The sequence below is a fragment of the Zingiber officinale genome, chromosome 10B (assembly GCF_018446385.1).
Source record: "Zingiber officinale cultivar Zhangliang chromosome 10B, Zo_v1.1, whole genome shotgun sequence".
Classification (NCBI taxonomy): Eukaryota; Viridiplantae; Streptophyta; class Magnoliopsida; order Zingiberales; family Zingiberaceae; genus Zingiber; species Zingiber officinale.
This window is the reverse complement of record NC_056005.1, coordinates 1,760,243-1,830,543: the sequence shown is the minus strand read 5'-3', so window position 1 is coordinate 1,830,543 and position 70,301 is coordinate 1,760,243. Positions and strand designations below refer to the sequence as shown.

At 43.7% G+C, this 70,301-nt stretch overlaps 6 protein-coding genes across 8 annotated transcripts; 4 read left to right on the top strand and 2 right to left on the bottom strand.

Annotated features, from left to right (window-relative positions):
- The first annotated feature begins 17,306 nt into the window (after positions 1-17,306).
- On the top strand, positions 17,307-22,001 carry LOC122029570 (uncharacterized protein At4g15545-like). Of its 2 annotated transcripts, none has more exons than XM_042588613.1 (10): positions 17,307-17,844; positions 17,952-18,020; positions 18,661-18,714; positions 18,873-18,936; positions 19,043-19,117; positions 19,198-19,458; positions 19,762-19,807; positions 19,890-19,968; positions 20,061-20,190; positions 21,556-22,001. In XM_042588613.1, the coding sequence occupies exons 1-9, from the start codon at positions 17,557-17,559 to the stop codon at positions 20,151-20,153; spliced, it is 1,029 nt and encodes a 342-aa protein (XP_042444547.1). In that variant the 5' UTR covers positions 17,307-17,556; the 3' UTR covers positions 20,154-20,190; positions 21,556-22,001. The 2 variants fall into 2 exon arrangements, with proteins under 2 accessions (XP_042444547.1, XP_042444546.1); XM_042588612.1 differs by having other exon boundaries at positions 17,308-17,844; positions 18,661-18,744; positions 18,870-18,936; positions 21,608-22,001.
- Positions 22,002-22,268: 267 nt separating this feature from the next.
- LOC122029571 (photosystem I reaction center subunit III, chloroplastic-like) lies at positions 22,269-23,399 on the top strand. Its single transcript, XM_042588615.1, has 2 exons — positions 22,269-23,065; positions 23,238-23,399. Exon 1 carries the CDS (start codon positions 22,362-22,364, stop codon positions 23,049-23,051), a length of 690 nt encoding a protein of 229 aa, XP_042444549.1. The 5' UTR covers positions 22,269-22,361; the 3' UTR covers positions 23,052-23,065; positions 23,238-23,399.
- Positions 23,400-23,620: 221 nt separating this feature from the next.
- Positions 23,621-25,448, bottom strand: LOC122029569 (cysteine desulfurase, mitochondrial-like). The gene has a single exon (XM_042588611.1). The coding sequence runs from the start codon at positions 25,338-25,340 to the stop codon at positions 23,970-23,972; it is 1,371 nt and encodes a 456-aa protein (XP_042444545.1). The 5' UTR covers positions 25,341-25,448; the 3' UTR covers positions 23,621-23,969.
- Positions 25,449-30,833: 5,385 nt separating this feature from the next.
- Positions 30,834-37,923, top strand: LOC122029646 (ergosterol biosynthetic protein 28-like). 2 transcript variants are annotated; one of them, XM_042588722.1, is made up of 5 exons: positions 30,843-31,013; positions 32,542-32,748; positions 34,276-35,159; positions 35,268-37,492; positions 37,574-37,923. In XM_042588722.1, exons 3-5 carry the CDS (start codon positions 35,051-35,053, stop codon positions 37,649-37,651), a joined length of 2,412 nt encoding a protein of 803 aa, XP_042444656.1. In that variant the 5' UTR covers positions 30,843-31,013; positions 32,542-32,748; positions 34,276-35,050; the 3' UTR covers positions 37,652-37,923. The 2 variants fall into 2 exon arrangements, with proteins under 2 accessions (XP_042444657.1, XP_042444656.1); XM_042588723.1 differs by lacking the exons at positions 35,268-37,492; positions 37,574-37,923 and having other exon boundaries at positions 30,834-31,013; positions 34,276-34,560.
- Positions 37,924-38,688: 765 nt separating this feature from the next.
- On the top strand, positions 38,689-41,392 carry LOC122028552 (endo-1,4-beta-xylanase 1-like). The gene is made up of 4 exons (XM_042587397.1): positions 38,689-38,812; positions 38,903-39,276; positions 39,363-39,540; positions 39,621-41,392. Exons 1-4 carry the CDS (start codon positions 38,774-38,776, stop codon positions 41,298-41,300), a joined length of 2,271 nt encoding a protein of 756 aa, XP_042443331.1. The 5' UTR covers positions 38,689-38,773; the 3' UTR covers positions 41,301-41,392.
- A 2,145-nt stretch (positions 41,393-43,537) lies between these two features.
- On the bottom strand, positions 43,538-44,615 carry LOC122030226 (homeobox-leucine zipper protein HOX19-like). The gene is made up of 3 exons (XM_042589399.1): positions 44,140-44,615; positions 43,980-44,059; positions 43,538-43,871 (listed from the first exon to the last, which is right to left on the bottom strand). Exons 1-3 carry the CDS (start codon positions 44,542-44,544, stop codon positions 43,631-43,633), a joined length of 726 nt encoding a protein of 241 aa, XP_042445333.1. The 5' UTR covers positions 44,545-44,615; the 3' UTR covers positions 43,538-43,630.
- Positions 44,616-70,301: the final 25,686 nt, after the last annotated feature.

Genomic DNA, 70,301 nt, shown 5'->3' with positions numbered 1-70,301 from the left:
TCTTATTATGAGTGTGTTAGTCTCCCTGTGTTTAAGATAACAAATGTCCACTAATTAAGTAAGTTACTGACAACTCACTTAATTAATATCTAGCTCCAAGAGTGGTACCACTCAACTTCATCGTCATGTCGGACTAAGTCCACCTGCAGGGTTTAACATGACAATCCTTTTGAGCTCCTCTTGGGGACATTCTCAACCTAGTATCTCTAGGACACAGTTTCCTTCTATAATCAACAACACACACTATAAGTGATACCATTTCCCAACTTATCGGGCTTATTGATTCATCGAACTAAATCTCACCCATTGATAAATTAAAGAAATAAATATCAAATATATGTGCTTGTTATTATATCAGGATTAAGAGCACACACTTCCATAATAACCGAGGTCTTTGTTTCTTTATAAAATCAGTATAAAAGAAACGACCTCAAATGGTCCTACTCAATACACTCTAAGTGTACTAGTGTAATTATATAGTTAAGATAAACTAATACCTAATTACACTACGACCTTCAAATGGTTTGTTCCTTTTCATCTTAGTCGTGAGCTACTGTTTATAATTTATAAGGTACTGATAACATGATCCTCTGTGTGTGACACCACACACCATGTTATCTACAATATAAATTAATTGAACAACTACATTTATCACAAATGTAGACATTTGACCAATGTGATTCTTATTTCTAGATAAATGTTTATACCAAAAGCTAGGCTTTTAGTATACACTCTAACACTACAAGACCCTTTCCCTTAAATTACTCACTCTTCAACTCTTGACACATGTCAGAACCTCCACTCCCCTTAAATTACCCACCCTTCAACTCTTGACACGTGTCAAAACCTCTCCCTTTAAATCCTCCTCTCACACTTCATTTTTAGTCACTCTTCATTCACACCTCCCTCCACTGCTATCTCCCTTTCAGCCTCTCCTTCTCTCTTCCTGAAACTATGGATTGTGAGGGATCGGTGGCCAGCTTGAAGGGGGGTTGGATAGACGGTCGTTCCCAAATACTCGCTTCTTCCTACACTTGTTAGTATGCACAACGAAATATACAAATAAACAAGCTAAAGGAAATGCAAAGACTAAGAAAGAAAAACAAACCAAGCTACACGATCATTTATCGTAGTTCGGAGATTAGGGCTCCTACTCCACGGCGTGTCCTTGAGGTGGACGATCCCGATCCGTCGATGAATTACTCCCTGGAAAACTTCCGACTAGCTCACGTAGCTCCTTGTGGGTGGAGAAACCTCACCACAACTCTCACCAAGGACTCTTGAGAAGCTAGGGCACTGTAAACTACTAATAGGGGTTAACCACCTCTATTTCGTCAACCTCAACCAAGCTTCCAGGGCTTGGTTATATAGGTCACGGGTTAGAAAGCCCCGCCTACCAGTCGACTGCCAAAACATGCAGTCGACTGCCCTCTGTGGAAATTCGACCGTTACATCCCAACGACTCGATACCAGTCGACTGCTAAAACTAGCAGTCGACTACTCCACACTAACCGAACAAATAGAACCATTCTGTTCGCACCCAGTCGACTGCCCCAGTCGACTGCCCCAGTCGACTGGCCCAGTCAACTGCTAAAACATGCAGTCGACTGCTACAGTAAAACCATAAAACTAGGATTTTACTCCGAGTACAATCTCTCATGCACTCATACCCTCACCCTTACGACTCATTTGACGCTTCCTTTGCAGCTTTGACCTCTTTCCTTCAAGCCTACTTCCTTTGGCTCTCGTCCCTCGGATGCATGCAAGCCCGCGGCTCGTCTCCAATGTCATCTTTCGCGTATGCCTTGAAGTCGCTTCCCTCGGCCCTTGTCCTCGCTGCCTTGTCCACGGTCCCTCGAATGCTCCATCCTTCACCGGACCCGAAGCCATCAACCTGAGTCACATGTGTATCCTGCAGTCCTGCACAACTCAAGTATGCATATCAAATACAAGGGTGAACCTAACTTAAACCCTTTCCCCAAACACCAAAACACATGGTCCCACGGACCATTGGGATTGCTCCAACATGGATGACTATTTGGGTTTATTTTTAGATAGTTGGTCAATTGAGAATGATGTTCCTAGTGAAGATATCTCCAACAATAGTCGCGATTATACAGTCGAATTTACCACAGATCAGGTTAGTTATTATCATTGTTTTATGCATATTCATTATTTATTTTATAAGTAGAGAAATTATATTAAGATTGGTAATGTCATACTTATACATCTTTGTTATATTTTTTATATAGATATTTAAAAGTAGAGAAGATATGATAAATTGGGTAAAGACAGTTAGTCTGAAGAATGATATTGTAGTGGTTATTAAAAATTCTGCTAATTTAAAAGGTGGCAAGCTATCAAAATGTCATCTTATGTGTGAAAGAGGTGGAAAGTACAAACCGCCACGATATCTAGTTGATAGACAATCTTTAAAAAGAAATACTGGGACTAAAAAATGTGAATGTCCATTTTAGCTGCGAGGTATACTAATACCTCCAGATGGTGTGATGTGGGATTTAAGGGTTATTTGTGGCTTTCATAATCATCAATTAGTAGAATATATTGATGATCATGAATACCCGAGTAGGTTAAAACCAATAGAGAAAGAATTTGTGCTCGACATGGCCAACAGCACCACACCTCATAAAATTCTTAGTATTTTGAAGGAAAGAGACCCGTCAAACACTACGGGAATCAAAAGCATTTACAATGTCATTTTCACAAATAAATCCGCTAAACAGGGCGGCCTAAATTTTATTCATTATGTCTTGGACCAATTAATCAAGAAAGAATACCTCCATAATTACCGTACAAATCCAGATACCAATGAAATCACAGATATTCTTTGGGTTCATCCAAAAAGTCTATAGTTGTCTATCAACTTTTCGTTTGTGTTGATCATTGATGTCACATATAAGACCAATGAGTATCGGATACCACTATTGGAGATTGTGTGTATCACATCCACAATACGAACTTACTCACTTATGTTTGCATATCTTAGTAATGAGAGGACAGAACAATGACATGGGCATTAGGTACTTTAAAGAAGTGGATGGTTGAAAAGAAGACATCGTTGCTATTGATGTTTGTTTCATATCAGGATTTGACGCTTATTAATGCCATTAAAACATGTTTTACCAATGCACGTCATATCCTTTGTATTTGGCACATAAATCAGTGCGTAATGAAGAAATGCGCCCCTATGCTTGGTTTGGAGTGACAATATTTCTATGCATCATGACACTCACTCATTAATATAATTCATCGACACAATGATCTTGCCAGCAGAAGTGGGATGTGATGCGCAAGGAGTATCAACGATTCGAGGGTGTTCTAAATTACCTTTGGGATACATTGTTACACCCTTACAAAGAGCGATTTGTTTCAGCATGGGTTGATACATGTATGCACCTTGGGAATAATTCAAATCAAAGGTATAGTCATTTTATAACTTTATTATTTAACTTTTGTTCATTATTGTACTATTTCAATTCTTTTCAGTATTAAAACACAATGTATTTTTTTATTACAATGCAGAGTCTGCACATGCGAGACTGAAGTTATATTTGGGAGATACCATGTCATTCCTACAGACATCTTTTGAAAAAATACATAAGATGTTGAGGATTCAGTTTGGGGATATTAAGAAGTCATTCGAAAAATCTCTCAACATTCCACGACATCAACATTTACATGGTAACATTTTCAGTTAAATAAGGTGCCGGATTTTATTAGAGGCAATGGAGTTGATTTATGGTCAACTAAAATGTATTGAGGAAGCATCTCACTAGCTAGCCGGCAGATGCAACTGTTCTATCAAAATTGTATATGGATTGTCATGCGAGCATGATCTTGCACATTATCGTTACTTTTCCATTCCAATTCTGCTTCAGAGTATCAACGCTCATTGGAGGAGATTGTCGATGTACGTATATCAGTTTAATGACGAGGGAGCATAACCTAACAGGACATCCTACGTTGTTGAGATATTAGATGGGATGGATCCACATATGTGAGAGCATATGATAGACAAGTTTCTTGATATGATAGATCCATCTCAAAGTACAGTGCGAGCCCCTTCATACAACACAGAACATAGAGGTCGACCTACGGGTAGAGATGAGCAAAGTGGGCGTTGTATATCTTCTTTCGGAGATGCATCCACTTCAGGATCTAGGGTTTCTCAACCGACTGCAACATCTCGAGGGAGAAGAAGAAGTGGAAGGTGGTCGAAGGTTCGCAATACTGAAATGACCCATGATCACTCTCCAGTTCCACCCATCCATGATACTTATATTGAGAAATTACCTGTGCCTCTACAGCGTTATATTTCTCACACTGTTGATATTCAACCTGATGGTCATTGTGGATTCAGGGCAATAGCTGCACTAATTGGGTATGGTGAAGAAGGTTGGTTTCAAGTACGATTTGAGCTTATAGAAGAGATTCAACAAAATAAGGATCTATATGATCAACTTTATCCAGATCCAAATTTGGTAACCAATCTATTATTCTCATTTAATTGGTTCGAGCCATGGGCACTAGAAATGTATTGGATGGACGCTATACCTTTGGGAATTGTCATCGCATCAAGGTACAATCTTGTAGTTCATACATTTGGTGAAAATGTTGGGAGTTGTTTTACTCACTTGTCATTAAGAACTCCTCCAGTTTCAAACCAAGAGCGTCGAGAAATAGCTATTGCTCATGTTGACAATCACTTCGTACAAGTTTTCTTACATCCTCATTATCTTGTACCACCCATTCCAACTTGGTGGTGGCAACATTCATTTTATGAAGTTAAAGGATGGGCCACTCGTTATAAGACACGTATTCATTTGTGGTACGAAGTAATAGGTGCACCACCACCAAACGTGTCGTGAGCAGAATTTGGAGGCAATATTGATTAAGATTTCTATTTGTATATATTTTTTCATATTTTTTTATTATTACACGTACTCTTTATTTGAAAAAATAGGTTTGTTCCTAAGTTATGAAATGTGTTCACTATTAATTGTTAATAGTTTTTTTTTTTTTGTTAGTTTTAAATATAAATTAAAAATAAATAAAAGATTATAAATATATAAAAAATTATTAAAAAAAACTAATAAAAATTTGATTAAAAAAATCAATAAAAAATATTGAAAAAATACAAGTATTATGAAAAAAATAATAAATTAAATTAATTAAAAAATAATAAATTAAATTAATTAAAAAAATAAAAACTAAATAAAATTTATATAAAATTGGAAAATAAAGTATTGATAAAAAATAATAAATTAAATTGATTTTAAAAAATAAAACTGAATAAAATTAAAAATATACTAGAGCTATTTTTAAACAAAATTAATTAAAAAATTAAAATTAAATGGAAATTAAATGAAATTTAAAACAAAACAAAAAGGAAAGGAGCAGGTCTTATCAGAGAACGTGCCTCGCTCGAAGCAGAAAGAAAGAACCCGAGCGGTATGGGAGGAGCACCATAAAAAATTTAATAAATAAATATACTAAAGAAGTTTATTTATTTTATATATTTTTTACTACTGAGAGTTGTCAAATTGTTGCATGCTCGAATTAATTGTGACCCGTTGAATATTTATTTACATAAATAAATTGTCATTCGCTAATCGCTTCGTTCCGTTTCCATAACAAAGTAAAGCAGATACATATTTTAATAAATATGCAGAATACATAAGACGTGGCCAATTCATTATATGAATGGCATGCAACATAAAAGATGGATATTATTATTATTATTATTATTATTATTATTATTATTATGTTTTCAATTTAAGTTAAAAAAGATGGATATATTTACATTAGAAAAACTATTTTGAAGCCTTAAATTTTTAATAACCTATAAAACTATCTTTGATAAATACTTTGATTTATTTTTTTTATAACTTAGAATTGGTTTCTATTTTTTTTTCTTTTAATTATTTCCATATTAAATGGTAAAAAAGAATTAATCCAGAATTAATAACATTATTTTTTAAATTTAATTAAAATATATATAAGAAAAAAAATTAATTAAACAGAAACTTGTAGAATAATAAAATGTTCCGAAAAAATAGAAATTTGTATTAGTAAAAAAAAAATAAACAGATTTTTATTTCGTTATAAATTGAACTGTCGGACCCGAATAGCAAGCACTCACAGCCCTTCTCTCCTAGGCCTTCCTCTCGCAACGAACCTGTCTCTATTTCTCGTCTTCGTTTCTCCGGGCTCAGCCTTCACCCTGGAGCTCCCTTCGCTGCGATCCTCAACTATGCCAAATCCCACGGTGCCAGAGGCCCAGAGATGTTAATCTCCAACCGATCTTCATTCGACAATGCAAAATTCACGTACTCAATATTCTGTTCAATTGGCCATCGCTCGTATCATTGAATCTGCAAATGGCCTACTACTGTAAGTATTGCAGAATTACGCTTCCAGACGGCGATGGGCAAATGGTTAGGCTGCTAGGGGATCATCCACTCCGATCCAAACTATAATCAAAGGAGACAAAAAACTCATGGAAGAATAGCAACTAATTACGGTCAAATCGCTGCCATGATCCAATCGCAATTACAACTTAATTATACATCTCCTGCTCCACTTGTTTTTTTCTACCAAGAGATCTAACCTCTGATTAAGGACATTTTTGAGTTAAACATTTATTTAATACATAAAATTCATATTATTTTCTTATTTGTAATCTATTATGAATAATTTCAGTCAATAAAAATTTATAAATATTTATATATAAAAGATTAAAAAACATATTTACAATTAAAATTGGCTTAGCCTGAGTGAATCTGATTGGGTGATCATCCTCTTCTTCGTCCCGCGTACTCCAATGCCCTCTAGGAATCCCACTAGGCCCCGGCCTATGTGATGTTCTCAAGGAAATTTGATTATGTACGGGGTATCAAAAATAAATTTGATCATCTAATCTGAGTCGATCTGAAAAAAAATATATTAAAAAAAAAATCAAATTTGAATTGGACATTTTCAGATTCGGGTTGGAGAGTTGGAGGGTTAAAAATTTTCGAGTTGGGTCAGATCAAGTTCGGATTGACCCGGGTTAACATAAATACAGGGTTTAGGGGATTAAATCAAATTTTATTTTAAAAATAAAGATATTTTATGTATATTAATATCATGTTTGTATGATAATAATAGGAGGACAGATCCTTTGGACCACTTTTTACGGTTCAGAAGATGGTTCCTTGGTATGGATTGGTGAAATGAATGATCCACATTCATAAAATAGATGGGGATCATTCATCCCCACCAATCCATATCAAGGGACCATCCCCTGGACCGCAAAAAGCGGTCCAGAAGATCTGGGTTGTAATGATAGAGTATTGAGATAAAAGTAAAGAATTATAGGGAAAATAACCAAAAAAATTATTTTGAATAGTATTTTCAGGTTATCCGGGTCGGATTTAGGTTGGTCAGGTTCTGGTTTAGGGATTTTGAGTTGAACTCGAGTTTGGGTCAGGTTCAGGTTGAATTAAAAAAACAACTCAACCCGATTTAATCTGATCCACCCGAATTAACACGCTTGGTTATGTAAGTCATCTCCTATGTATAACTTCATGTGGGCGAACTAGTTTCTATTAGCATTACTCTATGACTTTCTCTCTCGTTGCCACTTGTAAATCTAACAATTTTTTAGAATAGATAGTTTGACGATCTCAAATCATCTGTTCGTCGGCTCTTTAAATATTGACTCTTAACTTGAATTGTCTAAGACAGTCAAGGGTGTTCATTTAGTTCTGTTCAAATTATTTAAATTAATCGATTCGGGTTATTGAGATTTTATAATTTTTTAAATTCAACTAAGAACCAAATAGAATTACCTATAAACCAAATCAAATTATCAAAACTAATTCGACTTATTCTTTTCGGGTACCAATTAATCTGTTTTTTTTTTCATTTTAAATTTTCAATCTTCTTCGAATAAATAAACTCTAAATAATTTAGATTTACAAATAAATAAGCTTCAAATTTTATAAAATAATTTTATTTAATATAAGAGAAAAAAAAACTTGCCCATTTGATTATTCCAAAGATTTCAAAGATTATACTAACAAAAATTATAAAGTATATTTCAGAGTCATTCGGATGGAAGCTAAATCTAAAACTAAACTATTAACCTAATTAATATTTTACATCAGTTTATTTGACCAAACTAAATCATTCAAATGTTATTTGGATCGGACATTAATAGATTGATCCAAATAATAATTCACGGTTTGAAATGATTTATAATTGACGGCCATGAGAGTTTTAGATTATTGTTTTTTAAAAAACAGATAATCTAAATTTATAAATTTACTAAAAATCGCGCCACGGTAAACCATCTCGAGGTAGGTTTAAATATATATCACATACGTTATATCTTTCAATTAATTTTATAAATAATAACATTTACTATATATTTGTATATATAATTTTATTTTTAAACAAATTATATTATTTGATAAATTTATCATTTGGATATATCATATAAGTCAAATAATTTTTATAAATTTAATATTGGAGCTAGTTTACCTCGGATACCAAATCTTTTCATCCCTTTCGTGGGTGAGACTCTCAAAAATACATGATCACCAGTAGAGAACTCAAGAGTCTCTGTCTCCGATCAGCATAACTCTTCTGACGGTCCTATGCCTCCGACAACCTCCGCCTGATAATGCGGTCTAACTCTGCCTCCTGCTGAGCTCTATGAGGTCCCAGCAGCTGGGCCTCCCCAACCTCCTCCCAGAGGGTGGGTGTCCGATAAGACCTACCATACAACGCTTCAAACGATGACATCTAGATAGCCGAATGATAGTAGTTGTTGTAGGCAAACTCTACTAATGGCAGGTGGTCCTCCCAGCTGCCTCCGAAATCCATAACGCAAGACCTCAGTAAGTCCTCTGATGTTTGGATAGTCCGCTTTGATTGTCCACCTGTTTACGAATGGAATGCTGTACTGAAACGGAGTTGTGTGCCCAAGGCCTGCTGCAGACTCTGTCATAATCGGGATGTGAACTGTGAGTCTCTATCCGATATAATGCTTAAAGGAACACCATGCAATCGGATGATCTTTCGACAATACAGCTCTGTTAATCGATCTAGAGAATCAGTCTTCCGAATCACTAAGAAGTGTGTGGATTTGGTTAATCGGCCAACAATTACCCAAATCGCGTCATGGTCTCGTCGTGTCCTAGGCAATCTCACCACAAAATCCATAGTGATGTGCTCTCATTTCCACTCTAGAATGAGAATCCTTTGAAGTAATCCACATGCTAAAAAAAGTGGAACCATCGCAAACGAGGTCGAATCCTCTGGAGTAATTCGGCAAGTCTCTGGTGCTCAACCTTCACTTGCCGATAGACTAGACATCTAGCCACAAACTCCGCGATGTCTTTCTTCATGTCATTCCACCAATAGGAATGCCTCAGATCTCGATACATGCCGGTTCCGCCTGAGTGGATAGCAAATCGAGAGCGATGAGACTCCTGAAATAACTCCTCCATAACTGGGTGAGATTGAGGTACGCATAATCTGCCTCAGAAATAAATAATACCCTTGTCTTTGTTAGGGTGTATACTAAAAGCCTAGCTTTTGGTATAAACATTTATCTAGTAATAAGAATCACATTGGTCAAATGTCTACATTTATGATAAATGTAGTTGTTCAATTAATTTATATTGTAGATAACATGGTGTGTGGTGTCACACACAGAAGATCATGTTATCAGTACCTTATAAATTATAAACAGTAGCTCACGACCAAAATGGAAAGGAACAAACCATTAGAAGGTCGTAGTGTAATTAGGTATCAGTTTATCTTGACTGTATAATTACACTAGTACACTTAGAGTGTATTGAGTAGGACCATTTGAGGTCGTTTCTTTTATACTGATTTTATAAAGAAACAAAGACCTCGGTTATTATGGAAGTGTGTGCTCTTAATCCTAATATAATAACAAGCACATATATTTGATATTTATTTCTTTAATTTATCAATGGGTGAGATTTAGTTCGATGAATCAATAAGCCCGATAAGTTGGGAAATGGTATCACTTATAGTGTGTGTTGTTGATTATAGAAGGAAACTGTGTCCTAGAGATACTAGGTTGATAATGTCCTCAAGAGGAGCTCATAAGGATTGTCATGTTAAACCCTGCAGGTGGACCTAGTCCGACATGATGATAAGGTTGAGTGGTACTACTCTTGGACTAAGATATTAATTAAATGAGTTGTCAGTAACTCACTTAATTAGTGGACATTCGATATCTTAAACACAGGGAGACTAACACACTCATGATAAGAAGGAGCCCAAAATGTAATTTGGGATTGGTGCGGTAGTTCAATAATAGTTCTCTAGTGGAATGAATTATTATTGATAAAATTAAGTTGTGTGTTCGGGGCGAGCACGGGATGCTTAATTTTATCGGGAGACCAAAACCAATTCCTCCTCTCGGTCCCTATCGTAGCCTCTTGTATATAGAGATTTATACCCACCACATACCCACCTTCTTACCCAACCAATAGGGGTCGGCCAAGCTAAGCTTGAAGCTCAAGCTTAGGGCCGGCCAAGCCTTAAGGTGGCCGGCTAATAGCTTGGAGCCCAAGCTTAGGTGGCCGACCACATCATATTAAAAGGGAATTTATTTTTAATTAAAATTATTTCTTATGTGGATATCATAGTTTTAAAAGAGAGTTTAAAATTTAAATCTTTCCTTTTAAAGCTTTCTACAAAAGATTAAGAAAAGATTTGAAATCTTTCCTTATTTGTAGATTGAAAGGAGGATTTTATTTTTAAGAAAACTTTCCTTTTTAACCATGATAATAATTTAAAAGAGAGTTTAAAAATTAAATATTCTCTTTTATTAGTTTCTACAAAAGATTAAGAAAAGATTTGATATCTTTCCTTATTTGTAGATTGAAAAGAGATTTTAATTTTTAAGAGATAACTTTCCTTTTGGAAATTATCCACATATTTAAAAGAAGAATTTTAATTTATAAAATTTCTTTTTATTAACCACCATGAAGGGAAAAATTATTGGAGAATTTTTTATAAATTTCTGGAGACAAATTAGGAAGTTTTAATTAATTAAAACTCTCCTTGTTTATAGCTTGATGGTGGTAGGCCATGTAAATTGAGAATAGAAAATTGTTTTTAATTAAATAAATTTTTCTTTTTCATGGCAAAATAATTAAGGAAGTTTTTAATTAAATTTCCTTATTTGCCAAGACCAAGGATTATAAAAGAGGGGGTAGAGAAGGCTTCATGGTGAATAACTCTATTATTCTTCTCCTCTCTTTTCCTCCTTGGTGGCCGGCCCTAGCTTCTTCCTCTTCTCTTCTTCTTATGGCCGGCGGCAACCTCTCTTGGAGCTCTTGATGGTGGCCGGTTCTAGCTAGGAGAAGAAGGAGAGAAAGGTGGTTTTGTTTCTTGCATCCCTTGGAGCTTGGTGGTGGTGGCCGGACCTCTACTTCTCTTGGAGAATTGTGGTGGCCGAAACTTGTAAGGAAGAAGAAGGTGCTTGGTGGTTCTCATCTCGGAAGATCGTTGTCCACACAACGTCCGAGGTTAGAAGAGGAATACGGTAGAAGATCAAGAGGTCTTTTAGAAGGTATAACTAGTAATTTTTCCTTTCCGCATCATGCTAGTTATTTATGGAAATAATACCAAATACAAGAGGCTTACGATTCTAGAATTTCGAATATGTTTTTCGATGTTGTGTTCTTTTGTTTTTTTTTCCTTGTGATTTGATTGTTCTTTTCGGTTAACCTAAAGTTATTTTAGGAAATTAAATATTACCTTTCTATAAAAGGTTTTGTCTAGTTGGTGGTGGTTGCTCCCATATCCAAGAAGGCCATGTGCCTCGCCACGTTAGTACTGGGAACCAATTATGGAAATTAATATTTAATGGAATTAATAACTTAAGGTGATTTGGGTCGAACGTGTTAAGTTCTGCAGGAGACCCAAGTCAAAACCTAAAAGAACGAATAGATTAAGTTTTGGATCAAACGTGTTAAGTTCCGCAGGCGATCCAAAATTTAATTTAAAAGAACACATGGTAGCTAGGAAAAGGTTCAGACCTTTGTACAAAATTTTTGTACAGTGGAACCTCTAGGTTTTCCGAGTAGCAACCAACAGTCTTCTCGGGTGAACTATGTCTGCTGCCCGAAAGCTATTTGGCTACCAATGGACTGTAGGCGCTGATCATCAGCCTGGGCCTCTCAGATCCTTGTCTTGATCGATGACTGAGCAATCATGGGAATAAGAATACCCTGCTCTGTTTGTCCCTGCTCCTCAAGGCCCAACTCGGAGAAACCCTGAATCAAGTCCGTGACTAAAACTCGGTGGTATGTTAAAGTCCCTCTAGACTTTCGGCTAAGTACATCGGCAACCACATTAGCTTTCCCTAGGTGGTAGCTAATGGTATCGTCATAATCTTTCAGGAACTTGATCCATCTCCTCTGTCGGAGATTGAGTTCCTTTTGAGTGAAAAAATATTTGAGACTTTTATGATCAGTGAGAATCTCAAATGTAATATTATACAGATGATACCATCAAATCTTCAAAGCAAATATAATGACAGCCAGCTCCAGATCATGTACGGGTTAATTCTTCTCATGCTCCTTCAACTGACGAGAAGCATAGGAGACTACCCTGCCGTGTTGCATCAAACCAAAGCTCAAACTCTGTAGAGAAGCATTGATGTTGAGTACGCATACATCCTCTCCAGAGGGCAAAACCAGAACTGGTGCCGACACTAATCTCCGCTTCAGCTCCTAGAAGCTGGTCTCGCAGGTTTCTAACCACGTGAATTTTACGCCTTTCCTGGTCAGGCGTGTCAGCAACATAGCAATGCGAGAGAAACCCTCAACGAATCGTCTGTAATATTCAGCCAATCTCAAGAAACTGCGGATCTCTTGAACTGATTTCGGTTGCTCCCAGCTGGTGACAATCTCGATCTTCTGAGGGTCTATGGAAATACCTCAGCTAGAAACCACGTGTCCCAGAAAACCGACTAAGGGTAGCCAAAAAGCACACTTGCTAGACTTCGCATATAGATGACGTTGTCGAAGAGGCTCCAATACTATGCGAAGATGCTGTACAGACTCTCGCCTCAGCACTTCCAGACTCTCGCCTCAGCGCGAGTTATAAGTGAGCTTGCTCTCACGACCAACGACCTCTCGGTCGGGATTCTAGACTCTCTCCTCAGCACGAGTTTTAAGTGAGCTTGCTCTCACGATCAACGACCTCTCGATCGGGATTCCAGACTCTTGCCTCAGCGTGAGTTATAAGTGAGGTTGCTCTTATGACCAATGACCTTTCGGTTGGGATTCCAGACACTCGCCTCAGCGCGAGTTATAAGTGAGCTTGCTCTCACGACCAACGACCCCTCGATCGGGATTCCAAACTCTTGCCTCAACACGAGTTATAAGTAAGCTTGCTCTCACGCTTCTAGACTCTTACCTCAACACGAGTTATAAGTGAGCTTGCTCTCACGACCAACGACCTCTCGGTCGAGATTCCAGACTCTCGCCTCAGCACGAGTTATAAGTGAGCTTGCTTTCGCGACCAACGACCTCTCGGTCGGGATTTCAGACTCTCACCTTAGCGCGAGTTATAAGTGAGACTACTCTCACGACCAACGATCTCTCGGTCAAGATTCCAGACTCTCGCCTCAGCACGAGTTATAAGTAAGCTTGCTCTCACGCTTCCAAACTCTCGCCTCAGCACGAGTTATATGTGAGCTTGCTCTAACGACTAACGACCTCTCAATCGGAATTCCAGACTCTCACCTCAGCGTGAGTTATAAGTGAGCTTACTCTCGCGACCAACGACCTCTCGGTCAGAATTCCAAACTCTTGCCCCAACGCGAGTTATAAGTAAGTCTGCTCTCACGTCCAACGACCTCTCGATCGGGATTCCAGACTCTCGCCTCAGCGCGAGTTATAAGCGAGATTGCTCTCACGACCAACGACCTCTCGGTCGGACTTCCAAGCTCTCACCTAAGCACAAGTTACAAGCAAGCATACCCTCACATGTAACAATTTGCAGAGCCTAGAGCAAGAAGATATCATGGACGAAAAGTTACAGAAAACACAAACATAAACCCAAGCCCACACCTGAGTTGCGTTCATATCTAAGGACTTGGGAAAAGGAGCAGACATTAAAGTCATAAGGGCGAGCCAAACAAAACCAGAGCCTGGGTCAAGTTAGTCGGATTTGAGCCTCCTTCGATTAGAATTGGGGGGTGGCTTTGGATACGATGCATAATGATGGGGTCCGATCATCAGGAGTCAAGGGTTAGGGGACATGATAGTCAGAAGTCAAAGGGACGTGAAAGTCAAAGGTTAGGGAGACGTGGCAGTCAAAAATCAAGGGGACGTGACAGTGAGAAGTCAAGAGGGGCATGACAGTCAAAAGTCAAGGGGGCATGACAGTCAAAAATCAAGGGGCCGTGATAGTTAGAAGTCAAGAGGGGCATGACAGTTAGAAGGCGTCAAAGGAAAGGGTAGGAATGCCAGATGTCACTAAGCGTATAACACCAGGTAAGGTAATTACAGATCAGGAGACCAGACTTGCCACACGATGCGCGACCAGGGTGAAGCATGACCTGTCTTCGCCAATCAGATTTCCTCAACCAGCCTTCAGATACAGATCTGTTATTCTCGGTCGGGTCTGAATTTACACAACAGGGAAGAGAAAACTCCCGTCATAACTTAGCTCATCCTTTCATCGGGCCTGCTCATTAAACTGTCCTGGCCATACCCGGGCGGGACAGAGGACACTATGTGACAAGTAAGGTCAGGGAATCGTAACCGTCTGTCAGAGAATAACTGCTATATGTCAGGGAATATTCCAATGGTATGTGGTTCTCTACTAACGGAACCTTCCTCCAGTCTATCAGAGGATGTCATGTGTCATCCATCACCAGACAGATTCTGACACCCGACATTCCCTGACATCCGCCAGATTCTAGAGGTACCACTGTCATATAAAAAGGGAGGTCCTCTCCCCTGCGCAGGTACGCTCATTTGCACATTTGCACTTATCTTCTACTTTTCTTCTTCTTTCGTATACTGTTCTTCAGGGAAAAAAGTACCTGATTTGAGCGTCGAAGGGTCTGCTCCGAGGACTTTTTCCCTGATTTTTGGCCTTTAACGTCTGGTGTATTTATTTGAGTGTGCACAGAGGTCAGGTACTACCAGCTTGGCCATCATCGCCCGTCAACACCGCGTGTGGATTTGTTCTCGAGGTCGCATATGAAAAGGGAGTTTTAGTTGCCCCTCGTCAACGCTAACGACAACACATCCGACTTTCGTCTGACTTAGATTCCGGACATGAACAAAATACACGGAGGAAAACTAATTGGAAAAGAAAGTAAAAAAACATAAAAAAGACACGACGATGTGATGCACTGCAAAATTTTATATTAGTTTATCGATAAGAACTTCATTGTTGCCCTCGATTTTACAGAGCTTCAACATTAGCATTTTGCCATAGAAAAAAATGGATATGATATATCAGTTGCCAACTAACTCCAATCAAGTCAAATCAGAACAAACAGAAGTCAAATCAGAACAAACAGATGAAATAATGAATGACATCAGTGAAACCAGTAGTTGAGACAATTAAGTCGGGGATGCACAGAATTATCAAGGAGCACATGACTGATTTAGGAAACAAACACAATCTCTTGATTATGAACATCTGTAAATTTCATTCCACCTGTTTACCCTACAACATCATATATACCTTCACTCAATTTAAAACACCAACACAAGGTTATGCAACGAGGTAATAGGTAGAAACAAAAAGATGCATCTGTCCTACAACAAACAAATTCATTCCTTTCTTCCTCAGGAATTCAATCGGTCTGGATAATAGATACCAAGAGGCAGTTAGAACAATGGCTGAAGTCTTACCACCAAGAAGCCCTAGCAATGCAACACCCCAGAAAACCAAGACCTGGGAGTTCCTGAATTTTGTTTCGTGTCTATCCTGTTTAGCTAACTTGATACACTGTTTTTCATTGCCAGAAACCTCATCGAAGGCAACGTTGCTCACGCCTCACGGTGTTTTCTTCAGCTTCAATACTGACATCTGCATCGCCATTGCTTGCCTCATCTAACTCTGTAATCTCAACCAAGATTATTTTTTTACTGGATTCGAGGATGAGATCTCCTCTTTCCTTGTGACCCTTTCACCGGCGAAACTTCTTAGGGAGTAATTTTCTGAGAAACTTCTTGACTTTTGAATTCGGCTTCGGAGCAGGAGCAGGTTCAAGGTGAACCTTCTTCAGGCCTCTACTTTCCAACGAAATCTCTCTTCCCTGGATCAAATCGACAGAGCCCCTTTCCGAAGAGCTATCGGTTGTGACTTCCATGATGTGCGAAACCATTCCCCTTCCTTCCAATCCCCAATCCTTGACGGGTGAATCGAGATTCCTCTTCGCTCCCGAGCGCTGACTCGAGAATCGAATAAGACGAAGCCCATTCCAATCAAATAGCCGTAGAACAATGGCGGAGAGCATGATAGCAACTACAAGTTTTCTCCTTTCGGTCGCCAGAGCCAACAAAACCACAATCACGACCAAAAGAAACTCGATCTCTCTAATCGCCGTCACGGAAGGACCGAGGGACGACAGGGAGCTCGAATCCGCTTCCGGAGCGGGCGGATCGAAGGGACCAGGTCGAGGACTAACATTGAACGGCGCAGCTGAGGCTGCATCGGAGGAGGATACGACGGAACCTAAAGCGGAGGAGTCAAACTTGGACGGTTGCGGCTTCTTCCTCCGCGAGGGCTTTCTTCAATCGACCGCGGTTCTTGACGACGAGGTCGGCGAGGGAGGTGGGAAAGCCAGTCTGTACGACAAGCGATCCCCTCTGCTCGGGAGGGCGGAGACTGGCGAGCAGACGAGAAACTTCGCTGCCACTGCCGCCGGCCCCGAACCTCTTCCACGGGTCCGGCGGCATCGGAGCAAAGCGGCAATCACGCTGCTCTCAGTTCCCCATTTTACAATTAAACCCTTATAAATAAAATATATATCGATTTCTCCCATAAATTAAAAAGTGGCGCTTCACAGAATTTAAATTTGCGGCACCAAAAGGAAACAATCGCCAATGCAACAACTGTGCTTTACTCTTAATTCTGATTGGCATCCGCATGCGGGGCCCCAACATTCTTCCCATTTTTTCCTGCGCGCCTTCCTCCTTTCTTCGCCGGTCCCACCTCACGCGCAGTAGGTCTCCCACTAGCGTCTATAAACCCACTCCTCCACCTTCCTTGTTGGAGTACCAGCAATGGCAGGTATTCCTGGGACCCACGCAGGACCTTAGGTAAACACAAACTCCTGCTTCCTTCGCTGTCTTGTACCGAGCGCCGTTGTATCGGCGACATAGTCAATGCTTGAGAGCTTCCATTAAAAAGGGACATTTGAACTCAAATGTCCCTAGACAACGCCGTGAGTCGCTAGGGTTTGTACTTTTCTTCGCCGGCGTTCGTTGATCCAGAGCCGTTAGATTCTCGGAGCTTGGTACTACGACGATGACGCACGGCGGAAGCGGCGGCGACGTAGAGTCGGAGTTTCACCTCCCGGACGAGATCCTGGCGGTGATGCCTTCGGATCCTTACGAGCAGCTAGACCTCGCGAGGAAGATAACCTCCATGGCGATTGCGTCGCGGGTCTCCAAGCTGGATCTCGAGGCCGTGCGCCTAAGGCAAACCGTCGCGGAAAAGGATCAGACCATCGCCAACCTCCAGGAAAGGATCTCGCAGCTCGACCGCATGTTTCAGGACACGGATGCCCGCCTTAAGGTCGCCCTTGAGGAGAACGTGAGTTAGTAATCCTTCTTGCCAGTTTCCGATTAACCGATACTAGGTTTTTGTTCTTTTACTCACTTCAGTGAATTTCGATGTTTTCTCTGCCTTTTCGGATGAAGATTACACTGGCTGACGAGCGGGATTCGTTAGCTCAGACATCAAAGAAATTGGCTCGTGATTTAGCAAAGGTTTGATTGCTTTTCTCCCTTTTTTAGGGTTATATGTGAAAAAAAGTCGCTTCTAATGTTGCAAAAGGCTCCATCGCAATGTACTCGTGTTTATTTACATGGGAACGTCCAAGTGATTCCGGATTACTTCTGTGATGGCTTAGCAATGCAAATTAAGGCTATTGATTTGTTGGTTCTCTTGAAACCCCTCATTTAACTTTCCTGTTTTATATTTTCTAATTGGCATTGTTCTGGTTTGAAAAGAACATGGTTAATTTGAATGAAATGTTTTTTTTGACATAATGAAAGTGTCACTTAGGAGAACTTGATTATAGACAATTAGAGTTCAATTTTTACTATGACCTTCCGATGCCTCTATGAGCTTTTGTGCAAAGTGTTGGATGGTTGCTATTTTAAGCTGCAGCACATTTCTTATCGTACCAAAAAGAAAACTGTGAAATCCAAATGTCAGATATTCCTTGAAGCATGAGGAGAGATATCAATTTTATTGCATGCACATAGCATCCCCTGTCTGACATTTTTAAATACATGACCTTCATTTCTGATGAAATTTGCATTCTTTTCTTCTTAAAATACATTTTGTCAGTTGCTTAGTTATGCCCTACATAAGAATTTCTAATTATTATATTTTTTTGAGCAGTTGGAGACATTCAAGAAGCAACTCTTGTTGTCATTGAATGATGATAATTTACCTGTAAGTGAGCACACTGCAAATGTTAACATGGTATGGCAGTTGTGAGTTTTCTAATCTAATTCCAAGATGGCTATGTTCACTAACATTGAGCTATAGTTGTCTTGTGAAGGCCTTCATCTTCCAAAATGATTTACCTGTTATCCATTCTATTGTAGAAGCAACTGGATACTGTGGACATACAGACCGACAATTCTTCAGTTGCATATTCATCCTCATACAAAGGTATTAATTTCGGCTTCATGTTAGTTTTCTTAGCATTTATTTTGAACTAGGCTTATCCTTGTCTTATTGATGGTGTTTCAAAATCTTCCTTCCTATGTTGTTGAAGATGCAATTTCCTTCAGTGGTCCTGTGCCATATTCTGCCAGTGGATCTATGGATTTTGGGGGTGTGACGCTAAATGGTAAAAAGTGATATTTGGCTGTTTTTCTATTAAAAAAATTCTTTCGTTGATGATAATTCTTCCCTTAATTTTTGGAACAGCAACTAAGCCATTTGGACAAAAACCCTCCAAGACCCCACCTATTCATCCTCGGCTCACCCCCCCAACAACTACACCAAAAGTAACCTCCACTAGTGGTTCTCCTAGAAAATCTGCAGTTGTTACAGTGCCAAAATATGCATCTGGTGCCGCTTCTCCGACAAATACTCACTTTGAAAATTTAACTGCCATGTCACCATGGTATCCATCAAGCAAGCAGTCATCAGCTGCTAGCTCTCCACCTCGTGGGCGGTCTATTTCAGGTCTGTACTTGTTGGTTTTCTTATTACAGAGTTTATACTCACTGATGCTGAATACTTGCAAACATAGATATGTAAGCTCGTGGTTAGCAGATTTATAAGCTTTTGCCTGAAGTTTAAATTTGATGCTTCAAATACATAGATATGTGAAGTTCTCAGTAGGATGTACCTTTTCATTTCATAACAGTTCAGATTAATTTGGATGAGTCCTTGAGGCATATTTTTCCTTCCATCCAAGACTTTTCTCTTTTCTTGCAACTTTGAAGCTTAATGATGGATTGTAAACATGTGCTATTTGATTTTTAGGCCGTACTCCTCGAGTTGATGGAAAAGAATTCTTCCGGCAAGCTAGGTAAGTGCTGGCCCTTGCTGTGATCTGCACAACTATTGATGCAGTTCTTTTGATCTGCCATTTAATGTTGTTGTCATTTCAGGAGCCGTCTCTCTTATGAACAATTTGGAGCTTTTTTAGCTAACATCAAAGAGCTTAATGCTCATAGACAATCACGCGAGGTTAGCTGTAATATAATTGTTATTAATATTGCTTTGCTACTTCGTACATCTACTCCTTTGGGTATGTTCCTTATCTGTCTACTTTTATACAGGAAACTCTCAGAAAGGCAGAAGAGATATTTGGAACCAAAGATAGGGATCTTTTCTTGTCATTTCAAGGCCTTCTCAGTAGAAATCAAGCCTAGAGATTTGATTGAAACTTAATATCTCATCCCTTTTCAGGTTCTTTTCCCGTTATCTAATGTTCACTGATTACTCCTTGTGCATTGATGGTGGTACAACTACCATCATATATGGCGATAATTATTCCTGTGCATTTATGGTGCTGCTTACTCTAATTGTTTGTAGTGTCTTGATGTCTTCATACACCTCCAAGTTTTAATAGCTTTATGCAGTGCACATTTGTTTACAGCCATCATACCAAAACCTTAAACCACAATTATAAGTGAAATTCTAATGGGCCTCCTGATTCTTCCTGTTGATGATTGCCCATGATGGAGTGGCCATAATATTTTTGGAGGTCTTGCTTTTGTGTAAAACCTTTTTGTACTTTTGCTCATTGAACTTAACCTTTTGAACTTTTGTTTGTTGAACTCCTACCTTTTGTATTTTAGCAGAATATTATCACACAATTTGGATTACTATCATAATCCGAGCTAATCTATTCAATCCTCCATTAACTTGGCAAACCAATCTCAAATGCATCAATTTCACAAGACAAATCTGAATTCCTAACCTCAAGGTTCGCAAACACTGCCGTACTTTGGAGTTGAGGTCCAAACAGACACCTTTATGACATTTTCTGTCAGAATATAAGGAGATAGAATTGGAATTTTAAGAATTAAGTTAGGCAAGGAAGGCACTTTTTGAAAATTATCTTAAGGTAAAAAAAATTCTGCTTTTGATGTAGCACAGTTTCTCAAAACTCTGCCCTCAGAGTCAGAATACAATGTCCATCTTGTAAAATCATCAAGCTTGCATTTCTCAACAACTCTTTGAACTTTTGGAACCAAACTCAAAGCACAACAGAAGAAGAATCCTCCATATTGTTCTTAGCAATTTGAGTGAAAAGTTCTGCCTTTTAGAGAGTACCTCATCAGCTCATCCAAAGGGACAATAACCATTTGTAGGTATTTTTTTCCTTTCTTTTATTAGAAAATGTATACAACATTTGCCCTTATGGCATGATTACTTGTGTATCCTAGAAGAGATTAACGTAGACTTTAAAAAAGGGTTGAAGGTGTTGACACTTCAACATATTTTGTCGGGTGCATTTGAGTTTCAAAAAATACATTGCCATCACCTTGCTATTTGGATAATCCTTTAGCCTTAAAAAACTCGCCAAACAGAGATTCTTAGTTTTAATGAGTCAATTACTAACTCTTATCATGCTAATATATTTGACTGAATATTTGCAAATTTAATGTGAAAAGACTACTTGCTTATTGTTCTAAATATTTGAAGATACTATTGAGAAAGAGGGGAGAGCTTACTGAGCTAAAAATACTACATTACATTATAGGCTTGTTTTTATAATTTGTCCATGAAGTGAAGTTTCAAGTTGTTTCCATTTCTTCTGCGTTTCAGAAGTTTTATTCGAGTGCCCCCTGCAACACTCACATTGATTCTGCTATTGAAGGTTGCAACTGTAATCAGTCATCATGAACGCCTCCATGTTACTGAAGTTTTAATTGCTCATGTTACCTAAGCTTAGATTCTGCCATGCGAGACTGGCAAATCTGCTCCAAGAAATCAAACAAAGATTAGTAGGCATTTTGGATGGTTATTCAAGATCTTGGGCGATTATTTGGAGTTGGTCTAAGTATGAGCTATTTGGCAAGAACAGCTTGGTACAGTTTGGAAATTACAATAATAAATTGTGGCGACTGTAATAAGGTCCTGCCTTTTGCCTGTGTTAGGATTGAAATTTGTGAATCGGCCTTGTGATTGTACACTCTTGCTTCAGCGACGATGAGTGATAGTTCTGTCAATACCTGATTTCTTGTTTAATGACATTTTATCCTTTTCATGAATGTTCTCTTAGATGAGACACGATTTATATATATATATATATATGTAGATGTATAAAGTTGTGTGTTAGAATTGATTTTTTTTTTTCATTTTTCATACATATTAAGTTAACAAATATCCAAAATAGGCTTATGGCAACCACAATTTGCAGCAAAAATCTTAGCTCCACTGTATTCCCCAATCCCCAACCTCCAACTCATCATTTTCCCTTCCCCATCTTATCCTTTTCCCTCCCCACTCATGTCCTTTTCTCTCTCATCTTCCTCTACCTCAACAAGAGCAAGAGACAGATCAAAGTTTGTGTGCCAAAAACGAACAAGACGTAGAGCAAAGAGAAGAAGTAGAGAGAGAGAGCAGTTGCAATGGCTTCCCTGTCGTCCATCCCCACCCTCTCGAAATCCCTCTCTCTGAAGCCCAAAGCTATTGCCTTTAAGCCTCGCTTCTCCTCCATCACTTGCTCTTCTCTTCCCCAACAGCCGCACGGAGGAGAAGACTCCGTCGCCTCCTCCCTCAAGGCCTTCTCCGCCGCCGTGGCCCTCTCCTCCATCCTCCTCTCCTCCGCCGCCGCCCCTCCCCCCGCCGTCGCCGACATCGCCGGCCTCACCCCCTGCAAGGAATCCAAGGCCTTCGCGAAGCGCGAGAAGCAGTCGATCAAGAAGCTGGAGGCTTCGCTGAAGAAGTACGCGCCCGACTCGGCCCCGGCGCTCGCCATCAACGCCACCATCGAGAAGACGAAGCGGCGGTTCGAGAACTACGGCAAGTTCGGCCTCCTCTGTGGCTCCGACGGCCTGCCGCACCTCATCGTCAGCGGCGACCAGCGGCACTGGGGCGAGTTCATCACCCCCGGCTTCCTCTTCCTCTACATCGCCGGCTGGATCGGCTGGGTCGGCCGGAGCTACCTCATCGCCATCAGGGGCGAGAAGAAGCCCACCATGAAGGAGATCATCATCGACGTGCCGCTCGCCTCTAGGCTGCTCTGGCGTGGCTTCATCTGGCCCGTGGCCGCCTACAGGGAGCTCATCAACGGCGATCTCATCGCCAAGGACGTGTAATGTTCTTGACAAAGGTGAGATAGATAAATCTTTCCCCAAATATGCTTATTTTCCCCTGCAACAAACATTGTTTACTTCCATCGTTCTACTGGATGATGAAAACGCCCTGTTCTTCTACTGATTCTAGATTTGATAGAATGGAATTCTAATGCGATTAATTGTTTCACTGATGCTTGCTTGATGCAGATAAATGCACAAGGAAAGGCGAATTGCTCAAACTCGGTTCATAATCGAAGAAAATTGTGTCCAGTGCTTTGTATTTAAGACTTATATCTCTGTGTATCTGTTATCACGCTTGTAATCTCTTGTTTTAGAAAACCAATTAATTCGACTTTGAGACTTTCTCCAGCCAGAGTTCCTCGGAATTCATATATCATTACGTTTCTAGGTAGAAGTTCATGTTTGATGAAGTTACTTGATGCCAGTGTTAGCGTACCGGTAATGAAGCATCAATTACAGGTAAAATGCAATCCAGAGAACATACCGAGTAAAGATGTGTTATTTCTCCAAGATAGCCAGGCTTCACTCCGAGCAAAATAAAGAAGAAACAAATACGATAGACAGCAATGTCCAACAAGCAAATTTTGAGTCAAATATATTATCACGCCAACATAGATCGGTGTCTACATGCCATGGATCTTTTACCACACAAAACCTTTTAAAAAACAGTAGGCAGATATTTAGTTCATACAAAACAAGAAAACTCCATGTGTGCTGAGAAATCATCACGTAACAGACTTCGACATACATCAACATAGCAAAGATCAAGAGACAAAGGAAAACTGTGGAACCTGAATTCCAGCAGAGAACAAGGACAGCTCAAACACTGGTTCCTCAGAATTTGTAAAGTTGCTCTTTATCTTCTCTACACTTTCACCATTGCTACTTATACGTGAGCAAGAACATATTTCCCTACAATTAGTGTTGTGCCCACTGAATGCTCTTTATGTCGATGCCCTCCTTGACCATCTCATACAAAGGGCTCATCTCTCTCAACTTCTCCACCTGCTTCACTGTCATCTCTATTGCTCTGTCAATCTCGCCTTCTGTGGTGAACCTGCCGATACCAAATCTGATAGATGTGTGAGCCATGTCCTCGTCCACACCAAGGGCCCTCAGTACATAGGAGGGTTCAAGACTGGCACTCGTGCAAGCACTCCCACTGGACACTGCCACCTCCTTCAGCCCCATCAGCAAGCTCTCCCCTTCTACATAGGCAAACGAGAGGTTCAAATTCCCTGGATATCGATGTTCCAAGCTCCCATTCACCACCACGCCATCCAGCCTCGCCCTGATTCCATTCAAAAGTCTTTCTTGTAGTGCAGATATCCTCTTACTATCGTATTCCATCTCCTTCGTTGCAATCTCGCAAGCAGCGCCCATTCCAACAACAAGGGGGGTTGGGACTGTGCCGCTACGTATGCCTCTCTCCTGTCCGCCCCCACTCATTTGGGGCTCAATCCGTACACGGGGTCGGCGGCGGACATAGAGAGCGCCGACGCCTTTGGGACCGTAGATCTTGTGCCCGCTTAGTGACATGAGCCCAATCCCCATCTTCTCCACGTCGATGGGAATCTTACCGAGGGCCTGCGCAGCGTCGGTGTGGAAGACAACGCCTTTCTCACGGCAGATGCGGCCAATCTCCTCCAGAGGCTGCACGACGCCAATCTCGTTGTTGACGGCCATGACGGAGACGAGACCAGTGTCGGGGCGGATAGAAGCCGCAAGGAGATCGAGATCAACGAGGCCGTCGGGGCGGACAGGTAGATAGGTGACCTCGAAACCATCCTGCTGGAGGTAGCGGCACGAATCGAGGACGCACTTGTGCTCCGTCTGCGTAGTGATTACATGGCGCTTGCGGGCGTGGTGGAAACGCATGAACCCCTTGACGGAGATGTTGTTGGACTCGGTGGCGCCGGAGGTGAAAATAATCTCCTTCGGATCAGCGCCGACGAGGGCGGCCACTCGGGCGCGAGATGCCTCAACGGCAGACTCGGATTCCCAGCCGTAGAGATGGGTGCGGGAGTGAGGGTTGCCGAATCGGGCCAGGTAAAAAGGGAGCATAGCATCGAGGACGCGAGGGTCAACAGGGGTGGTGGCCTGCATGTCGAGGTAGAGGGGGCGGGCAGATATCTTGACGCCCTTCATCGATATGGTCCCGGCCTCGTCCCCTTTCGGCAAAGAGGACAAAGGTGTCTCCGAAGCTGCGACGGCGGTTGCAGTGGAAAGGCGGCGACTGGGAGCGTTGGCGAGGGCACGCCGGAGGAGACGAGAGACGGCGGAGGTCATGCTTGCCTTTAGGGTTTCTCGATTCCAATTTGAGCGGAGAAGATAACGCTACAACAAAGCAAGTCGTGAATGGGCGATGAAAGGGGGTGAGACAGTTAGGGCGTGGGGAATGGTGGGGATTATAACGGCACGATGAGAGAGGCGATAGCGGATTAGCGTTGCGAATGCCCCGAAATTATACCCGCTATTGACCTGTCCGGTTCCCCATGAACCATAAAGATCTTTTCGAATCATTGGCCGAGTAGTTGTGTTGGTTCAGTCGGTTCAATGAAAAAAAGTACGCCTGGCTTGGGCTCTTAAAAGAGGATAAATCTGAAATATCTTTTTATTTTGAAAAAAATAAGTTAATAAATTTATATATTACTTTTCGTGCATTCTTTAAATTGCCTACCAAGCCTTCACAAAACAATAGGTATGCCAAAAATTGTTTCCTTTTCACTTTTCTAATCTAAATCATAGTGCAGAATCTTATAAAAATTTGAAAGTGATCGATGTCGAATCATATGAAATTACAACCCCCTCCCCCCTCCTCATTATTATTATTATAAAAAATATATTACATTTAAAAAAAAAAAATTAAAATACTCTTCTTAAGGCTGCTGGTTTGAATGGTTTGATGAATGAGGAATGGAAAAGAATGAAATATAGATTGTTGGTTTGAGGGTTTTATATTTATATATTAGCTTCTTTTTTTATTTGTTGAAAATTTATTCATTCTTCATTGATATGGTGATAAAGAAGAGCTCATTAAGTGTGGATCAAAGGATAGAGATAATAGTTAATATGGAGGTCAAAGTTAAAGAGGTCAATGCTAGAATACCAATGGGCTCACTAAAAGGGGATCGAGAGGAGCTCTACTGTAGTGGTCGATCGGGCGAAAGTTTCTAACTAGCAAAGGGTTGGTCCAAGCATAACGTCCGTACATCCAAGATAATGAGGCACTCGTCACGGAGTAGAGGACTATTGGGAGGACCAGATCGTTGGTCCAATCGGGCGATAATAAGCTACTATACCCAGCCAACCCAAGGAAGAACAGCGGAGGCCGACCGATCGGCAGAGTCCCAGTCGATCGGTCACCCCGCTCGGCCGAACGGTAGGATCATTATCGTATCTCTCAAAATATCATTTTGGGAGATAGTACTGCTGACACGCGGCATTGTCAACAGATGGATCGTACGATGAAAACTTCTACTGTCTTGTCAGGAATATGCATACCCTATTAAGGTAGGGTGTTAGAAACATTTTCCTGACAGATCTTTTCATTGGATAAATTGGAGAACATGCCCACAATCAATTGAAGAACGTGCTCATGCCTCAAAAAGACTGCACGTCACCCACCAGGACACTATATAAAGGGGGTCCATACACCGGCGGAGATACGCATTATTCACTATTCACATCTGTGTCTACTATTGCTTCGTCTTTTTCCTCTTTCCAATGATTGACTTGAGCGTTGGAGGGTCAACGCCGGGAACCCTTTCCCTAACTCGGCACTGACGTTTCTTGTGATTACAGAGCGGAGTGAGGTTTACATCCAATCAATACAGCAGCCACATTTCCAGCTTATCATCTCCATAATTTTCAGACAAGATCACCTACTAAAATTATTTTATTGAAAATCATTCCTGATTAAAAAAAATACGTGAAACCTGTCTTTTCCCACTCTTATTTTTTTTCTATTGAATCTCTCTCTTCTTTTCCCCCTAATATATTATATTAGTTACCGTCTCTTCAATCCTATCCACCGCTCGATCACCCTCAATGCCATTGTCGTCCTCATTGCCACCATTGTCGTCCTCATTGAGGGTTTTATATTTATATATTAGCTTCTTTTTTTATTTGTTGAAAATTTATTCATTCTCCATTGATATGGTGATAAAGAAGAGCTCATTAAGTGTGGATCAAAGGATAGAGATAATAGTTAATATGGAGGTCAAAGTTAAAGAGGTCAATGCTAGAATACCAATGGGCTCACTAAAAGGGGATCGAGAGGAGCTCTACTGTAGTGGTCGATCGGGCGAAAGTTTCTAACTAGCAAAGGGTTGGTCCAAGCATAACGTCCGTACATCCAAGATAATGAGGCACTCGTCACGGAGTAGAGGACTATTGGGAGGACCAGATCGTTGGTCCAATCGGGCGATAATAAGCTACTATACCCAGCCAACCCAAGGAAGAACAGCGGAGGCCGACCGATCGACAGAGTCCCAGTCGATCGGTCACCCCGCTCGGCCGAACGGTAGGATCATTATCGTATCTCTCAAAATATCATTTTGGGAGATAGTACTGCTGACACGCGGCATTGTCAACAGATGGATCGTACGATGAAAACTTCTACTGTCTTGTCAGGAATATGCATACCCTATTAAGGTAGGGTGTTAGAAACATTTTCCTGACAGATCTTTTCATTGGATAAATTGGAGAACATGCCCACAATCAATTGAAGAACGTGCTCATGCCTCAAAAAGACTGCACGTCACCCACCAGGACACTATATAAAGGGGGTCCATACACCGGTGGAGATACGCATTATTCACTATTCACATCTGTGTCTACTATTGCTTCGTCTTTTTCCTCTTTCCAATGATTGACTTGAGCGTTGGAGGGTCAACGCCGGGAACCCTTTCCCTAACTCGGCACTGACGTTTCTTGTGATTACAGAGCGGAGTGAGGTTTACATCCAATCAATACAGCAGCCACATTTCCAGCTTATCATCTCCATAATTTTCAGACAAGATCACCTACTAAAATTATTTTATTGAAAATCATTCCTGATTAAAAAAAATACGTGAAACCCGTCTTTTCCCACTCTTATTTTTTTTCTATTGAATCTCTCTCTTCTTTTCCCCCTAATATATTATATTAGTTACCGTCTCTTCAATCCTATCCACCGCTCGATCACCCTCAATGCCATTGTCGTCCTCATTGCCACCACTGCCATCGCTACCATCACCTTCACCACCAACTTATCAAAACCCACTTCCTCTCTATGTGAGTATTCTTTTTTTTTTTTGGTTTTCTCTCTCATTCTCCCTTATTTGCTTAGCATCGAATCTACATTATCTATGTCGTGAAGCTTTGCTTAACTGGCATGGAATATTTGTTTTTTCTTCCTTTGGAAAATTGGTGGTATTTTGTGAATTTATTCGCCAAGATCTCGGTGGTAGATTTTCATTCTTTAAACGGATTGTGCTTACTATTACAGTACCGTATTTGAACTCAAAATCACTTGATGGATTACACAAAGAGTAAGAGAAAGAAGGAAATTTCGTTTATATTGTCATATGAGTGAAGAATAGCTTTATCAAGCAAAGAATTCTTTCTCATCATTTTTTTCTTGGATCCTCTTTTAAAGAATCATTTCTCAAATTGCTTGGACTTATGTTTTCTACTGTCATTCTATCACTTCGAAAAAGTGCATAATTAAACTGCTCTATTGATTGCCTATAGTCAAGAACACACACACACAAGAAAGAAAAGAGTATTATATTTGTGGGAGGAGAATCACTATCTTTATCCTTATCTTATTGACAATCATCTTACATTATTTGATCCACTACACTTGAGATATCAATAGATCAGTTAGAGCTCCAAAAGCTTTTGGAATTCTTTCTTCAATTCTTGTATTGATTTTTGGCTTTTGATATGAAATGTAATAATCTAGTGAACTATGATATCTTGTTTGCAGGCTTACAAACAAAAAATGTAAACTTTTGGAAATGATGTTTCAATATGGTCACCAGTTTGTAAATTACTAGTAATATTTTCAGTAGATACCTAACTAATGATAACTAGCTGCATGATATTAATTTTGTAATTACTCTATCAATTTATTTATGTGTAGATTAAAATGGCTCGCCTATGATCAATCGAAGACACAAACTAAAGAAAATTTTATTGTTTCAACAAGCAACCAATAATATGTTGGTTTTCTTATTTGCCATCTATTATGTAATCCTATCTTTGTATCTTCGAAATAAGGTTTATGAGATCAAAACTAAGGAAGAGAAAATTATTAGCCGAATGAGATGGATGTTTAGTTTGATTATAGACTGTGATGTTGTTTGTATCAGTGAGTTTCGAACGGACAAAAATACTTTTAAAATATTGTGTAATATGGTAAGAGATATTGGAGGGTTAAAATCTAGTAAGAATGTATCTATAGAGGAGGTTGTCACAATATTTATCTATACCTTGGCTCATCGTAAAAAAAATAGAACAATTAGTCTACTATTTTCACGGAGTAAAGAAACTATGAGTAGACGATTCCATCAAATTCTTTATGCAATTATGAGATTATACATGATATTTTGCTTAAGAAGTCAAAGTCTATTACTCAAAATTGCCAAGATGAAAGATGGAAGTGTTTTTATGTACTTGAACAATATAATTAAAATATATATCACATTAATATGGAAATTTTGTCTTGTAATCAAAACAAATTCTAAATGTTGCTAAAAAATCTCTTTTGGAATTGGTAGGGCTTTCTAGGAGCTTTAGATGAAACATTAATTACATCAGCTAATGAAGAAAACTCTCAATATCGCACAAGAAAGGGATATATTTCAACAAATGTCTTAGGTGTTTGTTGCCTAAACATGAAATTCATATATGTATTATCAGGATGGGAGGGCTCGACACACGATGATAGTCGTGTGTTTCGAAATACAATCTCAAGACCTCATGGTCTAAGAGTCCCATGAGATACATCATGTTATAGTTTCCAATTTGCGAAAAAATAATCGAATAATCTTACTCCTGTGCAAGTTAACCAAAAGTTAATTTTCAATTTGAAAGCTTATTATTATTTGGACTTTGGATGTTGCAATACAAATGATTTTCTTAACCTAATTACTACACATAGCATTATGTCGGGATATTTTGAGGCTATTATTTTGTATTTATATGTTATAAACAAAACATGTGATATTAACCTAGTTACTATACATCAGTTCATAATATTTTGTTTAGTTAACATAACTAAAAATTGGGAATAACTAAAAATTATATTTTGAATCATTTTTCTGGTAGACATTATTTGTTGTAACGAAGACAATGCTCTTATATAAAGTGTTATAAGAATACATAAATAATATTATGTAAAGTAAATGAAAATAGAAAAATAAAAGGAACATCTTTTATGTCGTGATTGTTTAAATATCCAAATTTTAATGGAAAAGGTCCAAATCCTCACCTTAAATGACAAATATATATAATATATGGATTTTTTTAAAAAACAATTATTAGCTCATTCCTATTCCCAAATATTATATAACCAAATAACATCTTTTATAATGATAGAAGCCCCATTAAATTAATGATACCCATTATTATTCCCCATTAATATTATTCCCATTCCTATTCTCCTTGCTAAAGCAAACAGCACTTATTGGAATGATTTGTGGGCCTTGGGCTCATTTCTCCGCTGAGCCCAAATCTGTTGTCTGATGTCTGTAGTTTATAGCGCAGAACATGGCTAGTTCACAAAACAGCGACTCTGCTGCCCTTTCCACTGTTCGTCCCTTTGCTCGGATCGAGGATTCAGTTGAGGCTTGGGAGAGATGGAGGCGCTTGGGTGGTGGCTGATGCTGGTGGGATCTCTACGCCTCGCTTCAGTTTGGTTTGGCTTCTTCGACATCTGGGCGCTGCGCATGGCGGTGTTCTCGAAGACCGAAAGTATTTCCTCTCCTCTCTTCTATACTTTCCGCCTACGTCTGTTAGATCAGTTTCGGATGCTTTGCTGCCAATGGGTATCCTGTGCTATGTTCCTTTTTCTGTCCGTCGATTATTGCAATAGGAGATGTGCTAGAGTAAATGGACACCGTTGCTCGCGGTATGTAGAGAAATCAAAGTTATGGATCTTCTTAGGGCCGAAAGTGATGTTTTGTGGCTAAGGAACTCACTATGAGCTCGTTTTTGTTTTCCTGTAAGTGATTGAGAGGTCTGTGAAATTGAAAGCGATTCTTTTGCCGTTCCTGATTTTGATCAAAGTTTCATTTGTTTTGATTTAGATTTTGACATTTGTAAAATCGCAATTAACAAGTACTCTTGGGTTGTAATTTCCTATGAGTGGTCTGTCAGTATGGATGCTATTGTTGGGAGTTTGAGTTCAATCTGATGGAGTGATAACCAGACCCATGGCAAGTTGTTTATTCTTTTTCTTATGCAAAATTGAAATGTTTGTGGTTGGCAAAGTTTGTTGTTCAGTATGATGGAAGATCCTCTGGTTTAGTGGCCATTAGTCACTAGGTGATGGACATTCTGTCTCGCTAGATGTGAGTTGGTCCTTCATGAACCTAAATATTTGTAGCTTGCCTTATCTCATCTCCAGTATATTTTCCTAGCAAGAGTATCAATTATTGGAGGGACTCTTATGAATGGTAGGATAACAAAATTTGGGTGCATGGCAATGTGAGTAGTTACTCTTGCAAGATATTCTCTCAATGGAACAAATGGAGGTTAGTTGTGTCAATCACTTACTTGCCTGGACTGCTACATTTCCAACATAAACACGATTGTCTTGTTTACTTTGTCCAAGTATGTAGTTTTGTGAACTAAAATAATATTACATAGCAATTTTAAAATAAATTTAGAATGTCTTGCGTAAGAGATAGATGGAGATTTTAGAAAACATCAATCAATGGAATTTTAAAATAAATGACATAGATCAATTTGAATATTATTACTAGTTGTATAGACTTGAATATTGAGAGACAAGATTGATGTATCAGATTCCAAATTATATATATATTCCCACTTAGTGGGATAAAGGTTTGGTTGTTATTGTTGTTGTCATATAGATTAAGACTAATTCCCTGGTTAATCTGTATGGTTATCTGTTCACATTTATTTTCTAAGTATATGAATAAATCTTATTTAATGAAAAGCTCAAAACTTGCTGTGTCTGTATTTTAAGTCACAACTATTTGTTATACTTGATCATTTTGACATGGTGGAATTTGAGTAAATAAAGCATTAGCACCTATAGAATGAAGTGTAACTTGAGTAACTATGACCTTTTTATCCATTGCATTTTTAGTTATCTCTATTTACTTTGGAAATATTTGTTTTTCATGTTCCAAATGTATTTGTTGAAAATAGTTTATGGAAGGAACTAAGAGTCCATGATATTACAGCAATTATTATTTGCAATAATACTTATAATACTGATTGTTTCTAATTGCATTGTTGGTTTTACATCTAGTGACCGATGTTCATGGACGGACATTTGGGGTTTGGACACTTCTGACCTGCACACTCTGCTTTCTCTGTGCATTCAATCTTGAGAACAAGCCTCTTTATGCTGCTACCTTCCTATCATTTATATATGCCTTTGGGCATTTTCTTACTGAATATTTATTTTATGACACAATGGCTGCATCAAATCTGACAACCGTTGGAATCTTTGCTGGTAGGTCTTCCTAATCTCTTTACTTTTATTTCACCAATATTGTTTGTTGCGTTGCACTTATCCAATGTGGTTATTTATATGTTACATGATTTCCTATTTTGGCATATGGTGCATTAGTTCCTCTGAAAGTTTCATGTTTATAATCTGTTTTAGATGATCTTAGTTGGGATCAAGTGGAATTATTTTAGTTGGTGTACAAAATTTTCTATGAAGGAAATACTTACCCCTTTACACGCATATATCAAATTTTTGGATAAGGATGCTTTTGAGTTTTAACAGATAGCTTTTTAGTTTGCTTTAATTGTGATACCTTGTTAATTGGGCTGACAAGGCAACTACAACATCAAGTGTTGATTGAATAATTCTTTGGAGCTACTTGAATAGATCATAGATGTAAGTTGCAATTTTAATAAAAATTACAAGTGAAGTTATATAAGATTAGCCATATGTAGACAGAGTAGATAAGCCAAAAACAGTATGTTCTTTGCGAACTTTCAAATTTTGTTTCATGTCAATCGACATGAGTGACATTTTTGTTCTCCCCATCGACTAACCATGTGAAGAGCCCCAAATCCTATGGACTTCGTTGCGAGTTCATCCTTTGTCTACGAATGAGCAGCAATCTCATCCTTCATCGCGAGCTCATCTTTGTCATGAACAAGAGGCAAGTATCTTTCGCAAGGAGTCAAGGACCAAACTTTCCTATTCGAGCGCCCATGCTTTCCTCATTTGAACCAACAATGACACTCCCTAGTCACTCAAGCTCCAAAAGTTTCTACCCTAGTCCTGACTGCCACATATCCTCTTCCAGCTTTAGCAATGCATACTTCAGGTAAGTAAGGTTCTCCTTGTTGGAGCGACTGACACCCATTGTCAGCACATAATGGTTAAATCGTTAAAAAACTATTCTAGAATACCTGGATGTATCAGTATACTTGTTAACACCTTGAAAGTACTTTTTGAAATGCTGATACATGAATTTTGATACATTGCATAATTTGAAAGTAACATATTAATCCAACGCCCACCATCATGGCTCCTACTATTTGTGGAGACGCTTCCTGAGCCTATAAAAATTTATAGAAAGATTTTTCTTGTTATTAGTCAGTTTTAAGAAACTAAAATAAGTTGCATTTCAATTGTTATGCCTATATGCAGAAAGGAGATGTGGAAATTGCTGAAAAACTTGATTGTAAGAGACAAGTTAAAATGCTAATGTTTGGAATAACTACTATTAGAAAATGATAATGACAGTCCATGAGTTTATGGCTCTCAACTTTCCCATCATCCCATCAATTTGTGATCTTAGGATAACTCTGGTTGTGAATGAACTCGAGTCTCCAGATTACTCAAGGAGTTCAAACTTTAGCTTCTGATGCCAAATATATTCATCAAGCTCCTAGAATTTACACATTGCATAGTTCGATTTTTGCTTTATGCATCATGATGCACCATATGAATAAGGATTCAACATTCACATGTCTGCTTATGTTGACTTACATGATTTTCCTGTTTGTTTTTCCCTAGGGACATCAATTGTGTGGATGTTGCTACAATGGAATGCACATCAACCAAAGAGCATCACAAAGAGTGATTGATGTCAATATAGATGTCATCAGCACCATCAAGTTGTCGTTCCCCTTATCAATCTTGGCCAGAGTGTGTTTTGGCATCTCCGACCTAAAGAACTATTTTCCTTGTTATCGTTGAGCTAATATGTGACAATCACCTGACAACTTAAAAGCATTCATGCTTAAAACCTTGTTGTTCTCCAAATTGCTTAGTTATAAAACTGCAGACATGATTATGAAATCATTTATCTAGAAATACCGATCTGATATAATTGATTGAAGAATTTTAGTAGATGATTTTCGTAGTTAAAATTTATAGATTTACTTCCATTTAATATTAGTTATGACAGGTATATCATCTCCAGATTAGAGCAGGGAAACGGTCGGATCTTCACCAACGGTCGAATGCGGGTCCTCGATTTAAAGTTTAAAAAAGCCAAATCTCAACGGTCACGTATGATTCGATGTGAAGCAATGCAGTAACAATATTTTATTACCCACTGTCTACCCGCCTCGCTAGTAGCTGCAGAAAATCGGTCCCTGTAGTTCAGGCATACCCAACGCCTCACAACGTATCTTTAGAATTAAAGTGGAAATAAATATAGCCGTTACAATAGCACTTGATTTTGTGCCTTCTTTATTTCACCACCTTCCTGATCTCCTCATTACGTAGCTACAGAGAAGGAAAAGGAAACAGAACAGAACTCTTGCGTTCTCTAATCTCCGTTCTCATGGCTGCAACATGTGCGAGATCGCCTTCTCCCAATCCATCAAGGCCAAGAACTCCCGACATGGCCATCTCCAGGAAGAGCTGCTCCTCCATCCCATCATCCTTCACCGGTAAGATGCCGCAACCCACTTCTTGATTCTTCCTGTTTAATCTGACTACATCTTTAGGGGGGGGGAGTTTTAATCTTTGGTGTGTTTGTCAATCATCATCGATCGCAGAGTCCTCCCCCCTGAGGAATCACTGTTGCCGATCGCCTTCCCCGACTCCACGTGCGTCTGCTCACAAGGAGAACGAGAGGGACTTCAACAGAGCCTCCAGGCCGATGGCCGCCAAGGTGTCTTCTTCTTCCTCCAAATCTGGGGGAAAGAACTTCATGTCTCCCACGATCTCCGCCGCTTCTAAAGCTGTCACAGCGTCTCCCAGGCGGAAAATTCTTGCTGAGAAGAATGAGGCAGCTGTCGCATCCTCCGTCCGATCTTCTCTCTCATCGCTTCCTGATGAGTCTCCGGCCATACTGGAGGAGGCTCCTGCTGAAAGGGAAGTTGGTGCCGGCCCTCTGTTAAATCAAAATTTGTGGGAGGCTGGTGATTCATCAGAAATATGCAGCGAGCAAGAGGATGTAGAACTCGAGGTCAAGAATCATCGAGTCTCTGGTGCGCTATCCTCCCCCTGCTCATTCTCTCGGTCAACATCCACGACAACAGCTGCTATTGCTTCTTTGGATGCTGATCCAATTCTTCCTCCTTATGATCCTCACACCAATTACCTCTCTCCAAGGCCGCAGTTCCTTCACTACAGGCCGAATCCACGCATCGAGCAGTATTGGCTTGATGAGAGTGGATTAATTGAAGTGAGTGATGGCAAGCGTCTAGAGGATAGCTTTTCATCTGAGAGCTGCGATAACTCAGAGGAGGAAAATGAGGAAGAAACGTCCTCTAATCTTCAGAAGGAATGCGAGGACGTGCCCACCGACGTGCCCGCCACCTCTGATGAAGAAGATATTGCTGCAATCCGTGCTTCTGAATCTGAATCCAAAACCAAATCGAGCGGTGTAGGTCGATCATTTTTGAAATATACCTTTGCTTCCTGTCTCCTTGTCTCTGTCATTGCTTGCCTACTTGGCTCCTTTGGAGGATATCCTATTCTGTCACCTACGGTATTGAAACTCCCAACAAGTAGACAAGCCATCGATCATTTGCATATGAGTGAATATATATCTGCTGTTAATCTTGCGGAAGTGTGTCGGAGATTGGGTCTTTGGTCATTTGAAGCTGTTGCTTATCGTACCAGAGTGAATACCATGCCCAGGCAAGAATTTGGTCCCATTTTCCTAGCTAATTTTACATCCTCAAATTTAGAGCAGAGATTAGACATAATCCATAGTGGAACAGTTCCAAGCAACGAGCTGATTAGCGAGGAGACTGGAAAGGGGCAGCCTTTCAGTGTTCCATTAGACTATAGGACTGAGAGTAGTGAAATGGAGCAAACTTATTTGAAAGTTGATGTACCATTAGAAGATGAGGCTGTGAGCAATGAAGTGGACGCACCTTTTGATGGAGCTGTGGAAATACTTGAATTAGATGTTCCATTAGGTGAGCCATGGGATGAAACATTGGCCGGCCATGAGAGTGGTGATGCAATATATTTAGCCAAAGATTTGGAAGAAAATGATGACACTTTGGAGGCAGAAACTGGGCCTGAGCTTCACCAAGATATGGAAAAATCTAGTCTTTCTGAGTTTGAGAGTTTGGAGAAGACTGTCCAGGATGATAGCAACAAAATGGAAGTGCGTGGAGTTGATGATGAATATGAGCATGTTGTTGAGGTGAAACAGCCCAGAAATGGACAGGATAATCCTCCTGTTTCTGCGATTGAACATGAAGCAATGGAAAGTCAAGATGATAGTGTGAGTGTATTCTCGGCTTCTCAAACACAGTGTTCTATTGCTGAGGAGACTCCATTGGCATCGAATGATGAAGGGATCCCTAGTATTCATGAGTTGCATGCACTTTCAGCCTATACAAATGATGGTAAATTGGCAATAGGGTTATGCTTGGCCATTCTTCTGCTTGTTGCATCTATTATGTTTTTTATTATGAAGCAGAAGAAGCCCACACCTTCAGTGAATGAGCTTGAGGTACCAAAAGAAAAGGAGGTGCCCTCTAAATCTGCATCCGGCAGTAGTGAGAGCTACGGACATGCTAGAGGATCACCTTATGAAAATACCCCAGTGGATACACTGTTAGCAGAATCTGGTCCTTTGGAATTTAGCAGCAGCTTGAGGCAAAGCACCTCTATCCAGCATAGAACCACTAGCAAGAACAACGAAGAAGAGACTTTAAGCCACGAGAAGAAAAGGCTGAGGAGGGATTCTACAGTATCTTCCTCTTCAATGTCTTATGGAAGCTTCACTTCATACGAGAAGTTCTCTGCTAAAAAGAAGGTAGCTGTTCTGTTAGATTGTCTTGGGTTCCATCAGGCATCAATAAGTTTATTTTGATCAATTCTTGTTTCTATTGTACAGGGCATTAGAGATGACGACGAGGTGGTTACTCCGGTGAGAAGATCAAGTAGGATCAGGAACCAAATTGCTTCTCCATGAGGAGATGATGAGACTCTTCCAATGACACTTGCATTCAAGTTTGGATTGTTTAGTAGCTGACTTTGCTAATCTGCATTCATTGACGTAACTTTAGTCTACCAACATGCTGTGAGGTAGGTAGTTGATGAGGCCAGCTTTGTGCTGTTCTTTAGTTTGGGCTTGACTTTTGTGTTTGCAAACTTTCATATATGTATTCTCTGGAATTAACAGCACTAGGAAAAAGACCTTTGCTTGTGTTTCTACTGAATATTTTTTTCACAATGTCAATTGAATCTTGATTGTGTTATCTGAAGTTATTCATAGTTCACCAACAATCAGCCTAGTTGTTGGTGAACTATGAATAATCCTCTTTAGTCCAGGCATTTCCTCGAGCATAGAGAAACCTGATGATGAGAAAATACTAAGCCGTTCTTGAGATTGACATCAAATGACGAAAGCTGATCCTTGTAGAGTGTAGCAGGAACATTAAGGAAAGCAGAAATCTCATGTCCTAACGATCTCTATTTTCTAGTGGATTTTGTTGAGAAAGGTGAAAGGCGTGCCGACATTGGTGAGATTTTCTCAAAGTAGACCTATGGGCCATGATTGATGAAGGAGAGCTTAATTCGAAGCATTTCCCTGTAAACCTTTTAATTAATGTAAATTAACCATCAAGCGTTGAAGTAATCCATAGCAAGCAAAAGTAAATTTTAGTGATGCACTAGTTCTATCGGTGTAGCAGAAATCAGTTTCCTTGATTTCCAAGGCTCTTTCTGGGCAATGACCCGCCCAGTGCCTTAGAAGTTTATCATATAAAACGCACAATTTCAACAAGCCCGCCATAAAGAACACAACTGCAAAGAAATCTGACACTTTAAGCAAAAGCGTATGTTGGTTAAGTTTCTTTTGTTTTTCTTTTTTGTGAAAACAATCTCATACCAGATTATCCACTCAGATCAGAGAATATACATGCTTAAACGTGAGAGAATGTTCAAGTTAATTAGCTTGCAATTCCAGTTAGATTCTTTCACCTTCTCGAGAAGTGTATTTATTCCATCTGGTTTCAGGGCTTGATTAATAGCAGAGCGCTCGAAGCTCCTCCTCTAAAAGTTGCTCCTATTGATCAATAGTTTGCAAGATTGCATGGCTGCTGATTCGAGCCATCGTGGATCGGGTTCGGAGGTGTTTCCTTTTATCTCCAACCTTTCGAACGATAAATAGATTTTATATTCATCAAAGTTTTTGATTAATTTGGTTGTGTACTTGTGTTAGTTATTGGTACAGAAATCGAACCTACTTAGCTTGAACGATGATGGAGATCAGAACATTATACTGAACCCGAGCTTCGACGACGGCCTCAACAACTGGTCGGCGAGAGGATGCAAGATCGCACTCCAGGAATCGACGGCCACCCGAAACATGCTGCCGTTGAGTGGGACGAAGTACTTCGCCGTGGCGACCGAACGCACTCAGTATTGGAACGGGATTCAGCAGGAGATCACCGGCAGAGTCCAGCGCAAGCTCGCGTACGACGTCGCCGCCGCCGTTCGAATTCAGGGCAGTGCTACTGCTACTGCGGCGGACGTGATCGTCTCTGTCTACGTTGAAGGAACCAATGGCCGCAACCAATTTGTCCGTGTAGCAAAGTGAGTTCATGCATTAGATCTTTAAACAGAGGTTTATGTGATGTCACGGTTCCTCAGATTTGAAGATGGTGATCTTGTGGTTTCAGATTGCAAGCTTCCGACAAGGATTGGGTGCAATTGCAAGGCAAGTTTCTCCTCAGCGTCTCCATTTCCAAAGCTTTCGTATATATCGAGGGGCCTCCCGCCGGCGTCGATCTCCTTGTGGACAATGTAGCAGTCAAGCACGCCGAGAAGAGCCCTCCACCGTCGCCTCCAGATTTCTCTGTTCGTATTTTTTTTTTTTCTTGAGGTTTTTATTCATTAATTATCGGATTTGAAGCATCAAAATGCAATTTTTCTGGCAGAATGTGGTTTACGGCGTCAATCTTCTCGAGAACGGCGATCTCGTCGACGGGCCCGACGGCTTGAGCGGGTGGTTAGCCATCGGTTCCTGCAAACTGAGCGTAAGCCCCGGCGGCGCGCCGCGTGTGCTTCCTCCCATGGCGAGGGAGTCGCTGGGCACGCGCACGCCCTTAAGCGGGCGGCACGTTCTCGCTACCAATCGCACGACGACATGGATGGGGCCGGCACAGACCATCACCGACAAGCTGCAGCTGCACGTCACGTACCAGGTCTCTGCTTGGGTTCGCGTCGGCTGGAGCACTACTAGCATTGCGCAAATCGTCGGCGTCTCTCTCGTCGTGGACGGGAAGTGGATCAGCGGCGGCCAAGTGGAGGTCAGCGACGGAAGATGGTACGAGATCGGGGGCTCGTTTAGAATCGAGAAGCCGGCGTCGAGGGCCTTCATTTCAGTAGGCGGCGCTTCGGCTGGAGTCGATCTCATGGTCGCAGGGCTTCAGATTTTTCCGGTGGATCGCAAAGCAAGATTCAAGCACCTCAAGAACTTAACCAACAAGGTCAGGAAGCGGGAGGTGGTGCTTAAGATCGCCCCATCGGAGTCCGGCGACAGCATTCCGCCAGGATCGATAGTTCATGTGAAGCAGAGCAAGAACAGCTTCCCGTTGGGCACGTGCATCGAGCGGATGAACCTGGAGAACGAAGACGTGGTCGCCTTCTTCGTGGAGAACTTCAACTGGGCGGTGTTCGGCAACGAGCTCAAGTGGTACTGGACGGAGCCGCAGCAAGGCGTGATCAACTACGCCGACGCCGACGACCTCCTCGCCTTTTGCAAGCAGAACGGGATCGAGGTTCGAGGCCACTGCATCTTCTGGGAGGTGGAGAACGCGGTGCAGAGCTGGGTGAAGTCGCTCGGGAAAGACGACCTCAACGCGGCGGTGCAGAACCGGCTCAACAGCCTGCTCACCCGATACAAAGAACAGTTCCGGCACTACGACGTGGACAACGAGATGCTCCACGGGTCGTTCTACCAGGACCGGCTGGGGAAGGAGGTCCACGTGAGCATGTTCAAGACGGCGAGCGAATTGGACCCGGCGGCGACTCTGTTCGTGAACGACTACAACGTGGAGGGGGCGGCGGACACGCGGGCGTCGCCGGAGGCGTACATCAGGCAGGTGCTAGACCTGCAGGCGGGGGGAGCGCCGGTGGGTGGAGTCGGGCTGCAGGGTCACGTGAGGGCCCCGGTCGGACCAATCATAGCAGCGGCCGTGGACCGGCTGGGGGCCGCGCTGGGGCTCCCGGTCTGGTTCACGGAGCTGGACGTGCCGGCGGAGAACGAGTACGTGCGGGCGGAGGACCTGGAGGTCGTGCTGCGGGAGGCGGTGGCGCACCCGGCGGTGGAAGGCGTGATGCTGTGGGGGTTCTGGGAGCTGCTCATGTGGCGCGAGAAGGCGCACCTGGTGAACGCGGATGGGGAGGTGAACGAAGCCGGGAGGAGGCTGCAGACGCTGAAGGAGGAGTGGCTGTCGCACGCCCGGGGGACGGTGGACGAGCAGGGAGAGTTCAGGTTTCGCGGATTTCACGGCGACTACACGCTGGAGATTCTCACGCCGGCGGCGAAGAGGCTCTCCCAGGCGTTCACCGTCGAAAAGGGCGACACCACTCTGGCGATTAACATAACCTCGTAGAAGAAAATTAATAATATAAATTTGTATTTAATTCTATCATTAAATCAAATAAACAATAAACATTCATATTGGGCCGCAACAATTGGATCGGGTTTGGGCTTGGGCCGAGGCTTCCCCTTACATTATTAAGACAGTGACTTGCATTCAACGTCACTTCGTACAGCAATCTGCGTCGAGATTTTGACTCGCTCAGCAAGAAAATGGACATGGAGGATCTTTGGATTCCACGGCACTCTTTACGGTTTCCCATCCGCAACGTTGCCTAGCCCTACTGTTTCTGACTGTTCAGGTCATTAGCTTTCCTTTAGATTGATAAACTTGTCAGAGAAAATAGCATTCTCGCAATTAGTCATGACGCTGTTCGTCGACCTAAAATTGATAGCAATTACTGTACAAATATTAGCTAACGTTAACGACCTCAACTCTCATTCATTTGATCTTGTCCGAATATGAGTCAGACGAAAGACGGATGAACTGTTACAGATACTGATGGAGGGACGATTGAAATATCTTTCTCATATATACTTCTAAAATGGACTCTCACGTGGTGCTGACAGGTGACGATGACTAAATCGGTGGTATCTGAGCTCTGTGCATACTTAGACAAACACACGGACTATAGAGACCAGAAACCAGGGAAAAAGTCTCCGAAGCAAGTCCTCTGACGTTCAAGTCAAGTACGTTTTCCCTAGAAAAATAATGTACGAAGAAAAAATAAAATAGAAGACAAGTGCGAATATGCGAGAGCGTGTACCCACATGAGGGAGAGGATCTCCCTTTTTATATGACAGTGCGTACCTTTTGGAACCTGACTGATGTCAGAGAATGTTGAGTGTCGGGACTTGTCGGGTGATGGAGGACACGTGACATCCTCCTATATCCTGAAGGAAGGTTCACTCGCAGGTGAATGCAGATCGTGAGAATATTCCCTAACACTCAGCAATTATTCTCTGACAGACGGTTACAATTCCCTGATCTTGTTGTCCTATAACGCTTTCTGTCCTGACCGAAAAGGAATAAGGCAACCCTGGATGATCAGTTAAGTATAATGTCTGGCCTGAATCTTGGGAGACCAAGAGTCGTGGGGAGATCGTCCAAGAGCTGACCATGAATTTACTGACCGGGAGTTTAGCTTACTTAGATGGAAGACCAGGTCTAGATACAACCAGGCCGTGAGAGCCTGACCAATCAAATTCAAGTCAGGTATTCTCCCGACTGCCTACCAAGTCTTAGACCGAGATGTCTCAGATCTGAAGTCCTGGTCTGTAAGGTCCTACCTGGAAATCATGTTGCTGACGTCGTTACTTGATCCTACTCCCTCTTTCTCTTTTTGTTGACTGTTCCGTCCCCTTGACTTCTAACTATGACGTCCCTTTGACTTCTGACTGCTACGTCTTTTCGACTTCTGACTGCCCAACCTTATCGGATCCCACCATTATACACCGCATCAATCGTCAATAGCAATTATAATTTCATTTTCCCGACAGAAGTAGACAAAAACGAATAGACTGCCTGTTTCTAATAGTCACCGATTAATTATGCCATTGGATTTTGTTTTTAATGCATAAAAAAACGTTAATCTTATGGATTAGATTGAAACTTTGAATTGCTTGTTTTCCTTTCTCGTGTTTGTAGGAATTCATTTGGCTGAGGAAGGCGTCATCGTTCACTTAATTATATATATTAATAAGACGATCCAACTCTAGATCTATTTGTCGTTAATTCCCAAAAGATAATTAATTAGGCCAGGACCTAAAAGATTAGCAGCACTGTTCGTGCCTTTTCCGTTATTTTAATTTATCAGAGGGGGCTTCGGTCCGAAAGTGAGTGAAGAGAACACACTTCATTATTAATCGAGTCCCTTTCAGCTCCACCCACAATCCGATCCACGTTCACAGCTAGCTAGCTCGCTCGCTGGATCCGTTTGGATGGATAAGAACAAATCGCCTTGAATCCGACAGCCCTCCAACCACTTCAATAAATGCACCCGACTCACTCACCGGCGTGTCGACGTTGCTTATAAGGACGATCAGATTGCAATATTCGCATCAGCAGCTGGTGCAATTAACAGTCGTGGCACTGCCGCCGCCGTGCTCTCGGCATTGGCATTGCATGACACCTAGACTCGATGTCTCAGGTGCCGTGTAAACATACGATTGCACATTGCATTTGATGAAAGATGAACAGCACACACGAGGCTACGGGTAATTAGTCGAACGGAATTTCTTAATTAATTACGTCTTCGTAACTTCACAAGTGTATATGAACTGGAGATCGAGATCGAGATCGAGATCGTGCGTGTGTATACTCAACAATATTTATGCTACGGCCTACGTGCATGCTGCGGAGGAGTGGTGGGCGAAGGGGTAACAATATTTCGCCGCCGCCACGTGTCCTCCGCCGGAGACGCTGGAGTCCACCTTCTTGCACGTCGGGCACATGGCCGGCGGCGGGGGTTGCATGGATTTGAGTTCATTCAGTTCGCTGCGCAGCCTCCGGTTCTCCTCCCTGAGTGTCCCGCACCACTTCTTCAGAAACTCCAGCTCCACCTCTGTTTTCTTCGTCTTCGTCCTTCGAAATTCATTAATTCATTAATTGATTGCTTAATTATAGCCAGGTTAATCGAGGTAGCGAGCATGTGAATTATATTAATCGATGGAGAGAGTTAACTGATCTGACCTCGCCCGCCTATTCTGGAACCAAACCTCCACCTGCCTTGGCCGGAGCTTCAGTTGCTTCGCCAGGGCTTCCTTTTGTTTCTGTGGACGATTGAATTAATTTACAGAGCGCTCGATCGGAATCTTGCTTTGCAAGTGAATTACATATATAATTGACGAACCGGATTGAGAGTGGCGTGCTCCTTGAACTTGTCCTCCAAGAGCGCGGACTGTTCCTTGGTGAGCCGGAGCTTCTTCCTGGCGCCGGCTCCGTCTAATAGTTCCTCCACCTCGTCGGCGACGATCTCCCCCTTGGCGTGTCCTCCGGCGAGGGAGGGCGTCATGCTATGATCACGAGGAGGAGGAGAAGAAGAATAAGAAGGACCCGCCGCGTAGCCGGCGTCGGTGGAGCAGGGGAGCCCGAGGGTGAGAGAAGGCTCCGCGATCGTCGTCGTCGTCGTAGACTGATCTGACTTTTCAAACTTCAAACTGCCGCCGGCGCCGGGCCGTGGACGAACCTTGCTGACGGAGAGATCGTGGGAGGTGATGAGGTTGAGAGAAAGGCGATCCGATCGGTCGTCGTCCATGGCAATCGGCCAGACGGCCGATCGATCGTCGATCGATCGATGGATGGATGGTGCAATTGAGATTTGAGAAGGAAGCAAGACTCGAATTGAGCAGAGGAGGTGAGAAATATATAATGGTGTATTAAATAAATACAAAGGAAAGGTGGTAATTAATTGGAGGAATATGATATAATTAAGTTGCAAATATTGGATCTTTTCCAAATTCAACAAAGTAAACGTAATTAATTAATTAATTAAACCTTCTAAAGTCTAAACCATGCCCGACTGTAGCTATTTATGGCTAATTAAATCAAATTGATTCCTTTTCATCAATTAAATTAAGAGCCACGAGAAGAGATCTCAATAGCTGCAGCTGTAGACAGTTAGGGTATGCACGAGCTTAATTAGTGCCCAAAGCAAATAGGAAACGCAAGTTGAGATGAGAAAGAGATAGAGACATAGATTGATATGATCGGTCGAGAGACTGATCGAGAGGAAAGAAAATGAGTGTCTTCTTTTCTCACCTAAGAAATGATATCCATATACGTTGTCTCATGTATAATATACCTACCACCATTTAATCTGTGGCATAATGCTCAATGAAACTTGTTCATCCATAATACGAATAGATCATCATCAAAATATTCAGTTCCTGTCGAGATCATGGTCTGGTGATGGCGAGTCGACCGGAGGCAACGGCTGAGGAAGCGATCTTGAATACTTCAGTCATGAAGAGAACACCTTAGATATCTGTAACATTCAACTAGAGGTTAGAATAATCGCCGAGGTTACCACGTTGATGTTCAAGTTAGTACTGGAGAGAGGGAAAGGTAAATATTATGGAGAAGTAGAAGAGTCTAGATGATTATGTGCGTTTACCTACCCCACGAGAGCAAGCGGCTTTATATAGGGTTGCGGTTGTGTCTTTACGTTACTCATACGTTTGCTCACGTCATCCAGAGGAAACGTCTACGTTGCCCGCATCTTCCATAAGAAACGGCTACTGATCTTGTCCGAAAATCGTGAAAAAAGCTAGCTAGGGATGTGATTTCTTAGTTGACTGCGTGTAGACTCCACTCCACTATTCAACACAAGAAACGTTAGTGTCGGGCCAGGGAAGGGGTCCCGACATTGTCTCTCCAACACTCAAGTCAGTCACTGGAACGATAGAAGAAAGTGGAGCAACAGTGAAAGCACAAGCGTGAAGAGTAAATACACATATATCCACCTGTGCATGGACCTCCTCTTTATATAGTGCTTCAGTGGGCAATGTGCACGCTCCTCAAAGCATGGGCACACTTTCTCAACCGTCCTATGAAATGACACGTCAGAAAAGTATCTCTAACACTATACCTTAACAAGACATGCAAATATCTGATGAGACAGTAGAAACTTCCGTCGTACGATCCACCTGTTGACCATGCCCTGTTGTCAGCGACATTACCTCCCAAAGGGATATTAAGAGATACGTGAATGATCCCACTGTTCGGTCGAGCGAGGTAGCCTCTCGGCCAAGACACCTCCACTCGATCGACCCTGCTGTTTTTCCCCACAGTGACTTGGTTCAGTAGATTGTTTTCACCCAACCGGACAAACGCTCCGGACACCTTAAGGTTCCTCCGTTCCGTAATGAGCATCTAATGTTCTTGTCGTAATGCTCTTAGCCAGACAGGCATTCTGCTCGGACAAGCCACCTGGTAGATGGACACTTCAGGTCAGATTGGCAGTTGGAGTTAATTTCCGCTCGGCCAACTTTGGTGGGACCATTGACCACCGTTGACTACGTTGACCACTTGGACTTTGCCTTCCACGTCGAGTGTTGTCACTGCATTTGACCTGCGTTTGGTGGGCCTCTTTTATCGCCATCCACGTTCTGTAGGGAAAATAGTACAACAAACTATGTAAATTATAATAAGTCCCAATAGAGGATGACCGAGCTAAAAGAGTATGGTAAATTGAGTCAAAGAGGTCATTGAGTACGAGGAGTCACGTGACTAAGTTGATCGAGTCTGGTGAACCGAGTCGAAGACGTTTATATTGGTGCAATCGACTTAGGTTTGTTCGGTACAATCATGATTTTGATGTGTGTGTCAAAGAGTTTAAATTAGACTTTCATATGTATTTGATATGTGTTTAAGTCATACAGGACTTGATGAAACACATGAGGAACTTGGTGCAAGCAATTTTGGGAAGCTCATCCCAGGACTCGGACCCTTGAGTCGGTGAAGGATGGTGTGAAAGACATCCAAGGGACCGTCGGACGAAGAGCAATGGAGTGGAGCCGAGGGAAGTGGACTTCAAGGCAACGTGAAGGATGACACAGAGAGGAGCCGCGGACTCGGGTGCATATGAGGGAAGAGGGTTTTAAGGGTGACTCCGAAAGGATGAGTGTGAGTGAATATAAGGTACCAGTCGACTGGTACTTGGACCAATCGACTGGTCCAAATTCACGAAGAGCACAGAAAGGTTCTGTGTTCGTTGGCTGCGATGACCAGTCAACTGGTCCAAATTCACGAAGAGCACAGAAAGATTCTGTGCTCGTCGACTGGTGTTGACACCAGTCAACTGGTATATGGTCGTTAGTAGAAAATGAGTTTTGCATAGAGCTGCTGGCTATGTCTAACGGTTACATCAGTCGACTGGTATATGGACCAATCGACTGATGCCGAGATGAGTTCATATTGTGATCAACTATCTCCTCTTATTTAAGTTGAGCTTTGGATCATGAATGAGATTACTCATGCTTATTGAATAACTCCTAACTCTTTACCCAAATCTTCCAAGTCTTATCTTCCTCTCCAAACCTAAGTTTCATCTTGTAAAGAGGAAGAGACCATTGTGAGAGGTTTGCTCCACCGATAAGGAGAAAGCTCTAACTAGAGATTGTTGGAGAATAATCCACCGAAAGATTAAGAGATCGTCCACCTCAAGGACAATCTGTGGAATAGGAGCAAGTAATCTCCGAACCACGTTATATCGAACGTGTTAGCGGTTTTATGTTCTTTACTTATTTATTTTATTTATTTAGTTTGTATTTCTGTTTACACACTAACCTTATAGAGAAGTAATCAACTTGAAGTATCTAAATTATTCAACCTACTTTTATACACGATCCCCAATAATTTATTGATCAAGTAGGAGTAAGATGATCAATATGAAGGAGTTGGGGGACTAAAATCAGAGTCTAAGTGATCACTTTGACTTTCGCACCTGCTTAACTTTTGACTAAGATCTTTAACCTGGCTGCTTCAAATATGTGTTCTTATATCCACCACATTCCATTCTAACAAAAACTTTCGTCAAAACATTATTAATTTTTATTATTTTTATGCCATAAATCGTGAGATTTGATTTTTAAAAAATGGTATAGTAAATTTAACCCTTTTTTTAATAGGTTAAGTTTTGGTGGATCTATATTTATGACCGTAATAATGCAATTAAATTAGTTAAGAATGAAAAAGGTAGGATGTACGCCATTAACAACATTTATTCCGATCCTTCTTTTTCACTTTAATTTGATTCATGTTCTCAATTAATGGGTATATCATTATAGAGAATTAATCGATTAATAATCAATAATGTGTTTAGTGTGTGCCATTTATCTCTTTGTTATTTTATTTATTATTATTTGTGTTTTTTTTTTTTACTTTTTTATCGTAATTGTTACATGTAAATAATAAGACAAAGATTAATACAAAACGACTTTATTTAACTTCTATCATCATTCTAATCTGATAATTATTTTCCATAGGCAAACTAAAAAAAGAAAAACTCAAGAATAGCATTGCCAATTACAATCATTTTACTACTATTTAAAAAAAATTCTAAGAGTATCTACAACGCGACGTTAAACGCCGCGTTATAATGTTACTGTGCATTAACGTCGCGTTGCATATGCCAACGCCGCGTTAAAAAGCTTGAACGCGTTCAAGTGTTCGTGGGGTGGGCCAGGGGCGGGCCCACCCCATGTGCATTTTTTTTTTGTTTTTAAATAACATATAGTTATTTAAAAGTTTTTAAATAACATGAAAGATTTTAAAGTGGCTAGTTATTTAAAACGTTCAAATTTTTTTTACTGTAATATTTTAAAATATATTTAAAATATATTTATTTAATATGATATAATTTTAAGATGAGTGAGTGGATGATGGGACCCATGAATAATGAGTATTAACATTAAATGAGATGTGGATGAAAGAAGGGTATTATTATAACGAATATATGATAGTGGACCTCATGCCTTTTGATGAGCAGATGAGTATTATAACGTTAGAGCATTGTGGATGCTCTAATAACTTTTTTAACAAATAATGTTTAAACCACCATCTACCATTTGATATTTTTAAACCTAATCACATGTTATTCAATTTTCTAAGAAATAATTAATTAAAGTTGTGATGATGATAAAGTAACCGCCATTCCACTATACCACTTTTCCTTTTATCTTTTTTTGACTAATATTTCACTAGATCTTAAACACGTTAGTATATAATTAATCTCCAATTTCATGCTTAAAAAAATAATAATAATTCTCGATCCTACGAAAATTTTTCATCGATCAAGGTAAATCAAAAAGCACAACGACCAACTCAAAAACTTAGCATCTTTTGATTACGCTCTCAATTTGAAGAAAAAAATCCTACAAATATATCATAGTTGAGGTTCGAATCATAGATATTTGAATAACAATTTGAATATTCTACCGTGACATTATGATCTCGGAGACCCCAATTTCATGCTATAAATTAACTTGGACATTGATCTCGTGGAAGTGGGCAGAGTCAACCGGGACCATTATTACAATATAATTTAGTCATAACAATTTACCAATCAACATTAGGATGTCATTAACCGTAACATCTTGTTGTCTAGCAAAACAGTCATTCAGATGTACACAAACAATTGTCAGTGATATATTGGAGATATTAATATCATTAAAAACTAATTAGTATTATAAATCATACTCGTTATGATGTAACTAATGCTCTCATGGATATAATAATTATATATATCAAAATTACTGAAACAAAAGTTAAAAAGTAAATTAAAAAAAAAAGAGTAAAAAACTCATTTTTAATTTATTCGTGATTCAGATTGATATTAATGATTGAGTGTGCATATGTGACAAACATTTTGAACATGCAATTTCTTCATGCTCATCATTGTTCCAATTAAATTTTATGAATGGCCAAATTATTAGTCAATAAATAGATTGATGCATGTGCTCATTGGAGATTATAGGCGAGGAGGATGAAATGATCTGAAAGGTACTCCTAAGGAGGGTTAGATTGATGTCAATGAGCCCTAATAAGTCGCTCCGATATTCAAATTAGGGCTTACATGAGATAGTATGCGGGAAAAAAAATAATGGGGAAGAAGAAAATATGATGGAGTTGTAGAGCAATCAAATCCTTCTTCACTGACCCCCTATTGGGTTTATCTAATTATCAGATGTCGCATGCTCCTCCATCATCAATCATCTTTGTATATGTCAGTGAGGAGAATAGATACTTGTTGGTTGCTTCTCCATTCATTAAGTGTGCAGGTCTGACAACCTCGTAACTACCTCCCTATTCATTTACTGCCATGTGTCAGAATATTTGCAATCCTTGTTCACCTTTCTCGAGAGAAACAGCCTTATTGGGACTCACTGAGAGTTGGATGAAGAAATAGGGTCGATACTGAGTAGCCTTGAGAGTAGATGATATCGAGATATAGGTGATGTCATGATTTGAGACATAGAGGATGTCGGCGGCCCGGGCCTTGCCATGGGCGAAATCATGATTTGAAATTGAGCTGATGAGATGTCAGCTACTGAGACACAAGTTAAGCTGGGATCCTAGACATGGAGGACGTCGGAGTCCTGGGACATCAGGATTTGAAACCAAGCCAGAAGAGATGTCGACTATCAAGGCTAAGACATAGGTTAAGCCAGGATTCGAGACATGAAGGATATCGACAACTTGGACCTAGCAATGGGCGACATCAGGATCTAGGACTGAGACATTTAGGATGTCGAGATGTGTAGCCAAGATGGAAGTGATATCAAAGACTATGCCACCAGCGTAAATCGAGAAATGCTCATGGAGGTTCATCCAGATTTCTTAGACCACTTCTCACTAGAGAAAAAAAGTCTCTTGCGATGTATCATAGTTAATATTTGAATCTTAGATCTTTTAGTTATCTATTAGAGGATCTAACTATTGTACCATTGTCTCGGAGGCACAACCAAATCACTCATGATGTACATACTCATGGTTAATGTGCCTAATCTCCTAATTAATTTTCTTAATTAATCAGTCTCAATGGCCTAATGTATACACATGCGCTATTTCGCAATGCAAGGCACGTAGCCTCGTGCTAACCGTTTTTTTTATGTCACTAATCCATCAATTTGCCATCATCAACTCATCTAATGATAAGCTCCATTATTTTAAATTTTATCTATATATACAAATTGATGGTGATAAATTAATTCCACACTTGATATTATCGATGATGACAAGACATTGATCATGCTTTGGAGATTAAAAAAAATGTGTTTCTCCATCACATTTGGCCTCGAGTAGCCGACCAAGTTGTAATCCTAACTAATCAAACTTTTTTTATTCAGCAAAAGCTTTGCTTATTAGTTGCGTCACAAATTTGCTCTTTTTGTTTTTTGTTTTTTACTGGCCTCCGGAAAGCCGATCCGATTTTATAACAATTTTCTATCCATCGTCATAATAAAATAAAAAATAAATCCAGATGGACAGCCTGTCACAAAATTTTCAAATAATATATCTGAATAAGATACCAACTCTATTTACTTAACCGGTCTGTCTAATCTTTTATTTGGGAGAGCAAAACTGACATTGAAAGAAAAATTTTGTTTGCAGTGGAAATTTTTTGATTATTTATTAAAATTTTTGGATGAAAAATAAACCTAATCTATCAATAAATGATTTTGAAATTAAAATCTATCATTTTAAAATTAGATAGAAAATAATAGATGAAAAAATAACGCATATAACATTTTTTTTATTCATAAAATTGTATTATATATAAAAAGTGACGTATGTATCTTTTTTAACTCATAAAATTATACTATGTATTAAAAAATAATGCAGGTACTCAAGGGCGAATTCATCGGGGAGGGGGGTGGCATCGGTGGTTGCCCCCCTTGTCGGCGGTGGACCGTGGACCCCCTAGTATTATGGGTGGAAACCGAGATCGCGGAAGAAGGCGAGTGGAAGCAGGGCATCGGGATGATGTACACTCTGATCATGCTGGTAAGTGGTGGCATGCTTGCCACATGAGGTCGCGGGGTCGAACCGCAGCGCTATTGGAGCGTAAATCCTTGGACCCTGTGCACCTCACCCCACCACCACTTGCCTGCTCGGCTGCCATGATTTACCTCCCTCGTAATGACCTAGGGGTCGAGTGCGGCGGGGGCATTGGGGGCGAGCGATTTCACCTTTTGCCACATGTTGGGCGGCGATTTCAATTGCTCAGAACTTGGAAAGAAGAAGAAGAAGAAGAAGAAGAAGAAGAAAGCAGAGAGCAGACGAATGCTTAACTTTTTTCAGAGTGAGTTGAGAAGGAACAGAGGAAGTGTATTTATACACCCCGAAGCAGCGCACGCACCAAAGCGTACGTCGCTTCTCTTCCTCACGCGGACAGAACCGCGTCGGTTCACTTCCTTATGAGTCGCGTTACTTCCTCACGCGGACAGAACCGCGTCGGTTCACTTCCTCACGCGGACAGAACCAAAACCAAACCCAAGTGCGCGCGGGTCAGAATTTAGAACCAGACCAAATCGGAGACTGGCAAAAACAAACGGGGCCGCCTGCAAGCGCGAGGCACACGAGCTGGGGATTTGCACCCCCCTACGCGCGATAATCGCATGCGTCGCGCCCGGTTTATGGATTTCCGGTTCGAACCCCCCGAAACCACTTGATTTGGGCTTAGCCCGCGCATGCGTGTAGGCCCCCTTCACATTGCTAAGCAAGGATGGAAGGGCTCCATATATAAGGTCTTCCAACCTTCTTTGCTTAGCAATGTGGGACTAAAATGCATGAACATATGCATTGCCAAAACAACAAATAGTTTGAATTAAAACACCAAATTCAACAATCCCCCACTAATTCAAAATATTTTTGGTCGAAAACAAAGATGATCCTGTCCGAACGCTGAATCAACGGACGCTAGGCACGTGACGCTCTCCGAATGGCTGACGTAGATCTTCGACCGGTCATGCGGACCTCCGGCGAACTTGCAAGTAAATCGGGCCGGGAAGTGATTCCCGGCGACGATCCTCCGACGCTCAAGTCAGGCAAGTGGATAACAAAGAAGTGGCTCTCGAAATCAGAGAATGCGTACCTCAGGCGAAGTGTGAGGCCCTTTATATAGAGCTGTGAAGGGGCTCACACACACATATCGAGGCGAATACGTGTCCTCAGCCCATACCTCAGTATGTGCTTGTCAGAAAAGCTTACCTGACACCATACTGCTACAGTCCGAGCACATCTCTGATGGGACAACGGAACCCTCTGTCATAAGATCCTGTGTATGGCCTGGTCGTTGAGCATATCCGTTGTCAGAAGTTGTTCCCTTGTCCTTTTGTCCTTTTACGCCATACCGAGCGTCCGGTCGGCCAGCAGTTCTCTCACGTCTGGCCGGTCGTAAGTGCTGGTCCGCTCGGGAGATTCCCGATCATGTACTCTGTCGACTGTTCACAGTAATGCTACTTTATGCCTTCAGCCGAGTGGGCTCCCCGATCGGCCCGGCGACCCTGTTCCCCATGAGCATCGGAGACCCGACTCCCCGTCGGGTTGTTTGTGCTTCCTCTGGGACCCCGTTCGGCCGACCGGTGTCCCCTTCTCCGGTCGGGCGTTTGACCCTTTGACTTCCACGTGACTTTGACTTCCATCGGAGGGGGTCCCTGTTCTTACCGCCGGATCACTTGCTTCCCCTCCAAGTATAGTCGAAGGAGGCGATTAGTCCGACTGACTGGACCATCAGTTGGCCCGAGCGGCACCCTGCAACTACCATCCGCACGGAAACAAGGGGCAGTTAAAATTCCAGTCAACGTCAACATTCCTCAGCATCTCTTCGAAGTTTCCGCCAATCTCCATCATTAAGGTCGAGCATGCGCTCATTAAATGCGTTTCAGTGGCTGAATGCCACGTGGCGGTGCTGCCGTCATTGTACGGCGGCGGCGTGGTGTTCTGATGGGATCGAGGCGGTTCGAAATGAACGACGCGATGTGTGCTCCGATTCTCATGACCTGGATCCGACGGTGGAGGCCGCTCGGGCTCCACCCTATAAAAGCTTCGCTTTCTTCCTTTGCCGCATTCTTGCTCTTGCGTGCCCCACAGCTTCTCGCTTTCAGCTCTCCGGCGACTCCGTTCTTCTGTTCTCCGATGATCTCCGGCGTCTTTCCTTTGATCATCATTCTTCTCTGTAAGGCTCTTCTATTTTCTCTCCTTGGTTCTGGTGTTTTCTTTGCATTTCTTTCCTAAGTTTTCGTCCTCGGGGTACTGTTTCGTTGCCATCTTCTTCCTTTCATCCTCTTTCGTCTTTTTTGGTTTCGTCCGCTCGTACAATGGCTAGCTCTTCCCAGCCACAAGACTAAGCCCTCGGCTCATGGTATACCACCATGGAGTCGCGCTTCGATCGATATTCTGATAAATAGTTTTGACATCCCCTCCGACCTTGAAATCATCCTACCCACAGATTCCGCTCGGCCACATAAATCGCCGCGCGGAGCTTTTTGTGTTTTCCGCGACCAGTTTACAGCCGGACTGCGATTTCCGATCCATCCCTTCTTTGTAGAAGTTTACAACTTTTTCAGCATTCCGCTCGGAAGCCTAGTCCCCAATACCTTCCGCCTCCTATGCGGCGTTGTCGTCTTATTCAAGATTCATAACATTCCCCTCCGACCGGAGGTCTTCTATTATTTCTATTACCCTAAACAGTCCGAGCCGGGCACTTACATGTTCCAGGCTCGGCCTGGTTTAGTTTTCTTCAACAAACTACCCTCTTCCAATAAGCATTGGAAAGAATTTTACTTTTATATTCGCCTTCCCGAGCAGACCCCCTTCCTAACGAAGTGGCAGATCGGACCACCATCCTCACCAGAGCTCAAAAGGTTCAAAACCCGGTCGGATTATCTCCACGCCGCCAACATGCTTGCCGGTCTGTGTTTTGACATCAACAAATTCCTTCCAGAAGGGGTTATGTACATATTTGGCTTGAGTCCGATCAGAACACCCCTCCCGAGTGGCTTCGGTAAGAATTTTACTTGTACATTTGCCTTGTTTGCTAACTGATTTTTTCCTTTTTCCTTTACAGCGAATATTGTCATGGAGTCGGTGATGGCTGGTATTCTGAAGAGGAAGGCGGCGGCGCTCGAAGCCGCAGCGGCCAAAGAAATGGAGACGCTCGGCATCCAGCCGGTCGGCTCTAATGAGGGGGAGAGCGGGACCAATGCTGGGGAGTTGGCCGCTCAAGCTTCTCTTCCAGAGCAAGCGGCTGGCGCAACTGCTAGTCGAGAGCCTTCCGTTCGGGAGGAGGGCTCGGCGCAAGAGGAAGAGGGCCCCCTCCGACAAAAAAGACGCTGGGCGGAAACGCCACTCCGCTCAGCTACTTCTACGATTCATCCATCCGAACAGGTCACCGCCGCTTCTCGAGGCAAAGCTCCAGAGATCGAGGCGATTTCGTCTGATCGGACTCCCTCCCAACTTGACGCGTCTGCGGACGCTCTTGAGGTCGTTCCAGTCAGCGTCCTTCCGCCCGCTCACTGCCAAGTCCGTCGTTCTACAATTTTGTCCCAGTTTTCTGCGCCGGCTTCTGCTCCTTCTCCGGCTTCTGCCCAGACGACCCCCGGTCGGCGCCGCACTGTCCGAGTCTCACTTCACCTCCCGACCGAAGAATTGTTGCCCGAGGCCAATCGACCCACCGCGCCCGAGCATATGATCACAATGAAGGGGCCCTTAGCCGAAATGTGGGCCAACACTCGGGCGCGTGTGGCGATGATTCCACTCAGCAACTTGGCCAATAGCCACATGCAACAGGCCACCGGGGTAAGTGCATTTTCTCAAGTCATTTACACATTTTTTCCGATCGGCTACTAACAATTTTTATTTTGTCAGAGATGGGTGGAGGAGATTGCTGTCTCCAATCGGCTTGCCATGGTGGATGAGGAGCTCAAAAGGCTACGGAGTTCGGGCGGCGCTCCTTCCCAAGGCCCTTCATATGCCGATCTTCAGAAGGAGCTCAAAAAGACCCAAGATCTGTTGGAGGCCGAGCGGAAGAAGACGGCCGACCAGGCTCACAATCTGGCTGAACTTGATCGCGTGAATAAATCATTGGATCGCAAGATAAGCCTGGCGACCGAGCGGAAGAACACAGCTATCTCCGACCTGGAGAAGAAGAATGTAGAAGCTCGGGGGCTGGAGCAAAAAGTGAAAGAGTTGATGGAGCAACTCGATGGAGAGAAGGCAGGCCACTCGGCCGATGCAACTAAGCATAAGGATGAACTGCAAACTCTGCAGGAGTCCCTCGCCGCCTCCCAAGCGGCTTTCAAAGAATATCAAGAGGCTGAGCCTGGCCGAGTCGCCGCCCTGCGGCTAAACTACATCCGTTCGGCTGAATTTTCAGAGAAAGTCTGCGAACGGATGTACACTGCCTTCGACCTCGCTATGACCGCCACCACGACATATTTGAAGTCCAAGGGTCTTCTTCCCGACTCCGCTCTCATCCCGGCCGCAGATCAAGTGGCGCTCCTCGACAACATCCCGAAGGACCTTTACGATTATCTAGAGTAGAAGTTTATATGTAATTCGGTCGCTCGGCCAAAATCTATCCTTTTTGTAATTCGGTCGTTCGGCTTTAATTTCTTCAATGCTATCAGATCAGGCGGTAAGAACAGGGGACTCCCGTTCTGGGGAGTCAACGCCACGTGGAAGTCAAAGGGCCAGGTGGCCGACCGGAGATGGGTGGGTCAAATGACTGGCCGGCCGACTGGTGTCTAAATAATGGCAAAAGGTGCCCCCGTTGGAGTCGGGGTTCCGACGCACGTTGAACAGGATCATAGGGCCGAGCGGATGGCACGCTCGGTCGAAGACATAAAGTAGCATACTGCGAATAGTCCCCACATAGCACATTATCGAGGATCTCCCAAGCATACTAGTGCATATGGAGGGCCGGACGTGATGTGAGTGCCAACCGGCCGGACGGGAGGTGAGTGTCGGCCGGCCGGACGTCCCGGCATGGAGTAGGGAGAGAAGGACAAGAAACATCTTCTGACAGCTGTCATGCTCTAAGACTAGGCCGTACTCCAAACCTTATGACAGGGGGTTCCGCTGTCCCATCGAAGACGTGCTTGGACTGTATCAGTATGGGGTCAGGTAAGCTCACTGACAGGCCTTTATTGGGGTATGGGTTGAGGACACGTGTACACCTCGGTATGTGTGCACCCGCTTCTCCACAGCCCTATATAAAGGCCCTCATCCTTCGCGCGGAGGTACACATTCTACGATTCTTGGAGCCACTTTCTTGTTGAGCTTTGCCTGACTTGAGCGTCAAAGGGTCGTCGCCGGGAACCCCTTCCCGGGCCGACTTCCTTGCAGGTTCGCCGGAGGACCGTAAGACCGGTCGGAGATCCACGTCAGCGACTCGGAGAGCGCCAGTTGCCCAGCGTCCGTTGATTCAGCTTTCGGACAGGATCAATTTGGCGCCGTCTGTGGGAACGCTCCTGCATCCGAACGGAAGCAATGGACGAAGCTGGACGACAGCACACGGTGACGCTTTCCACGGAGGAACTCGACGCTCTGATCGAGTTGAGGGCCGCTAAGCTTGTGGAACAAAAACAGAAGGCACCAGCCGAGCGGCTTGAGCAACAAGCAACATCAGCATCTGGTGGCCGAGCGGAAGCACCCCCAGCCACCGTTGCATTCCATCGGGCCCTATTCCGCACTCCTGAAGCTGCAGCAACTAATCGAGATCGAGAATCTTCTTCGGATGAAATGCCAAGACGAGACGACAAAAACGGGAAAGCCCCCCGAGCGGACGCATCGCCCGAGCGGATCAACCGCCAATTTTCAGAGGCTATTCTACGAGACCCTCTGCGTAAGTACTATGTACCTCCGACGATCGGTGAATACAATGGAACCACCGACCCAGATGATCATTTGGGTAAGTTTGATAACACGACAACCCTGCATCAATACACAGATGGGGTGAAGTGTCGGGTTTTCCTCACCACCCTCTCTGGATCGGCTCAACGGTGGTTTCGGAGACTGCCGGACGGATCTATCTCAAGTTTCAAAGACTTCCGAACGGCTTTCCTCCACCACTTCGCAAGCAGTCGGCGCTACCAGAAGACTAGTGTCAGCCTATTTACCATCAAACAGGAAGCCCGCGAATCGCTCCGAGCCTACATCCAGCGATTCAACAGAGTGGCTATGGATATTCCAACGACCACCTCGGAGACCATGATGAATGCCTTCACACAAGGCCTCGTGGATGGGGATTTCTTCCGATCACTCATTCGGAAGCCGCCCTGAGACTACGACCACATGCTACACCGGGCCAACGAATACATCAACGTGGAGGATGCCCAAGCGGCCCGGAAAAAAGACACTCCAACCGAGCGGGCTCCTCCTGCCGAACGAAAGCCGCACGCTGCTCATCAGCCACCCAGAGGACCGAGGGTCAAAGCAATCCGCTCCCCCCATACTAGGTCCCACGTGCAAGAGGTAGCTGCCGCGCGACCCAAGCCAAAGAAGAAATGGACCCCAATGTTCTGCTCCTTCCACCGGATGGACACGCACAACACAAGGGATTGTCGAAGTCTTCCCTTGATCGCTCATCCCGTTCCCCGGAGTGGCGGTCGTCGATCGCCATCATCCGACAGGCAACAGAGAACTCATGAAGCCGATCGGACGCAAGCTGACAGGCGACGACAACAAACTCCCGAGCGGCATCGCTCTCCGAGGCGGGAGAATCTCCGGATGTCTAGAGAACGACCCCGACCGTCCGCTCGGGAAGAAGAAAATAGAAATAATACTTCCCGAGGCGAGATCAACATCATAGCCGGTGGTCCGACCGGAGGAGATTCCAACCGAGCAAGGAAGGCGAGCGTCCGGCAGCTCCAGATCCATGCGGTCGGCTGCAGCCAGGAACGGGCGAGCGGACCCGAAATTAGTTTCGAGCCCAGGGACTTGGAAGGGGTTGAAGTTCCCCATGACGACGCTCTTCTCATCAAAGCGGTAATAGCCAATTACACTATTCACCACGTTTTTATTGACACAGGAAGATCAGTCAATATCATATTCAAGAAGGCATTCGATCAACTGCAAATTGATCGAGCCGAGCTGCTGCCCATGACAACCCCCCTTTACGGGTTTACGGGCAATGAAGTTCAGTCGGTCGGACAGATCCGACTGGCCATATCGCTGGGAGAGGAGCCGCTCAGAAGGACGCGTACTGCAAACTTCGTCGTGGTGGATTCTCCTTCGGCATACAACGTCATATTGGGGCGACCAGTCTCAGTGAATTTCGAGCGGCCGTTTCCACCTTCTACCAGAAGATCAAGTTCCCCGTCGAGGATAAAGTGGGAGAAGTACGAGGGGATCAACTGGTAGCACGGCGATGTTACGTCGAGATGGTCCGAGCAGAAGCCAATGCCGCTCGGAAGACGCCCCGGATCGAGGTGAACGCTATCACTGAAAAGCCACCCTCTTTGATCTATGAAGAAAAAGAGGAAGTGCAAATTCACCCGACCCGATCGGAGGCCACGACATTCATCGCGTCCGATCTGGAGGCGAGCCAGAAGGCGGAAGTGATCCAATGCCTCCAAGGCGACGCATGAGCTGCCCGGAATTTCACCAAGTATAGCGCAGCACGAGCTACATGTCCGACCGGACGCTCGGCCGGTAAAGCATAGAAAAAGGGATTTCAGCGCCGAACAGAATGTCATCATCCGGGCGAAAGTTGAGAAGCTTTTGGAGGCCGGCCATATACGCGAGGTTCATTTCCCGAGCTGGCTGGCGAACGTAGTATTAGTCTCCAAGCCGGGCAACAAGTGGAGAGTGTGCATAGATTTTCGGGATCTTAACAAAGCTTGCCCGAAAGACTTTTATCCTCTGCCTCGGATCGATCAACTGGTGGACTTTTACCAAGGCTATTATCAAGTGTCGCTCGCCCGAGAAGACCAAGAAAAAGTCAGCTTCATTACAGCCGACGACACCTATTGCTATAATGTGATGTCGTTCGGATTAAAGAACGCGGGAGCCACTTATCAGCGATTGATGAACAAAGTGTTCAAAGAGCAGATCGGGCGAAATCTGGAAGTATACGTGGACGACATTCTCATCAAGTCCGTCCGAGCGGCCGATCTCTTTGAAGACATAGAAGAGACTTTCCGAACGCTACGGAAATATGGAGTCAAGTTAAACCCACAGAAGTGCCTGTTCGGAGCAAAAGGAGGGCGTTTCTTGGGTTACATAGTGACCGAGCGGGGCATCGAAGCAAATCCCAGCAAAGTGAAAGCCTTACAAAATATGCCGCCTCCAAGAAATCTGAGGGAAGTGCAGCGCTTGACCGGTCGGATAACTGCTCTGTCCAGATTCATCTCAAAGACCGCCGACCGGAGCCTGCCTTTTTTCAAAATCTTGCGCAAAGCCACCAAGTTTCACTGGGGCGAAGAATGTGATCGAGCTTTCGAAGATCTGAAGACATATTTGAATTCTCTTCCGGTACTAGCCAAGCCAACTATGGGTGAGCCACTTTGTATCTACTTATCTTCAACTGAGCGAAAGACCGTCGAGCTCCGACGTTAAATATCGAGAGACGAGCCGGCGTCTATAAATCATCCGAGCGGAAGACCGTCGAGCTCCGACGTTAAATATCGAGAGACAAGCCGGCGTCTATAAATCATCCGAGCGGAAGACCGTCGAGCTCCGACGTTAAATATCGAGAGACGAGCCGGCGTCTATAAACGTCCGAGCGGAAGACCGTCGAGCTCCGACGTTAAATATCGAGAGACGAGCCGGCGTCTATAAATCATCCGAGCGGAAGACCGTCGAGCTCCGACGTTAAATATCGAGAGACGAGCCGGCATCTATAAATCATCCGAGCGGAAGACCGTCGAGCTCCGACGTTAAATATCGAGAGACGAGCCGGCGTCTATAAATCATCCGAGCGGATGAGGCCTATAAAAAGGATGCAATTGTCCAAGAAACTCGCCGTCAATATCGTTCGATCGTCTCTACGTTCCGCTCGGCCCAGTACCCAAAGGTATTTCATCGGTGTCTAGCGAGCGATCTCTGCTATCAAAGCGGAATGTTGCGTATTCGAAATATTACATATTTAGCCAAGCGGAAGGGCAACGCCAAATACTTAAAACACATTTCGAATACCAGAGATGTGATAATAGGCGAGCGGACAACACACATTAACTAGCAAAAGGACAAAGTACGCGAAAGGAAAATATTGCATTAAAATTAAAACTTTAGGTCGAGCGGCCTAAGTACAAAAAAAAAAGAGATCATTTTTTGGCCTAGCGGCCTAACTACATATGAAGACGTCTACTCAATGTAATCATAAAGGTCCTTGGGGATGTTGTCCAGGAGCGCCACTTGATCGCCAGCCGGAATAGTAGTGGACTCCGGAAGAAGACCCTTAGACTTCAGATACGAGGTGGTGGCGGTCATAGCCAAATCGAAGGCTGTGTACATCCGCTCGCAGATTTTCTCCGAGAATTCAGGCGAGCGGATGTAGCTCTGTCTTAGGGAAGCGGCCCGACTCGGCTCGGCCTCTTGATATTCTTTGAGGGCCGCCTGGGAGGCAGTAAGGGAATCCTTCAGATTTTGAAGCTTATTCGTGTCGGCCGAGCGACCCGCCTTCTCTCTATCAAGCTGCTCCATCAGCTCCTTTATCTTCAGCTCCAGGCCCCGAGCCTCCACGTTCTTCTTCTCCAAGTCGGAAATGACCGTGTTTTTTCGAGTGGTGGCCAAGGTTAATTTTGTGTCGAGCGACTTGACTTGTCGCTCGGACTCGGCCAAGGCATGGGCCTGATCGACCGTCTTTTTCTGCTCGACCGCCAGCAAATCTTGAGCTTTCTTCAGCTCCTTTTGCAGCTCAGAATAGGAGGGGCCTTTAGAGCCGGACGGACCGACGGCCGCCTTCAGTTGCCTTAGTTCTTCATCTACCATGGTCAGGCGGTTGGAGACAACAATCTCCTCCACCCATCTCTAACAAAAGAAATAAGAAGTTGTTATTGGCCGATTGGAAGGAATGCATACAAAACTCGGAGAAAATAAACTTACCCCCGTGGCCTACTGCATATGGCTATTGGCCAAATTTCGGAGGGGGATGAGCGCGACGCGTGCCCGAGCGTCGGCCCACATCTCAGCTAGTGGGCCCTTCAAAGTGATGGTATGCTCGGGCGTTGTCGGTTGGTCGGCCTCTGACAGCAGTTCTTCAGTTGGAAGATGAAGAGTGACTCGTATTGTGCGGCCATGACCTGGGGTCGTCCGACCGGCATCCGGAAGAGGATCAGAGGCCGGCGCCGAAAACTGAGAGTGGATGGTTGAACGCTTGACTGGTTGAGAGGGCGGAAGGGTGCTGACTGGAATGGCTTCAATAGGGGCCTCCGGCTCGTCCCATTCCGAAGGAGTCCGATCGGACGAAGGGCTTCGATCTCCGGAGCCTTTCCGCGAGCACTTGCAGTGGCTCGGGCGGAGGGTTGAACAGCAGACGTGGCTGAGCGGACGGGAGTCTCCACTCGGCGCCTTTTCGGGTGAGGCTGCTCTTCTTCTGGAGCTGAGCCGTCACCCCGAGCGGAGGGCTCTTGGCTGAGGGTTGCCCCAGCCGCTGGCTCTCGGAGAGAAGCCTGAGCGGCCGACTCCCCGGCATGTGTCCCGCTCTCTTCTTCGTGCGAGCCGACCGGCTGGATGCCGAGCGCCTCCATCTCCTTTGCTGCCGCGGCTTCGAGCGCCGCCGCCTTTCTCTTCAGAATGCCGGCCATTACCGACTCCATGACGATGTCCGCTGCAAAGGAAAGGAGAAAAATCAGTTAGCAATCAAAGCAAACGCCCAAGTAAAATTCTTACCGAAGCCGGTCGGAAGAGGAGTCCGTATGAGACTCAGACCGAAGATGTACATCACTCCTTCGTAAAGAAGCTTATTGATGTCGAGCCGTAGACCGGCTAGCATGTTTGCAGCATGGAGGTAGTCCGGTCGGGTCTTGAATTTCTTCAGCTCAGGAGTGGGGGGTAGGTCGACCTGCCACTTGGTCCGAATATAGAAAAAATATTCCTTCCAATGTTTATTGGAAGAAGGCAGCTTGTTAAAAAAGACTAGGTCGGGCCGAGCTTGGAATATGAAGGTGCCCGGCTCGGATTGCTTGGGGTAATAGAAATAAAAAAAGACGTCCGGTCGGAGGGGGATGTTGTGGATTTTGAACAAAACAACAACCCCACAGAGAAGACGAAAAGTGTTGGGTACTAGACTGTCGAGCGGAACACCGAAAAAATTACAAACATCTATAATGAAATGATGTACAGGGAAACGCAGACCAGTAGTAAACTGGTCGTGGAAGACATAGAAAGCTCCGCGCGGCGGCCTGTTTGGCCGAGCGGAGGGACCGGCCAAAAGAAGTTCAAAATCATTGGGGATTTCAAAATTGTCTATCAGAACATCAAAGTCACGCTAGTCGAATCGGGACTGCATGGTAGTGTACCATGGGCCGAGGGACTGGTTTTCAAGATGAGAAGAACTAGCCATGATCTGAGCGGGAGAAATCAAAAAGGCAGAAAGATAGAAGAAAGACGGCAGCAAGCGAAAAGAGTACCCTAGAAGTGAAAACTGGGGAAAGAAATGTAAAGAAAGCACCGGAAACGAGAAAGAAAGGAGGAGAATCTTACGGGAAAAAGAAGGATCGAAGGAAGAACACCTGGGATCGACGAAAGCAGGAGAATACGATCGCCGGAGCTCTAGAACGCGAGGGATAACTGGGAGCACGCGAAAGAAGGGGTAAGGCGACGGAGGAGAAAACGAAGATTTTATAGGGCGGAGGTCGGGCGGCCTCCACCGTTGGATCCAGGTCACGAGAATCAAAGCGTGCATCGTACCGTCCATTTCGAACAGCTTCGATCCCATCAAAGCACCACGCCACCGCCTCCGTACGATGACAACAGTGCGCCACGTGGCATTCAGCCATTCGAAGCATTTAATGAGCGCATGCTCAGCCTTAATGTTGAAGATTGGCACAGATTACGAGGAGGTTCAAGGAATGTGGTTGTTGACTAACCTTAAGCCCGTCCCTGCGGTAGGCCGAGCGGAGGATAATGGCACGAAGGCGCCGCCCGGCTAGACTCACAGTCCAGTCAGTCGGACTAATCGCCTCCTTCGACTAGACTTGAAGGGGAGGCAAGTGATCCGGCGGTAAGAACTGGGGACCCCCGTTCTGGGGAGTCAACGCCACGTGGAAGTCAAAGGGCTAGGTGGCCGACCGGAGATGGGTGGGTCGAATGACCGGCCGGCCGACTGGTGTCTAAGTGATGGCAAAAGGTGCCCCGGCTGGAGTCGGGATTCCGACGCTCGTTGAACAGGATCATAGGGACGAGCGGATGACACGCTCGGTCGAAGACATAAGGTAGCATACTGCGAACAATCCCCACATATCACATTATCGAGGATCTCCCAAGCATACTAGTGCATATGGAGGGCCGGACGTGATGTGAGTGCCAGCCGGCCGGACGGGAGGTGAGTGCCGGCCGGCCGGACGTCCCGGCATGGAGTAGGGAGAGAAGGACAAGGAACATCTTCTGACAGCTGTCATGCTCTAAGACTAGGCCGTACTCCAAACCTTATGACAGGGGGTTCCGCTGTCCCATCGAAGACGTGTTTGGACTGTATCAGTATGAGGTCAGGTAAGCTCACTGACAGGCCTTTATTGGGGTATGGGTTGAGGACACGTGTACACCTCGGTATGTGTGCACCCGCTTCTCCACAGCCCTATATAAAGGCCCTCATCCTTCGCCGGAGGTACGCATTCTACGATTCTTGGAGTCACTTTCTTGTTAAGCTTTGCCTGACTTGAGCGTCGGAGGGTCGTCGCCGGGAACCCCTTCCCGAGCCGACTTCCTTGCAGGTTCGTCGGAGGACCGTAAGACCGGTTGGAGATCCACGTCAGTGACTCGGAGAGCGCCACGTGCCCAGCGTCCGTTGATTCAGCTTTCGGACAGGATCACTATCCTTTCTTGCCTTTTCATTTATTAATCAGTATGTGTGCTAGCCGCTCGGATTACCAACTACCGTTCGTATTCCCTTAATTCTCCTTGTCATTCGCCTTTCCTCCCACCTTTCTCGTGTTCGAAAGGGATTTTTACGAAGTTTTTACGATAGCTAGTCCGCTCGCCTGAATATATCCTGTATTGCAAACGGGCCTCGAGTCTTTGCAAAGTGCTTTTGGTTAGTTGACTGATCGGCCAAATTGACTTACAAAGTCGCTCTTTATGTCTTCTTCCGCTCGGAGGGTTTATAGTCGCCGGCTCGACTCTCGATGTTTAACGTCGGTGCTCGACGGTCTTCCGCTCGGAGGGTTTATAGACGCCGGCTCGACTCTCGATGTTTAACGTCGAAGCTCGACGGTCTTCCGCTCGGAGGGTTTATAGTCGCCGGCTCGACTCTCGATTTTTAACGTCAGAGCTCGACGGTCTTCCGCTCGGAGGGTTTATAGTCGCCGGCTCGACTCTCAATTTTTAATGTCGGTGTTCGACGGTCTTCCGCTCGGAGGGTTTATAGTCGCCGGATCGACTCTCGATTTTTAACGTCGGAGCTCGACGGTCTTCCGCTCGGAGGGTTTATAGTTGCCAGCTCGACTCTCGATTTTTAACGTCGGAGCTCGACGGTCTTCCGCTCGGAGGGTTTATAGTCGCCGGCTCGACTCTCGATTTTTAACGTCGGAGTTCGACGGTCTTCCGCTCGGAGGGTTTATAGTCGCCGACTCGACTCTCGATTTTTAACGTCGGAGCTCGACGACCTTTAAGGCTAATTTTAACACTTCCGTTCGGCGGAGATATTTGCCATCTTATATCATTTTGCTTCCTGCATTACAAGGATATAGGCGACCAAAACATATATAAAATTACATCAGCGCACCTCTTACCCAGCTCGGTATGGCTGGAGATGATTCGCGCTCCATGGTCGATTCAGTCGTCGTCCGTCTTCATCTTCCAAATAATAGGCACCCGAGCGGAGCTTCTCGATGACTTTGAAGGGTCCCCCCCAAGGAGCCTCCAGCTTGCCAACGTCGCCGACCGGCTTTACTTTCTTCCAGACAAAGTCGCCAACTTGGAATGCTCTTGGGATCACGCGTCGGTTGTAGTTCTGCTTCATTCTTTGCCGGTACGCCATCAGCCGGACGGACGCCTTGGCTCGCTCTTCTTCGACCAAATCCAGCTCCATGTTCCTCCGCTCGGCGTTATCATCATCATAATTATGGATCAAGACGGACTCGATGCCGACTTCGACCGGAACAACCGCTTCGCCACCATACATCAAATGGAAAAGCGTGACGCCCGTTCCTTCCTTTGGGGTCGTGCGGATGGCCCATAAGACGCCTGACAGCTCGTCCACCCAGCTTCCTCCCATATGGTCCAGTCGGGCTCGAAGAATTCTAAGGATTTCTCTGTTGGTCACTTCCGCTTGGTCGTTGCTTTGTGGATACGCCACTAAAGTGAAGTGTTGTTCAATGTCATAACTTTTGCACCAGTCTTCGAGCTGCTTTCCCGTAAACTGTCGTCCGTTATCAGATACAAGCCGACGAGGGATGCCGAAACGACAAATTATATGCTGCCAGATAAACTTCTTAACCATCTGCTCAGTGATCTTGGCCAGTGGCTCGGCTTCCACCCATTTGGAAAAATAGTCGACAGCCACCAGTAGAAACTTCCGCTGACCGGTCGCCATAGGAAATGAACCCACAATATCCATTCCCCACTGGTCGAACGGACAGGATACGGTATCTGCTTTCATTTCCTCCGCCGGTAGGTGGGAGAAGTTGTGATACTTCTGGCAGGAAAGACACGTCGCGAAGATCTGAGCGGCGTCTGCTTGCAAGGTTGCCCAGAAGTATCCGGCCAACAGGATCTTCTTAGCCAACGATCGTCCGCCCGGATGCCCTCCGCACGATCCTTGATGCACTTCTTGGAGGATGTATGCCGCGTCTTCCGAGCTCACACATTTCAACAGCGGACGGGAGAAAGCCTTCTTGTAGAGTTGGTCTCCAATGAGCGTGAACCGACCGACTCTCCTCCTTAATTGCTGGTCTGCTTCCCGATCGGATGGTGTTGCCCCTGACCGAAGAAATTCTATGATGGTTGTCCTCCAATCGCTCGGAAACTCGAGTCCCTCCATCCGGTTGATGTGTGCCACCAAAGATACTTGTTCAATTGGCTGCTGGATGACGACCGACGTTATTGAACTTGCTAGTTTGGCTAACTCATCTACCGCCTGGTTTTCCGCTCGAGGTATCTTATGGATAATGACTTCTCTGAAGTTGGCCTTGAGCTTTTCGAAAGCTTCAGCGTAGAGTTTGAGCCGAGCGTTGTTAATCTCAAAAGTGTCAGAGAGCTGCTGAGCGGTCAACTGAGAATCTGAATGCAGCGTCACCCGGCCGGCCCCCACATGCCGAGCGGCCTGTAAGCCGACTATAAGGGCCTCATACTCCGCTTCGTTGTTTGTAGCTCTGTAATCCAGTCGGACGGATAAATGCATCCTTTCTTCTTGGGGAGAGAGTAATAGCACGCCAACCCCGCTCCCGAGCCGAGTGGACGATCCGTCCACAAATATTTTCCACATAGCTTCGGGCTATGACTTTTGCACTTCGGTGATAAAATCTGCCAAGGACTGCGCCTTTATCGCCGAGCGGGGTTGGTACTGAATGTCAAATTCGCTCAACTCCATTGTCCATTTGATAAGCCGTCCGGACGCTTCTGGATTCAACATCACTCTTCCCAATGGGCTATTCGTCCGGACGATGATTGTATGTGCCAAGAAATAGGGACGAAGTCTCCGAGCGGCGAGGACCAAAGCGAAAGCCAATTTCTCGAGCTCAGTGTAGCGAGATTCTGTGTCCTTTAAAATATGACTTAAGAAATACACGGGTTCTTCTCCGCTCACCCTCACTAATACCGAGCCTACTGCGTGCTCAGTTGAAGATAAGTAAATACAGAGCGGCTCACCCACAGTTGGCTTGGCTAGCACAGGTAGAGAGTTCAGATATGCCTTCAATTCTTCGAACGCCCCGATCGCATTCTTCATCCCAATGAAACTTGGTAGCCTTGCGTAAGATTTTGAAAAACGAAAGACTCCGATCGGCCGTCTTAGCTTCGAGATGAATCTGGACAATGCTGTTATCCGACCGGTCAAGCGTTGTACTTCCCTCAGATTTCTTGGGGGTGACGTATCTTGTAATGCTTTCACCTTGCTGGGATTTGCCTCGATGCCTCGCTCGGTCACTATGTAGCCCAAGAAACGCCCGCCTTTTGCTCCGAACATACACTTCTGAGGGTTTAGTTTAACTCCATTCCTCCTCAGCGTTCGAAAAGTCTCCTCCATGTCTTTAAAGAGATCGGCCGCTCGGACGGACTTGATGAGAATATCATCCACGTACACTTCCAAATTTCGTCCGATCTGCTCCCTGAACACTTTGTTCATCAAGCGCTGGTAAGTTGCTCCCGCGTTCTTCAGTCCGAACGGCATCACATTATAGCAGTACGTGCCGTCGGCTGTAACGAAGCTGACCTTTTCTTGATCTTCTCGGGCGAGCAGCACTTGATGGTAGCCCTGATAGGCATCGAGCATGCATATCAACTCGCAGCCGGCTGTGGAGTCCACCAGTTGATCGATTCGGGGTAAAGGATAAAAATCCTTTGGGCATGCTTTGTTGAGATCCCGGAAATCGATGCAAACTCTCCACTTGTTGCCCGACTTGGAGACTAGTACCACGTTTGCCTGCCAGCTCGGGAATTGAACCTCGCGTATGTGGCCGGCCTCCAGGAGTTTCTCGACCTCCGCTCGGATGATGACATTCTGTTCGGCGCTGAAGTCCCTCTTCCTTTGCTTTACCGACCGAGCATCCGGTCGGACATGGAGCTCGTGCTGCGCTATACTCGGTGAAATTCTGGGCAGCTCATGCGTCGACCAAACGAAGACATCACAGTTTCTCTGGAGGCATTTGATCACTTCCTCTTTCTGGCTTGCCTCCATATCGGCAGCAATAAATGTGGTGGCCTCCGATCGGGTCGAGTGAATCTGCACTTCCTCTTTTTCTTCATAAACCAAAGAGGGTGGTTTTTTGGTTATAGTGTTCACCTCGATCCGTGGCGTCTTCCGGGCGGCATTAGCTTCAGCTCGGACCATCTCGACGTAGCATCGCCGAGCCTCCAGCTGATCTCCTTGTACTTCTCCCACTTTATCTTCCACCGGGAACTTGATTTTCTGGTGGAAGGTGGAGACGGCTGCTCGGAACTCGCTGAGCGCCGGTCGCCCCAAAATGACGTTGTATGCTGAAGGAGAGTCGACTACGACGAAGTTGGCAGTCCGCGTCCTTCTGAGCGGCTCTTCTCCCAGCAAAATAGCCAGTCGGACTTGTTCAACCGGCAGAACTTCGTTGCCCGTAAACCCATAGAGGGGGGTTGTCATAGGCAGCAGCTCGGCTCGATCAATTTGTAGTTAGTCGAAGGCCTTTTTGAATATAATATTGACCGAACTTCTTGTATCAATGAAAACGCGGTGAATAGTGTAGTTGGCTATTACCGCTTTGATGAGGAGAGCGTCGTCATGTGGCACTTCGACTCCCTCCAAGTCCCTGGGCCCGAAACTGATTTCGGGCCCGCTCGCCCGTTCTTGGCTGCAGCCGACCACATGGATCTGAAGCTGTCTTACGCTCGCCTTCCTTGCTCTGTTGGAGTCGTCGCCAGTCGGCCCCCCAGCAATGATGTTGATTTCGCATCGGGAAGTGTTACTTCTATTTTCTTCTTCCCGAGCGGATGACCTAGGCTGCTCCCTAGACCTCCGGGGATTGTCCTCACGCCTTGGAGTATGATGCCGCTCGGGAGTCTGTCTTTGCCGCCTGTTGGATATCATCCGATCTAGGGAAGAGACTATGAGATTACATAGTCGCGAGGGCGCTGTCGCCTGTCGGATGATGGCGATCGACGGTGGCCACCTCGGGGCACGGGCTGTCCGATCAAGGGAATTTTCACCTAAGTACACAAATCTTATTCACATAGGTTTGAAGAGAACTGAGTCTTGATCTTAAACCTTTTATATGTGAAGATCAATTGGTAACAATGTTGGTTGCTACTCGGAAAACCTAAAGGTTCCACTGTACAAAAATTTTGTACAAAGGTCTGAACCTTTTTCCTAGCTACCATGTGTTCTTTTAAATTAAATTTTGGATCGCCTGCGGAACTTAACACGTTTGATCCAAAACTTAATCTATTTGTTCTTTTAGGTTTTAACTTGGATCTCCTGCGGAACTTAACACGTTCGACCCAAGTCTCCTTAAGTTATTAATTCCATTAAATACTAATTTCCATAAAAGGTTCCCAGTACTGACATGGCGAGGCACATGACCTTCTTGGATATGGGAGCAACCACCACCGACTAGACAAAACCTTTAATAGAAAGCTAATATTTAATTTCCTAAAATAACTTTAGGTTAACCAAAGAGAACAATCAAATCACAAGGAAAAGAAAGAAAACAAAAGAACACAACA

Coding starts and splice junctions, on each gene's coding strand:
- LOC122029569 (XM_042588611.1), bottom strand. CDS start 25,340: ATGACCTCCGCCGTCTCTCGTCTCCTCCGGCGTGCCCTCGCCAACGCT.
- LOC122030226 (XM_042589399.1), bottom strand. CDS start 44,544: ATGGACGACGACCGATCGGATCGCCTTTCTCTCAACCTCATCACCTCC. Junction 44,060..44,139: donor AGCACGCCACTCTCAATCCG/GTTCGTCAATTA, acceptor AATCGTCCACAG/AAACAAAAGGAAGCCCTGGC. Junction 43,872..43,979: donor TTCCAGAATAGGCGGGCGAG/GTCAGATCAGTT, acceptor TGAATTTCGAAG/GACGAAGACGAAGAAAACAG.
- LOC122029570 (XM_042588612.1), top strand. CDS start 17,557: ATGACGCACGGCGGAAGCGGCGGCGACGTAGAGTCGGAGTTTCACCTC. Junction 17,845..17,951: donor AGGTCGCCCTTGAGGAGAAC/GTGAGTTAGTAA, acceptor TTTCGGATGAAG/ATTACACTGGCTGACGAGCG. Junction 19,118..19,197: donor TGGGGGTGTGACGCTAAATG/GTAAAAAGTGAT, acceptor TTTTTGGAACAG/CAACTAAGCCATTTGGACAA.
- LOC122028552 (XM_042587397.1), top strand. CDS start 38,774: ATGGCTGCTGATTCGAGCCATCGTGGATCGGGTTCGGAG. Junction 39,277..39,362: donor CAATTTGTCCGTGTAGCAAA/GTGAGTTCATGC, acceptor TTGTGGTTTCAG/ATTGCAAGCTTCCGACAAGG. Junction 39,541..39,620: donor CGTCGCCTCCAGATTTCTCT/GTTCGTATTTTT, acceptor TTTTTCTGGCAG/AATGTGGTTTACGGCGTCAA.
- LOC122029646 (XM_042588722.1), top strand. CDS start 35,051: ATGGCTGCAACATGTGCGAGATCGCCTTCTCCCAATCCATCAAGGCCA. Junction 35,160..35,267: donor CATCCCATCATCCTTCACCG/GTAAGATGCCGC, acceptor CATCGATCGCAG/AGTCCTCCCCCCTGAGGAAT. Junction 37,493..37,573: donor AGTTCTCTGCTAAAAAGAAG/GTAGCTGTTCTG, acceptor TCTATTGTACAG/GGCATTAGAGATGACGACGA.
- LOC122029571 (XM_042588615.1), top strand. CDS start 22,362: ATGGCTTCCCTGTCGTCCATCCCCACCCTCTCGAAATCCCTCTCTCTG.